The 57500-nt window shown below is 33.5% G+C and overlaps 2 pseudogenes; both read left to right on the forward strand.

Annotated features, from left to right (window-relative positions):
* Positions 1-19202: 19202 nt before the first annotated feature.
* On the forward strand, positions 19203-19336 carry LOC145258498 (U2 spliceosomal RNA; annotated as a pseudogene).
* Positions 19337-25014: 5678 nt separating this feature from the next.
* Positions 25015-25148, forward strand: LOC145258506 (U2 spliceosomal RNA; annotated as a pseudogene).
* The last annotated feature ends 32352 nt before the right edge of the window (positions 25149-57500 follow it).

The raw sequence follows: 57500 nt of genomic DNA on the forward strand, positions 1-57500 counted from the left end.
TGACCACTTAACAGCCACATTTCTGGCCGAAAACCAATCAAATAGATTTCCCCAAATCTCAGTACCCATTATATATAATTTCGAGTCTGTAGACTAAAAATTGAAAGAGTTATTGCGTAGGGAAATGTACACAGACAGACACACAGACAAACAGGCACGTTCACTTTTATAGATATATAGACTAGCTGAGTACCTGGCGTTGCCATGTTGTATTTGATATATTTGAATATTCCGTCCTCATACATAATTATCTTATTGATTAAACGAAGCATTAATTCATAATGGCTTCTTTTTCCATATCCCCCACGAGATACGAACAGTAGGTGCGTTTTATTTTATAGAGGTCTCGCCAGTAGAACTAAATCTCTTTTCTAGTTTAATCTTTTATCTTTTAGTCCTTCTTCTTTCGAAATATGATGCAAGATCTAGATATTAATACGATAGTACCTCTTGATTCAGCTTACCGTAAAATAAGTTTAAAGATATTTAAAACCGTGCAGATATTCGCAATTATTAATACAAAAATATGATGGCAAAAGTTAAAACAAATGACTTAATGCCATCAGCTAGAATCGAAACCAAAACATTGCGCGTCTCAGCCGATGCTGGTATCGAGATAGAGAAAATAAAGTCTAAATATAAACTCATTTGAAATAATCAATTTTATGTGACCATGCGCAGAAAGCAGTATAAACATGTCGGCTAGTTGAAAAGAACATTGCGCATTTCAACATGCTGATGTATGCAGTATTCATCAACCCGAACAAAAGTTTTACTTGCTATAAACCATCTTTGATGTATAAGTTGTATTTCTTGTTAATTTCAGTGTCATGTGACCAGTATTTTAACAGTTAACCTATTAAATATTTACACACACATACATCTACTGTTTTATTTATATGGATCAAAACTAAGTGAATATTTGATCTATTCAGTGCCTAGCCCATTTGTATATGTGTACCCTTCTCTCTTTATCCTTCTATCTATCGATCTATCTATCTATCTATCTAAATATATATATGCATATATATATATATATATATATATATATATATATATAAAGCTGAACGTCTGGGTGTGTATGTGTGTGTGTGTGTCTGGTCACGAATAGGCTCCTATGTGGTTGACTATTAAAAAAAAACTGATTACATATAATGAGAGAAGATGTTTCGAGGATCAGGAATGGGTATGTTTGATCTGGCAGAAAGGTGGTTTATAAAAATTGTGGGGTCTGCGTTCGCGCCTGGCCCCCACAGTATGGAAATAAAAAATGAAAAAAAAAACGTTTACAAGGGGTTTTGATATAGATGTACATAAGACTACTTTGATAAGTATGTTTCAACTTAAATAGGGATGGTATAATAAAATTGTGTGGTCTGCGTTCGCGCCTGTACTTCATGGAAATATGGAACAAACTTTAACAAAGACTTTTCATACCTATTTGCGTAAGTATACTTTGATAGTTATGTTTCACTTTGAAGAAATGTGGTATAATAAAATGATTGGGTGTTCGTTCTCGCCTAACCTCCATAGAATGTAAATATGTCATAAAGTTTAACAAGTTTTTTTAAAAGGGGTGAGGGTCCACAATAACAGCTTAACTTTAATCTTAATTCACGTTAGCTTTTATTTATTTATTTTAGTTGAATCATGTTGTGTCGAATAAATTCACCTGATAAATGCATGTTCTTATTAAAGTGAAAGCCCCCCCCCTAAAGTCGCAACTTTAGACAATTCTCGGCACAAATTTTGCATAAATCTGTTTTTTCCTTCTCCACTTGCACGTGGCAATCTTTTGAAAATAGATAAATAGATAAATAATAAAAAATAAGAACGTTACTTGTTATCATGTCAAAAGAAGGAAAAAATCCTGCTCACGTGAGTGCGTGGCTTTTTAAAAACATTTACATAACCTTTTCATTTGTATTTATATATCTGTTTAAGCTGTTTTTGTCAGTGTACTGGAAGGAATTCAGTTGATTACAACCCTTTCTGTGTGTTCTTTACAATAGTACAATCCTGAATCCGACGGCGCAATACTACACCGTTCAATACTGTAAAACTGAAACGAAGCTGTTCTGCTTGAAAAAGGCACCATTTTATAATTATTCCTATTTTTATTGATTCTTTGCTTTAAAAAACTAAAGTAATGACGCATTCACTTTTTTAATATCCCATTTTGCTGTTTCGGATTATTTTACTAAAGTAAGTAAAATCTTCATTATTTTTCAAAACTGTTTTTGTTTCTTTGTTTTTCGACATTTCGTCGATATTATTAAGTAAGACTGTTTAGCAGAAAAGCCAACAAACGACTACCCAAAAAAATAAATATACAATAAATAAATATTACCATAGTCAATAAAAGTTCAGTCCATGTTTTTTTTTTGCTTTGAAATAGTTTTTAATGCTCTTTACTTGAAATAATTCCAGCGAACCGAAATTAAAACGAAATTTGAGGCGATACCTACTTAAATTAATTGTTATATAAACTACACATGCCATAATCGAATATTTCTCAAGCACAAAATTACAGAAAGCATTAAAATATGTTTATAAATATTATTTACGTTGATGGAACTCTCATAAATTGTTAACACAGAATGCTCAGGTGCCCCTCCTTCAAATTGAAAACAGCGATCTCCATTTCAAAGTCGCTGCCATTTTGATTGTTTTTTTTTAAAACCGGTTCGTGAATTAAAAAAAAATTACAGACTGCTTAAAAATACAAATCAATGAACTTTTCTACCATAAAAGTAACTTTTATTGACTATGGTAACATTTATTTCCTGTATATTTATATTATTATATATGTATAGCATTTTCTATTTTTAAGGAAACATCATTTTGTTGGTCAATCTTGGCTACGAATGGAAACAAAGTTGATATAAAAAATATATTTTCGAGAAAATTATCTTTACTTTCATAATATTTTGCTTAGGGTAAATGTGTTGAGTATTAAAACCTGTCCTTTTACAACCCCCTCCTTTTCATAACCTATCATACTTTCATCAATCACAGTCTATTTTCTGTAGGCTGTTTTGGAATCCAGTCAATGACGGATACTTCTGCTGGTATATATATATATATATATATATATATATATATATATATATATATATATATATATATATATATATATATATATATATAACACGACGGAGTCTTTTTCCGATTTTGTTAGATAACTTTTCAATTCGCTTTACGGTCTTTTTTATTTAGGCTGGAATGTTGTATATTATGGCGCCCAATAATTGTTGGTCGGCCATATTCTTCTCGAGCGCTTTCAATTGGTACACCCGATCGTCGTCAGGAACGATTATTGTTGTTAAAAAAACATGACAACAACAATCGCTCCCGACGATGAATGTGTACCCATTGAAACTCGATTTTTGGACGTCCGGTTTTTTGGCTGTCATGGCTCTTGTGAGCTACGACGTTGTTTGACTGTAGAAATAATTATATAATCTCTCACGTTTTGAAATATATACTGTAATTAAAGTTTGGATTTATATTTTATTAAAAATAATAAATAAACAAATAGTAATAATAATAATAATAATAATAATAATAATAATAATAATAATAATAATAACGAGTTATATTTTTACGATTTATTTATCTATTGATTGATTTTTATATAGAATGTTTTTATATATTTATTGACCTTTTAAATTTTCGATCAGATTTTCGCGAACTGATATTTTACATAAAAATAATGATAGTAAAAACGATTTATATTTTTTACAAAACATTTTGTGGGGAACGCGATTTCCCCTACATTAAACCTCGACGTAATAATTAAGAGTTCAGGACGCTGATATCTAATGTCGGCGGTTAGTAAAAGAGAAATCATTCTAGAGTGAGGCAATTTTATGCATAATAAAATTAAATGACAAAGCTGGATTATTGTCTCTCTCGACTCTTAACAGTACACACACACACACACACGCACACACACATACATACATACATATATATATATATATATATATATATATATATATATATATATATATATATATATATATGCATGAAAATAAAATAAAAATACCAGCGATGGTTGACGTTATGTTGTTTTGAAAAAAAGAAAAACCGAATGAATTTATGAAATGATCAACGTTTCGTCCTTATGATCGTTTTCTTTTCCTTTTTTTTTTTTTTTTTTTTGGCATTTTTCCTTTTAATATCCTAAAGATGTCTTCCGCAATAAGGACGAAACATTGATCATTTCATAAATTCATTCGGTTTTTCTTTTTTCAAAACAACATATATATATATATCGGGGTTCGAATCGTTCGACTGGTAGTAATCGTGACACCCTGCACTGAAGAATCCCGAAAGGATGAAACACTAGTGTCTGTAGGTATGTAATTATTATAGTAAAAAAAATAATAATAATAATAATTATGACAGCCCCTTTAAGAAATTCGTTTCTTATCGTTGAGCACTTTCAGTTGAATTAAAAGTCGGTCAATTTAGCACTTATACGTAGATCATCGTATAACGATTTGATCACTGTCTGTCTGACGTAATGAACATTTAAATTAAAATGTTTAAAATTCAACGCTATTTCACACGGTTAATGGTAGCCGAATGGATACGGCCTCCGCTAATCGAGCCAGAGATGTCTCGTGTCGCGGGGTTCGAATCGTTCGACTGGTAGTAATCGTGACACCCTGCACTGAAGAATCCCGAAAGGATGAAACACTAGTGTCTGTAGGTATTTAATTATTATAGTAAAAAAAAAAAAATAATAATAATTATGACAGCCCCTTTAAGAAATTCGTTTCTTATCGTTGAGCACTTTCAGTTGAATTAAAAGTCGGTCAATTTAGCACTTATACGTAGATCATCGTATAACGATTTGATCACTGTCTGTCTGACGTAATGAACATTTAAATTAAAATGTTTAAAATTCAACGCTATTTCACACGGTTAATGGTAGCCGAATGGATACGGCCTCCGCTAATCGAGCCAGAGATGTCTCGTGTCGCGGGGTTCGAATCGTTCGACTGGTAGTAATCGTGACACCCTGCACTGAAGAATCCCGAAAGGATGAAACACTAGTGTCTATAGGTATTTAATTATTATAGTAAAAAAAAAAAAAAAATAATAATAATAATAATAATAATATATATATATATATATAGTTGTAAGCTCCCGGCGTAGCCCGGTCGTAAAATAAGGTAAATTTACGGAGATTTGTTATTTATTATTATGGAATAAATACTCTATTGATTATCATATTGTACCAAATGTACAGTTGTGATTTCAAAAACGAAAAAGAAAATATGACTCGTGTGTTATCAGCTATAATCGAAACCAAAACATTTAGTGCTCCAGCCTCAGAATAAGGAATAGAAGAAGAAGAAGAAGAAGAAGAAAAGGCGGTGGAGCAGGCAGAAGAAGGAGAAGCAGAAGAAGAAGCAAGAATAGATGAAGAAGAAGCAAGAATAGAAGAAGAAGAAGAAGAAGAAGAAGAAGAAAAAGGCAAAGGAGCAGAAAGAAAAGAATCCAAGAAACTCAATACGTATAATCATCCAGCAAATAACGTAAGTAAAATATCACATTTCAAAACCACATGCGTTAAAGTACAACCGTTATTCAAACCTAGCAAGCAATAAAAAATAAACGATTATTTTTTTCCCATGTGTAAAGAAATTCTAAGTGGTTGCAAAATATGCTTACATCAGACATTTTTTTTTTCTTTTCAAATTGGAAATTTCTTTACGAACTTATAAATTGTTGATTTTAATTGGTGCTGACAACCTGACCAAGCGAATCAAATTTTATATTTTTCTGTGCAGCCTTGAAATTCAATATCTCTATCATTAACGCATGCGCAAATTCAGCAAGTGTTCTGTTTGCAATCGCCCAAAAATAGCACCGCGTGATACAGAAAATTTTAATTAGATTGGCTGTGAGCAAAAGCATTTCTTTTATCTGTCTTGTATTCGAAAGATTATTAGAACTGTCTTAATTTTGAGTGTAAGATAAATATATAGAGATAAATATATATAAATAAATATATCGCCATAACGACTACCTAGCGCTACATATGTATCCATGAATAAATGTTATACATATATACGGGGTATCTTATATAAGCTTTTAGACACGTTTATTGATAGCACACACATAAAACCCTACTCCCTTCCTTAGTAATCTACTTGTTGTACCGTTCCACCTACTTCTGGAAGGCTCCACTGAAGTCCTCTTGCGTCAATGACCCCACGTCACACCCTCAATCGTCTTATAACGATAACCTCTAGTGTTTTCCTTAAGCTTAGTGAATAAGTAAAAGTCACAGGGGCAAAGTATGAACTATAGGGAAGGTGAGTAATAGTTTTGATGCCCATCATGGTCAAATAGTTGTCACAAGGATTGAGCATCCTTCGGACAAACTTCGTGCAAAACTTCTGCATCCTCAGTTCCTCGCAAATAATAATGTATACAGTTCGCACACTGACATCATACTGTGCACTTATTTTTTTCCATTGACAAACGACGGTCCTTATTCATGAAGTTCCTTGTTGGGTCAATCAAATCTGGTGTTCTGATTTCCTTACTACCCCCACACCTCCCATTATCCCTCACCTGGCTTCTTTGTAATCACTTATGTCACTCAAAAAACTGATACTCGATTCATGCAAGATGGTCCAAAAGCAGTCTGAAGCATTCCATACGTTTCCATGGCATGTTTTCCCAAGTTTTAAACAGAATGTAATGCATATTGTTCTTATAATTTGTCCTCACGTCCAGGTTGCATTTTGAAATTTACATGCTGTGACAATATGGCTTTAGTAGGGTGTATTCCAATTCCTGCTCTGGCCGTTGATTTGAACCTGAAATCATAAATATTGGTCAGTAATCTGATAAGATGAATAGCAATAACTTACTGAAGTTTCAAGGGTCTGGCGGAGGAGTTTGTTAGAGTCTGCTAAGGTCAACTCTGTAAACTTTGACCTCTTGGCAGCCAAATGTTCGCCCAAAACTTGTTAAAAAGTTTGCTGTATGCCTGAATCTCCTTTATGTAAAATTTCAAATGTTAAGACCATAAATTGGCTAATAGTTTACTAGAGACATTAAAGGTAAAATCTTTGGAACCTTGATCACTTGGAAGCCAAATTTTCAACAAAAAAAAATGATCACAAAGCTAACCCTATGTCTGAATACCATTTATGTAAAATTTCATATGTTTAGACCAAATATTGGCTGAGTAATTTGGTAGTGAAGGCAGAGGTCAATTTTTTAAACTTTGACCCCAATTATGACCCCTTAAAATTTATTGTTTTGGACTCAAATCAAATTGTCAAAGTAACCTATATCTAAAATTTCAAGTGTTTAGACCCAAAATTGGGGTATACGTTAGATAGAGTTTTCAAAGATCAAATCGGCTGAAAACCGATTAAAAAGATTTTCCCAAATCTCAATACCCCTTATGTCAAATTTCGAGCCTGTAGACTGAAAACTGGCAGAATAGTTTGGGAGGGAAATGTACACACACAGACAGACAGATACACACACACACACACAGATAGTTTCACTTTTATAGATATATAGATATAATTGCAAAATCCGTCTGTTACACACACACACACACACACACACACACACACACACACACACACACATATATATATATATATATAATTGCAAAATCCGTGTTACATGTTAAGTGCAAATATAAGAACACGTGAATAGTTCGTTAATTATTATTCGTCATATCCTTTTTGTAATAAAGAAGTTTAAATCAAATAAAAGCGTTATGTATAGACCGACGTGATATGAGTAAATAGACGGCTAACAAAAAGATTCATCGAAAGAGATAGCCGTTTAGAGATGCCTTCATTTGTGACGTAATGTCGAAGGAAGATACATGTATTCCCTGCAGCCGATGGCATATGCGAATGTATTCTCCATAAAATGTTATGTACATCCATTATATGACCGTACCAAGTTATGAACGCCTGTTCTCGGTCGTTTAACAGAAGTAAACGAACGGCCAACAAAAAGGATTTATAGGTTTATAAAAAATTTGGATACAACGTTTTAATTAAGCGGGGGGGGGGTAAAACACCAAAAAAAAAATAACATAAGGCAAACGAACGATTTTTTGACAATGTAATCTTCCAAGACGATTCTAGCACACACTAAAAAGAGATATAATACTTATGCTGCCTACCCGTGGTAAAACACGTATGTAACATTTCTGGAGGATATTAATTACGTTGAAATAATTAATAGTTAATAGATAAAATAATGAGCAAGATCTGTAGATTGTCTCATTGGAACATGAAACCCTCTGCCATGTTTGTGAGTGATTTTTAACCTCGCATATTTTTGCAAGAAAAATGAATATTTATGTCAGAAAACAGTGAAAGAGTAAAAGAAAACGGATCAGGGAACTCATTATTTTCCCATTTATAAAAATGAAATACACTTTTAAAAGCATTCTGTCTCCTGTTTCGTCTTTTAAAAGCATTCTGTCTCCTGTTTCGTCTGTGAATTGAACCTCATCTTTTAACGCCCATGAACATTTATAAAATTACACACACACACGCACACACACACACAAACACGTATATATATGTATATATATATCATTATCAAATATATATATATGTATATATATATATTATTATTATTACTATTATTACTATTATTATTATTATTATTATTATTATTATTATTATTATTATTATTATATATAGACATCTGTTTCAGTCAAAGAGGCTTCTTCAGGCGATCTGGAACCTCTCGACGCCATTTTTCTTTTTGGCGTCGAGAATTCCAGGTCGCCTGAAGAAGTCTCTTTGACTGAAACAGATGCCTATTTGTAGCGACCATATGTAAATGTTTACCCTCAAATTATAACAAATATTTTGCTCTTTTTATTGAGCACTATTTTACAACCTCGTTGTCCTCATTAGCCTCGACTTTGAACACCTCAAACCTGAACCCACACACACACACACACACACACACACACACATATATATATATATATATATATATATATATATAAAATCATATGCACACATTACTGCTTCGTTGTATCACACTTTATCCGTCCGCCCCCTTAAGTAAGACATTTTATCAAATCTCCATTACTAACGATTACTATGATATTATCCCATTGATTACTGTACACGCAATAACCCTTATCCCCGAGTGGCCTCCGGGCCTTGATAAATGGCGACTTTCACGTAATATATATATATACATATATATTTATATATATATATATATTTGTGTGTATTGTGTGTGTGAGTTTGTTTGTATGCGCATATTCCATAAGCATAACACACTAGTGCATGTAGATTTAACAAAAACTATTAACATTTATATTTTTTTAATATTATAGTAATAAAGTTTCTTTAAGAAATTAAAGTTGTGCTCACTTAAAGGAATTTTGAAAAAAAAATGGTCAAGCTACGCGCAAATGTAACATCGCGACTTCCGGTCGTTGAATACTTTCTGACTGTTTGCTAATATGCCGCTATTGTACATTTAAAGGCACTTCATTTTCCTACATTATTTTGTTAATTGCCGGTGGGCTTGATGTGGAATGCTATATACAGATAGAAGAGTGGCTTTGTGATTCGGTTCGAATGTCTTTCTCAGCAGTAATTATCATTTCCCACAATGATGATTGCATACGCATGAAACACTCGTGTCTTTAGTTATACAATTATTGATAATATATTGTTTAGTATATCAAAGGGAAAAGAAAAAAATGGCCATGCAAAAATATATACTAATGCATACAAATCCAATCATTAATTCAATAAGGGAATTACATCATTAGGAATAAGGGATATGGATGATAAAATTTATATGAATTAGTACATATTTTTGTATTATCGATTTTTTCCTGTTTTATTTGGTATCAACGCTCCGTCTTACGTGTTTAGACTTTTTTTATTATCCCGACAATCTCCATTTAGGAATTCTTCTTGGTTTCCCTCTCTCATATATATATATATATATATATATATATATATATATATATATATATATATATATAATAGTAAGAACAGAGCTGTAAAGTAGAAATTTACAAATATTTTTTTTATTATTCGGCAGAATACTCCAAAACTAGTGCGCTATGATATCTTTAATCCGAGGAGTTTCAAAGAATGCTAATTCTTCTCATCAGAGGAAAAAACTGTTAGCAAAATAATCAGATAGTGTCTAACTATATCTATATGTCTATCTATCTATCTTACTATCTATCTATATATGTATATATATAATATATATATATATATATATATATATATATATATATGATTAGTTTTTTTTTTTGGAAAAAGAATTCCAGTAGAGTGCTCAATTAAAAAAAAATCCAAAATGTAAGAGCGTATTTATATTTTGTGTACAGAAAGTTGCTAGTTAAGACAGATCATTGGTACCGTCGGTTTCAAGCCCGATAATAAGGCCCGTTTAAGGTATCCTTATCAAGCTCTCTTCAGCCAATATTCGTCTATTTTATAACCGGAAGTGTGAAATATATATATATATACCTCGCGAGTTCACGTTTAAATCTCGTTTTGTTAAATCACCCCCTTTTTTATCGGATGATGTAATACCTTATTTTAAACTTTGAATTATTTAAATTTAAGATCTAATTCGACAAAAATTTTCCTTATATAAATCGATTTTAATTTGAACCGAAATTAATTTTAAAATCTCTTTTCTTACGTATAAAAAAGCTTAAAATATATATTGATATCGGTTAAAAACTTAAAAATTCGTCTAATTATATCGAATTACGTTAAAAAATTTCAAATCTTTCAAGGTTTAGGCAAGTGAGTATTTATCTATCCTAAGTTATTTTCCTAGTATATTAACATTATTATATTTTTTCTATAGTTTTAAATTCGAAATAGATTGTAAATTACATTTATAAAGTATAATTTTAAAAAACAAATTTATAAAATACATAAATTTAAAATCTATAATATAATTACGATTAAAATCCAAGTTTACCGACTAATCATTTTTGTATTTACAATTTTCTTTCCTATTACATATATATATATATAATCAACATCTAAGTGTTGTTCTTTTCATTGATCCAATTTATTAGGAGCCCCTTTCTTCTGTGTATGCAATTTTTCAAAGCTTCACTCCTCACATTTAAACGTTTTATTTTTGGGTCATGAATTGCCCGGAGGATGTTGTATTTTTCTGCATTACAGAGTGAGCATTGACTTAATTCCGGGACGTATGCTAGTTTGTGCTCTATTTTTCTCCATTTTATGGAAAAGGGTGTATTTTTTTCTTTAAGCTCCCACACGCGGGCAGCTAATGCTATATTCATCCTTGTTTTAGCTCTAAAGGAGCTCATATGCGCGTAATATCTTGGTTTAAATTTGCCTTTTGTCATACCTATATATATTTCTGGTATATTTGTGGATTGGTCCGTTATTGTGGCCTCATAAACAAGGGATTCAGCTTTACAATTACCCTCCAATGGACAGCTATTTTTGGTTCTGCAAGAGCAGCCTGCGTTATCTATCTTTTTTGGTTCCTTGGATATTATCGACTTTATTGATGGAGCTGTCGAGTAACTAACTTTCACAGTGTATTTATTAAAAAATTTTATGTAGTTTGTGTGTTTCTGGGAAATGCTTGTCTAGAAGGCTAAGAAAAAATGTCCTACTCTAGTTTTAGTGTTCAATGAAAACGGAGGTAAGAACCAGATTAACTTCCGTTTCCTCTTTCGTTTTTTATTTTCTCTATTATACTGGGTTTGTTGAAATTTTATGTTTTCTTTGAATCCACTTTGATGCAGTGCTTCATTATAATATGGTGCTGCTTTTTCGAACACTTCAGCGTTCGAAGAAAGCCATGATATTCTTTGGCTAATGTTTGCTACCATATTTTTAAACACTGTGGGTGAGTGGCATGAATATATATATATATATATATATATATATATATATATATATATATTATATAAAAGGTCATAGAACAGAGTCTAAGAGAACAAAGCCTCAGTTCAATATATTAAAATGTGCTGTGCTCGGAGTATTGCAGATATATGATAAACTAAATAAATTTAATTACCTAAAGCTATATTAATAGAAACAATGAAACATTAATAATTGTAAATTCTTTTCATGGGGGAAACATAACAAAATCAAATTAAAATGTACGATCGTTTCGGTAACGATATTCCTTTATTCAGTCAATACTTACAAAAAAAAAACATCAAGAATTTAAAGTAAAATATTTCTGGATATCGTCTCCTCGTCAACATAAATGGGGGGTGGGGAGGTCCAAATCTTTAACCCCCCCCATTTATATTTACGAGGAGACGATATCCATAAATATTTTACTTTATTTCCCGATGTTTTTTTTTTTTTTGTAAATATTATCTGAATAAAGGAATATCGTCTCCGAAACGATCGTACATATCAATTTGATTTTGTTATGTTTCCTCCTATGAAAAGTTGATTAATAATTTCACAATTATTAATCTTTCACAATTTGAATATATATATATATATATATATATATATATATATATATATATATATATATATATTTAAAGGAGATTAGAACAATAGTCTAAAGAGCTGAGTGTATTTTAATGTAACAGTGAAATTACTAGTTTAATTAAAATACAGGAAATAGAAAGTGCTCGTTGCACGAGCGTCCCCCCCTTTTAAAATTCATCATTCAATAAGATAAAAAGCTATAGCAAACATCTAAATGAGTATTTTAACCACAGTTCCTGATTTCAAAAAACGAAAAATTAAAAGGTAAATATCTCTATATATTTTTAAAGCAAATTTATTATGTAAATTCAAAAATATATATTTTTCTCTACTTATTTCTATCTCTAACCCATATTAATTTTCTTATAAATTTTAAATCCAGACCTTTTATTTCAATTTTTTCAGATTCATCTGCCTTACTTTTAATGCTAGGTTTATTTATGGTGTCTTTTAAATTCAATAAAAACCCTTCAAAATTTGCTGATGAGGAGACCTTGCTTATCAAAAATCTATATATAATTATTGTACATAACTTAGTGTATACCACAATAAAAAGCATTGTTTTCCGAAACGATCGTACAGATAATTGATTTTGTTGTTGGTCCTTCTTATGAAACGGATTTTTAATTTAATTAAAATTTGATTTTTAAATTTTAAATTATCAATCACATTACTTAATAATATATATATATATATATATATATATATATATATATATACATATATATGTGTGTGTGTGTGTGTGTGTGTGTATAAGTCATATATATTTATATATATATATAAATATATATTTACATATAAATATATATTTGCGTGCACATGTGTGCACTTCAATACTTTCACGTCATATCTATCAAGTAAAACTCGTGTTCTTTTTTCCAGACTGATGAGAACACCTGGTATGATGAGAGAGAGAGAGAGAGAGAGTGATAAAAAAACAAGTAACTAGTCATATAATTCCCGGCGCGTGAGTTTCCTTTGAAAAGATATCCTCACTTTTATAATAAACTAGCGACGGGTACCCGGCGTTGCCCGGGTGTTTTTAGGGGTGTGTGGTGTTAAATAAAAAAGAAGCCGGGGGGTAGGATCGAAGCCGAACCCCTGATGCGAAGTTTGAAAATAAAATCGGCAAGCCAGAAGTGAAAGATGTTTGAAAGTCGTCGAGCGTCACGACGACGACGATGACGTTGTAAGCATTGTTATAAGCGAAGTAAGAAAAGAAAACAACGTTTTAATTAAGCGGGGCGGGGGAGTAAAACACAAAAAAAGTAACGTAAGGCAAACGAACGATTAAAACAGAAAAAACGAACGAACGTTACGTGAAAAATGGCTTAAATAATATAGGGTTCAATATTTAAATTTAAAAAATCGAAAGAAAAACCATCTCACATCACGATTCGAACCCAAAACTTTCAGATAATGAACGAATGCCTTAACTACCTGCGCTAAAGCGGCGTATATAAAGTTTGTTCGGTTTATCAAAAATTTAAAGTAAATCAGGTCACGATGTCATGACGTCATCTGACACATGCGTTGTTGACCCTCCCCCCTGTCGAATCTGTCTAGACATCTCTCCCTCACTCTCTCTCTCCCACTCTCACTCTCTCACTCTCTCTCTCTCTCTCTCTCTCTGTCTCTCTCTCTTTCTCTCTTTCTTTCTCTCTCTCTCTCTCTCACTTCGTCTGCCTTACTCTAAAGACTGGAAAATGGCGTCTGGCTGTTTTTAAAACTTTGATCGTTAAAATTTCTGGAAGCGTATTTTTTTTACTTCATATGTTTGGCTTGGCTTTATTTTTCGTTTAACTATCGTACTAACCTATTTTGAATGTGGTAATAACTTTGGTAACGTTGCCATAGCGTAGAAGTTCATAGTTTAGCTTTAATTATTTTTTTTACCGAAAACAACATTTTTAAATTGTAAATTCAGACCGCCATTAGAGCTTGCTGACGTCAAGATCACGTGACATGACTCAGCGGTTTTGAATACAAGTTGGCCCAAAATAAACGGCTGCGTGTATGCTTTATGTAGAAGAGTTGGCGGCCGTATTTTTTGGGGCAGTTATAAATCGATTTAAAAATATGTAATGTTTAACATTAAAATGTCATTGGGGGGCTGCAGAAAATCGATCAGTTGACGCACTTCTGATGGTCATTTTGGGTCGATTTTTCGATATTTGTCGTCTGGAAGGTGGGGCTTTCATATGAGACCAAGTTTGTGAATTTTTGTTGAGTCCGTCGAAAGTTTTTAGCAGACACACAAACATACATACATACACACAAACATACACACATTTTCGCTTTTATATATATAGACTAGCAGGGCTACCCGGCGTTGCTCGGGACCGTATAAACAATGAAAAAACAAAAGCAGATATTGAACATATGTTTGATTCTTAGGGGAGAGGAATCTTTCATCTCTATGTATTATTTGTTTTATCTACCCTAGGACTGGTATTGTTCATGTTTTATCCCTAGCATAGGTAATTTACAGCATGTATATGAAATTGTTTTACCTTAGGGAGAAGAGAACAGGTAATATACAACATAATGTGTCTATATTACATCCCTGGCAACGCCTAGAAACCAGCTAGAACATGTATTTCAGTCAATCTTTATTATATCCTGGGCTATGCCGGGAAACCAGCTAATTTCTTATTAGTGACTTGACCACCAAAATACCTCCCTAAGTGTGTCCTTTCTTTTGAACTTATTAGATATAGGTATCTAGAAATGTGTGTGAAATTTTGTTGAATGCATTGTTCACTATGATTTTCTTATTGTTCTACACAATATCAACTGTAGCGAAATAACACAGTAAACTTAGTGTAGTGTTAGAATAAAGAGCAAAGGAAAAAATTAGAATCATATTTTGTAATTGCAAATCTAAATTTGCTAGCGTGTACCAGTATTTGCCAGGTTGTGGAAATTTGGAACTTATAACATATGTAGTGGCCTTTTCCTAGATACCTATTGCTAAAAATTATACTTTCATTTTGTTAGAAAAATCTCTCTTCGGATGCCCTGCATCATTCAAAATAAAAAAAAATATTTTTATAATTGTTTCAGTATATTGCTACACAATGTGAAAGTTTTTAACGTTTGTAAAAAAAATCATGAATGTGCTTATATTGCAAAAAAGAAAATATCAGTTTTAATGATATAATAGATTATGCTAGATATATTTCGATATTTCTGAATACCCTATATATAAAAATTTGTTGAATGTATAGGTTGAGAACTGTTCTCTCTCTCTCTCTCTCTCTCGCTCACACACACACACATTCTCACTTTTATAGATATAATAGAAAGATTATCCTAGATATATTTCTATTTGTATGAATACTCTATATACAAATTTTAAAATCTGTAGATAAAGAATTTGTTGAGTAGATGGGTTGAGAATTGTTCTCTCTCTCTCTCTCTCTCTCTCTCTCACACACACACACACATTCTCACTTTTATAGATATAATAGATTATGCTAGATATATTTCCATATGTCTGAATACCCTATATACAAATTTTCAAATCTGTAGATAAAAAATTTGTTGAGTATATAGGTTGAGAATTGTTCTCTCTCTCTCTATCACACACATTCTCACTTTTATAGATATAATAGACAGATTATGCCAGATATATTGAAATATGTCTGAATGCCCAATATACAAATTTTGAAATCTGTAGATAAAAAATTTGTTGTATACATAGGTTGACAATTGTCCTCTCTCTCACACACACACACATTCTCACTTTTATACATATAATAGATAGATTATGCTAGATATATTTCTAAATGTCTGAACACCCTATATACAAATGTTCAAATCTGTGGATAAAAAATTTGTTGAATGTATAGGTTGAGAATTTTTATCTCTCTCTTTTTCTCTCTCTCTCTCTCGCTATCTCACACACACGCATTCTCACTTTTATAGATAAAATAGATAGATTATGCTAGATATATTTCCATATGTCTGAATACCCTATATACAAAGTTTCAAATCTGTAGATAAAAAATTTGTTGAATATATAGGTTTAGAATTGTTCTCTCTCTCTCTCTCTCTCTCTCACACACACATTCTAACTTTTGTAGTTATAATAGATAGATTATGCTAGATATATTTCCATATGTCTGAATACCCTATATACAAATTTTCTAAACTGTAGGTAAAAAATTTGTTGAGTATGTAGGTTAAGAATTGTTCTCTCTCTCTCTCACACACACACACACACACGTTCTCACTTTTATAGATATAATAGATAGATTATGCTAGATATATTTCTATATGTCTGCCTACCCTATATACAAATTTCCAAATCTGTGCCCAAAAATGTGTGGAATATATAGGTTGAGAATTGTTCTCTCTCTCTCTCTCTCTCACACATATTCTCACTTTCATAGGTTATATAGGTTGAGAATTTTTTGCTCTTTCCATCACTCACATTCACACTTTTATAGATATAATACATAGATTATGCCAGATATATTTACATATGTCTGAATACCCAATATACACATTTTCAAATCTGTAGATAAAAAATTAGTTGAATGTATAGGTTGAGAATTGTTCTCTCTCTCTCTCTTTCTCTCTCTCTCACACACACATTCTCACTTTTATAGATATAATAGATAGATTATGCTAGATATATTTCCATACGTCTGAATACCCTATATCCAAATTTTCTAATATGTAGATAAAAAATTTGTTGAATATATAGGGTGAGAATTTTCCTTCCTCTCTTTCTCTCTCTCTCTTTCTCACACACACACAAGCTGAAAATTGTTCTCTCTCTCTCTCTGACTCTCTCTCTCTCTCACACACACACACATGGTCATTTTATAGATATAATAGATAGGTTATGCTAGATATATTTCTATATGTCTGAATACCCTATATACAAATTTTTAAATCTGTAGATAAAAAAATTGTTGAGTATATAGGTTGAGAATTGTTCTTTCTCTCTCTCTCACACACACATTCTCACTTTTATAGATATAATAGATTATGCTTGATATATTTCCAAATGTCTGAATACCCTATATACAAATTTTCAAATCTGTAAAGATAGAATTTGTTGAATATATAGGTTGAGAATTGTTCTCTCTCTCTCTCTTTCACACACATTCTCACTTTTATAGATATAATAGATAGATTATGCTAGATATATTTCCTTATGTCTGAATACCCTATATACAAATTATCAAATCTGTAGATACAAAATTTGTTGAGTATATAGGTTGAGAATTGTTCTCTCTCTCTCTCTCTCTCTCACTCACTCACTCACTCACTCACTCACAAACACACACACACATTCTACCTTTTATAGATATAATAGATTATGCTAGATATATTTCCATATGTCTGAATACCCTGTATACAAATTTTCAGATCTGTACATAAAAATTAGTTGAATATATAGGTTGAGAATTGTTCTCTCTCTCTCTCTTCTCTCTCTCTCTTTCACACACATTCTCACTTTTCTAGATATAATAGATAGATTATGCTAGATATATTTCCATATGTCTGAATACCCTATATACAAATTTTATAATCGGTAGATAAAAAATTTGTTGAATATATAGGGTGAGAATTGTACTTACTCTCTCTCTCTCTCTCTCTCACGCACACATTCTCACTTTTATGGATATAATAGATAGATTATGCTGGATATATTTCCATATGTCTGAATACCCTATATACAAATGGTCAAATCTGTAGATAACAAATTTATTGAATAGATAGGTTGAGAATTGTTCTCTCTCTCTCTCTCGCAACCTTACACACACAACCACACGCAAACATTCTGACTTTTATAGATATAATAGATCGATTATGCTAGATATATTTCCATATGTCTGAATACCCAATATACAAATTTTCAAATCTGTAGGTAAAAAATTTGTTGAATATATAGGTTGAGAATTGTTCTCTCTCTCTCACACACTCACATTCTCACTTTTATAGATATAATGTATAGATTATGCTAGATATATTTCTATATGTCTGAATACCCTATATACAAAGTTTAAAATCCGTAGATAAAAATACGTTGAGTATATAGGTTGAGAATTGTTCTCTCTCTCTCTCTTACGCACACACACACACACACACACACATTTTCACTTTTATAGATATAATAGATAGATTATGCTAGATATATTTCCATATGTCTGAATACCCTATATACAAACTTTCAAATCTGTAGATAAAAAATTTGTTGAGTATATAGGTTGAGAATTGTTCTCTCTCTCTCACACGAAACTGTGCGCTCGGCTTCTTCCCCCCCCCCTTTCCACCCCAAATGCTTGGGAAACTGTGCACTGTTTTTGTTGGTTTTCAAGCTGCCTCTTCCCCCCCACACACACACACAGTTTAACAGTAGTAGGAGGTCAAGAGAAAGAGGGTGAGAGAGAGAGAAGAGTAAGTTGGTGAGAGAGAGAAAAAAGAGAAAGAGGGTGTTGGTTTTATATTTTTATTATCGTCTAATATTTTGAAAGCTGAATTTCTAATAAAATGTGCATCTATAGGAGATAATGCCTGGGAATGTGTTCCCCCCCCACAGTTTAACAGTGGTGTGACGTCAAGAGAAAGAGGGTGAGAGAGAGGGAAGAGTAAGTGGGTGAGAGAGAGAAAGAGAGAGAAAAAAAAGAAAGACGGTGTTGGTTTTGTGAAAAAAGTTGTTATTTACAATTGTTCGCATTCTTGGCCTTTTGGTCAAGATCAAAGTGTAGTATCTGTTCTTCAGATGCTGCACTTCTATTTCTTGTTCTCTTTCGGTGGAGGAGAAATCCTCCACGACTGAGACAATTTTTATTTTTGTACCTTTTCTCCACGTTAAAAAACGACCCTGGTGTCTAACTCTGTCCCGTGGGGAGGCATAGTAAATAGGTACAATTGTTCGCCATTAGTGGATGTTGACGTCACGTCACGTGACATGACTAAGCGTTTTTTTTTTTTAGTATGAATAACATTTTTTGTTTTAATTATAAAGTCTACACTTAATTTTATAGAAAATGATGTATATATAATAGAAAAAAAAAATTACTGGTTTTGTTGGATTCAAGTGGATCACCCCCCCTCCAGTTTAAGAGATAGCAGGTCACGTGGTAATATACAAAATGGCTAGCGTAAATATAAAGATCGGTTTTTTTATCGACGAATATTTTGAAAGCTGATTTTTTTTTTATTCCTGTACATTTTTTCCTGATATTTTTCGTTAAAACTCTTGTATAAATACTATTTTTAACCAGTTAAATACGTTGGAGACATTGTCATGGAGTTTAATAATCTCTAGAACAAAGCAGAAGAGAAATTACAAAAGTATCGGTAAAACAAAGTGTTTGTTTACATTTGTTCGCCATTACTGGATGTTGACGTCACGTCACGTGACATGACTAAGCGTTTTTGGATTATGTAATATTAACATTAAAATGACAGGTTTTTTGGGGGGCCCCCCTAGGAGAGAAATGATCAGTTCACCCCCTTTTAATGGTCCGTTTGGTGTGGAATTTCAATATTTGTCATGCGGGTGATCAAGGTTCAATATGATACATAATTTGTCAACTTTGGTTGTGTCTGTCAAAAGTTTAAGCTGACGTCACGTCACGTGACACGTATTGAATAACGTTAAAATGACAGGTTTTTTGGGGGGCCCCCCTAGGAGAAAAACGATCAGTTGACCCCTTTCTACTGGTCCGTTTGACGTGGAATTTCGATATTTGTCATCCGGGTGATCAAGGTGCAATATGATACCAAATTTGTCAACTCTGGTTCCGTCTTTCAAAAGTTTTAGCGTTACAAACAAACATACATACATACATACATACATACATACACACCGATTTTTGCCTTTTATATATATATATACTAGCAGGGCTACCCGGCGTTGTTCGGGACCGTATAAACAATGAAAAAACAAAAGCAGATATTGAACATATGTTTGATTCTTAGGGGAGAGGAATCTTTCATCTCTATGTATTATTTGTTTTATCTACCCTAGGACTGATATTGTTCATGTTTTATCCCTAGCATAGGTAATTTACAGCATGTATATGAAATTGTTTTACCTTAGGGAGAAGAGAACAGGTAATATACAACATAATGTGTCTATATTACATCCCTGGCAACGCCTAGAAACCAGCTAGAACATGTATTTCAGTCAATCTTTATTATATCCTGGGCTATGCCGGGAAACCAGCTAATCTCTTTTTAGTGACTTGACCACCAAAATACCTCCCTAAGTGTGTCCTTTCTTTTGAACTTATTAGATATAGGTATCTAGAAATGTGTGTGAAATTTTGTTGAATGCATTGTTCACTATGATTTTCTTATTGTTCTACACAATATCAACTGTAGCGAAATAACACAGTAAACTTAGTGTAGTGTTAGAATAAAGAGCAAAGGAAAAAATTAGAATCATATTTTGTAATTGCAAATCTAAATTTGCTAGCATGTACCAGTATTTGCCAGGTTGTGGAAATTTGGAACTTATAACATATGTAGTGGCCTTTTCCTAGATACCTATTGCTAAAAATTATACTTTCATTTTGTTAGAAAAATCTCTCTTCAGATGCCCTGCATCATTCAAAATAAAAACAAATATTTTTATAATTGTTTCAGTATATTGCTACACAATGTGAAAGTTTTTAACGTTTGTAAAAAAAATCATGAATGTGCTTATATTGCAAAAAAGAAAATATCAGTGCACAGTATTGAAAGTGTTTGAGATTCAAAAGTCTGTAACATTTCTACTAACTTCATAAGATGTCATGTGAGAAACTGAATTGAATATCAAGACATTATCTGAAGCGTTTTTATTTTGGTGTAACATATGTGTTTACAGTGAACCTTAACTTTTAATAAACAGATTGGTATGCAATGACATAGGCTAAGAATCTTTAAAATATATATAAATTGGAAAAATGTGTGAACAAATGAAAAAAAAATGATCCGCTCCACTTGATGACATCAAGCACAGTAATATTTTAGTGAAGAAAATATGAAATTGATGTTCAGTGATTAGTTTGGATGAATGAGAAAATGTAATTGTTTGATGCATAAAAATAACTCAGTTGCTGTATTTGATATTAAGCAGCAAAATATAGTGATTTGAATATTTGGGAAAACATCAAACCAGATTATGTAAAAAGAAAAAAAAAAGATGAAATTAGAAAATATATATTTTATGTTTATGAGTTCTGCCAATCAAAATTTTGTGGCAGAAATTGGGTGATTACCATGCAATTTTATTTTGGTAAAATTCTTAAATTATTAGAATGTTTATTATAATTTCTAATTAGTGACTTGTTATAATCAAAATCCGCCCTAAAGAGTGTCCTTTCTTTTATTAGGTATCAGAGTGGGTATCAAGATTTCTACTTCTATACAAATGTGATATTTCAGATCTGTACATAAAAAATTTGTTGAATATATAGGTTGAGAATTGTTCTGTGTCGCTCTCTCTCACACACACACGCATTCTCACTTTTATAGATATAATAGATAGATTACTCTAGATATATTTCCATATGTCTGAATACCCTATATACAAATTTTCAAATCTGTAGATAAAAAAATTTGTTGAGTATATAGGTTGAAAATTGTTCTCTCTCTCTCTCTCACACACACATTCTCAATTTTAGAGATATAATAGATAGATTATGCTAGATATATTTCCATATGTCTGAATACCCTATATACAAATTTTCTAATCTGTAGATCGAATATTTGTTGAATATATAGGTTGAAAATTGTTCTTACTCTCTCTCTCTCTCTCTGGCTACCTCACACACACATTCTAACTTTTATAGATATAATAGATAGATTATGCTAGATATATTTCCATATGTGTGAATACCCTATATACAAATTTTCTAATTTGTAGATAAAAAATTTGTAGAGTGCATAGGTTGAGAATTGTTCTCTCTATCTCTCACACACACACATTCTAACTTTTAATGATATAATAGATTATGCTAGATATATTTCGATATTTCTGAATACCCTATATATAAAAATTTGTTGAATGTATAGGTTGAGAACTGTTCTCTCTCTCTCCCTCTCTCTCTCTCTCTCTCTCTCTCTCGCTCACACACACACACATTCTCACTTTTATAGATATAATAGAAAGATTATCCTAGATATATTTCTATTTGTATGAATACTCTATATACAAATTTTAAAATCTGTAGATAAAGAATTTGTTGAGTATATGGGTTGAGAATTGTTCTCTCTCTCTCTCTCTCTCTCACACACACACACACATTCTCACTTTTATAGATATAATAGATTATGCTAGATATATTTCCATATGTCTGAATACCCTATATACAAATTTTCAAATCTGTAGATAAAAAATTTGTTGAGTATATAGGTTGAGAATTGTTCTTTCTCTCTCTCTCACACACACATTCTCACTTTTATAGATATAATAGATTATGCTAGATATATTTCCAAATGTCTGAATACCCTATATACAAATTTTCAAATCTGTAAAGATAGAATTTGTTGAATATATAGGTTGAGAATTGTTCTCTCTCTCTCTCTTTCACACACATTCTCACTTTTATAGATATAATAGATAGATTATGCTAGATATATTTCCTTATGTCTGAATACCCTATATACAAATTATCAAATCTGTAGATACAAAATTTGTTGAGTATATAGGTTGAGAATTGTTCTCTCTCTCTCTCTCTCTCACTCACTCACTCACTCACTCACTCACAAACACACACACACATTCTACCTTTTATAGATATAATAGATTATGCTAGATATATTTCCATATGTCTGAATACCCTGTATACAAATTTTCAGATCTGTACATAAAAATTAGTTGAATATATAGGTTGAGAATTGTTCTCTCTCTCTCTTCTCTCTCTCTCTTTCACACACATTCTCACTTTTCTAGATATAATAGATAGATTATGCTAGATATATTTCCATATGTCTGAATACCCTATATACAAATTTTATAATCGGTAGATAAAAAATTTGTTGAATATATAGGGTGAGAATTGTACTTACTCTCTCTCTCTCTCTCTCTCTCTCTCTCACGCACACATTCTCACTTTTATGGATATAATAGATAGATTATGCTGGATATATTTCCATATGTCTGAATACCCTATATACAAATGGTCAAATCTGTAGATAACAAATTTATTGAATAGATAGGTTGAGAATTGTTCTCTCTCTCTCTCTCGCAACCTTACACACACAACCACACGCAAACATTCTGACTTTTATAGATATAATAGATCGATTATGCTAGATATATTTCCATATGTCTGAATACCCAATATACAAATTTTCAAATCTGTAGGTAAAAAATTTGTTGAATATATAGGTTGAGAATTGTTCTCTCTCTCTCACACACTCACATTCTCACTTTTATAGATATAATGTATAGATTATGCTAGATATATTTCTATATGTCTGAATACCCTATATACAAAGTTTAAAATCCGTAGATAAAAATACGTTGAGTATATAGGTTGAGAATTGTTCTCTCTCTCTCTTACGCACACACACACACACACACACACATTTTCACTTTTATAGATATAATAGATAGATTATGCTAGATATATTTCCATATGTCTGAATACCCTATATACAAATTTTCAAATCTGTAGATAAAAAATGTATTGAATATATAGGTTGAGAATTGTTGTCTCTCTCTCTCTCTCTCTCTCTCTGGCTACCTGACACACACACACATTTTCACTTTTATAGATATAATAGATAGATTATGCTAGATATATTTCCATATGTCTGAATACCCTATATACAAATTTTCAAATCTGTAGATAAAAAATGTATTGAATATATAGGTTGAGAATTGTTGTCTCTCTCTCTCTCTCTCTCTCTCTCTCTCTCTCTCTCTCTCTCTCTCTCTCTGGCTACCTCACACACACACACATTTTCACTTTTATAGATATAATAGATAGATTATGCTAGATATATTTCCATATGTCTGAATACCCTATATACAAACTTTCAAATCTGTAGATAAAAAATTTGTTGAGTATATAGGTTGAGAATTGTTCTCTCTCTCTCACACGAAACTGTGCGCTCGGCTTCTTCCCCCCCTTCCCACCCCAAATGCTTGGGAAACTGTGCACTGTTTTTGTTGGTTTTCAAGCTGCCTCTTCCCCCCCCCCCACACACACACACAGTCTAACAGTAGTAGGAGGTCAAGAGAAAGAGGGTGAGAGAGAGAGAAGAGTAAGTTGGTGAGAGAGAGAGAAAAGAGAAAGAGGGTGTTGGTTTTATATTTTTATTATCGTCTAATATTTTGAAAGCTGAATTTCTAATAAAATGTGCATCTATAGGAGATAATGCCTGGGAATGTGTTCCCCCCCCCACAGTTTAACAGTGGTGTGACGTCAAGAGAAAGAGGGTGAGAGAGAGGGAAGAGTAAGTGGGTGAGAGAGAGAAAGAGAGAGAAAAAAAAGAAAGACGGTGTTGGTTTTGTGAAAAAAGTTGTTATTTACAATTGTTCGCATTCTTGGCCTTTTGGTCAAGATCAAAGTGTAGTATCTGTTCTTCAGATGCTGCACTTCTATTTCTTGTTCTCTTTCGGTGGAGGAGAAATCCTCCACGACTGAGACAATTTTTATTTTTGTACCTTTTCTCCACGTTAAAAAAACGACCCTGGTGTCTAACTGTCCCGTGGGGAGGCATAATAAATAGGTACAATTGTTCGCCATTAGTGGATGTTGACGTCACGTCACGTGACATGACTAAGCGTTTTTTTTTTTTAGTATGAATAACATTTTTTGTTTTAATTATAAAGTCTACACTTAATTTTATAGAAAATGATGTATATATAATAGAAAAAAAAAATTACTGGTTTTGTTGGATTCAAGTGGATCACCCCCCCTCCAGTTTAAGAGATAGCAGGTCACGTGGTAATATACAAAATGGCTAGCGTAAATATAAAGATCGGTTTTTTTATCGACGAATATTTTGAAAGCTGAATTTTTTTTTATTCCTGTACATTTTTTCCTGATATTTTTCGTTAAAACTCTTGTATAAATACTATTTTTAACCAGTTAAATACGTTGGAGACATTGTCATGGAGTTTAATAATCTCTAGAACAAAGCAGAAGAGAAATTACAAAAGTATCGGTAAAACAAAGTGTTTGTTTACATTTGTTCGCCATTACTGGATGTTGACGTCACGTCACGTGACATGACTAAGCGTTTTTGGATTATGTAATATTAACATTAAAATGACAGGTTTTTTGGGGGGCCCCCCTAGGAGAGAAATGATCAGTTCACCCCCTTTTAATGGTCCGTTTGGTGTGGAATTTCGATATTTGTCATGCGGGTGATCAAGGTTCAATATGATACATAATTTGTCAACTTTGGTTGTGTCTGTCAAAAGTTTGAGCTGACGTCACGTCACGTGACACGTATTGAATAACGTTAAAATGACAGGTTTTTTGGGGGGCCCCCCTAGGAGAAAAACGATCAGTTGACCCCTTTCTACTGGTCCGTTTGACGTGAAATTTCGATATTTGTCATCCGGGTGATCAAGGTGCAATATGATACCAAATTTGTCAACTCTGGTTCCGTCTTTCAAAAGTTTTAGCGTTACAAACAAACATACATACATACATACATACATACATACACACCGATTTTTGCCTTTTATATATATAGATATAGAAGATCAAGCGTCTGTGTCTTATTGTTGTTTAGGTCGTGAGAAATTATAATAAATTTTATATGAGACGCAATTCTATGGTGTTAATGAATATTTCGGCTATATATCTAGCTAAATAGCGAGTGCGAACACTGGTGAAGTAAACTTTTTTCATCATTATTTTTTTCGGAGATATATATATATATATATATATATATATATATATATATATATATATATATATATGCAGGGTGACCCCCATAAAAACAGAGGACATTCAATTGTTTTTTTTTTTAGCATTTTACAGTCAACGGATACAAAAAAGGCCAAAGACCCTAGTGTTTTGATGTGATGTTTTGAATATAATAAACTAGTTATGACTAAAGTTTCATTACATTCGGACAAAACACTAAGAAACAGGGCATAATTAGGGTTGGGGCGCCTTTTTTATCGGGGGGCACCCTGAATAGTCATCTACATATATTATTGTCTCATTGTATCACATCTTACCAGTGCGGCTAGACATACACCTTTCCCCAGCCATGGATCGAACCTACAACCATCGCATTGACAGCGCGCAGCTGTCACCATCGAACCACGAACCAGTGCCATTAATACTGCTCATCGAGTGTGTATTAAATCCACAACCTCGCGTCGCAACAGTGCTCTAACCATCAGTTTGTTCACAAACAAATCAATATTGGGATTCGCTTAATAGCTTATATACGCGTCGGGTGAAAATATATTTACAAATTGTTCAACCCAAATAGAGGGGGCTTTAATATATATATATATATATATATATATATATATATATATATATATATATATATATATATATATATATATATATATACAGGCTGTCCCAAAAGAAGCTGACGGATTTTGAATGTTTTATCTTCCTCAATATTTATTTTCATATGTACGTAGATGAGCCTCTCATTGATTTTTCGAGATATAGTAACTTTTAGTCTACTAATTCTAATTTTATTTACACAACTTAATCTAGGGCATGTTTTTCACAAGGTCTAATTTTAGTTATGAAAAATGATGTTACTCAAATGTCCACCATTTTCATGTTCACACTCTTGTGCTCTCTGCAGGGCATTGTCCAGCACATCACTTAATGTTTCAGGGCTTATGACCCTAATTTCCTCCTCTATATTGTTTTTAAGGGCATTTATTGTGGTTGGTTTTATTGCATTGGGAGTAAGGGAATTTCTTGTGTTGAAGTTTCGTCGAAATTCTCTTAGAGTTTCTGATATTTCAACCGAAAATACGACTCTACGATAAATATCCGCGCCTTGTTAGTGTAACGACCCATGATGATTATGGAAGGGTTACTCTAGATGATCTTAAATGTTTTTTTTTAAATATAAAAAATTAAGAAAGTTATGAATTTTTTTTAACCATCAGTCTCTTCTGAGACACCCTGTTTATATTTATTCTTTTCCCTCTCCTCGATCTCTTTCTCTTTCCTCTTCCACATCATCATTTTTCTTCTCCCCTCTCCCATTCGCCCTTACGTCTCTTCCTCTTTCAGTTTCTTTCTCCTTCCTTTAACGGACCTAAGTGGTGTAGTGAAAACGGTCAATTGAATCCGAGTTAATATTAACCTTTTCGCAAAAGGATACCAAATGCTAAACGGAAAAAAATAAATAAAATCACACCTTAATTTACATTGCATTCACTAGTTCACTGGAATTTTAAGAAGGACAGTGAGCAGACACATTGTAAAGATAACATTTCTGCAAGTTCTATCCTCAACTTGAGGTTCTTAACCTCATCCCCTCGTTCCCTCATCCCAACGCAGAGAAAATCGTATCAACCTTGTTTTACGCACAACAGAACTCCACCCCTGTCTCTTTCTTAATAAAAAACTTTCTCGCTGCAAGATGACTTTCAGATTCGTTACTGATTCCCTTAATGTTAGCGCGATTGCCTGAAGAGCTCTCTAGTTACTAAATACTGGAAGACCGAAACATGCTCATGACACATTACTGCTTATGTAAAAACAACGAGGTAGAATCTACTGCTTGTTAACGGGATGACGATCTACTCAGATTCGTATTAACCTTTATATGTTTTTTTAGCCGTCTGATGAGATGCCAATCTGGAATATTTTTGAACAACATATAGTTTAAAGTTGTCCGAATGGTGTCGAAACAATTGTAACACTCTTGAAAAATACACAATATGATGATAAATTTTTTTCCTTGTTATCTTGGTTTTGAAAATTTATATATATATATATATATATATATATATATATATATATATATATATACTAGCACACTTCTGTCTATTTTGGCGCCTGTGCATTTATTCTCGCATATATATACACATACATACATATGCAAACATATATATGTGTGTGTGTGTGTGTGTGTGTGTGTGTGTGTGATTTAAATAAGTTGCGATAATGTGTTCGTCTTTCGAAGTCGAAGATGACCATGACATCAGATAGTAGAAGTATGTTTTTGTGCTTCCAGAGATTACTTGTAAGGCCGATCCGGGTATGGAAGACTCTCCCACAAGTTGGACAGTGTTGAGCAGATGTTGTGGGGACAGAGCTTGTCGCTCTGGCTTTGCGGGTTGCACGCTTCTGAACTGCTTGGAGGGTTCTTCTCTCTTCAGCTGTTTCAGCTCCTTTGTTGATGAGGTGAGCCAGTGAGGTATGTCTGATGCAAGCGATTCCCAGGACTCGGTACTGATGTTGAAATTCCCAGCATGCCCCACCCCTATAACTGAACATTTGGGAGTGCTTGAGTATAAGATATGCCTGAGCGGTTAGATTGGGTTGACCTTCTTCTAAAGGGTTGAGGGTACCGGATTGACAGTTCCTGGCTGCTGTTCCCGACTGGTAGTACAGGAGCCCTAACTCTTTGGTAGCGCTTAGAGCGGCTGCTCCATCAACAGTTGAATAATATCGGGTTGTTTGCAGTGCCATGACGCGCATGGAAAGGGACCCTGCACTCATCCCCGGTGGGCTTTCCTGAGGCCACAATCCTAATTGGAGAAAGGTCAGCTGATGGTCTACTTGTGATGCATGTCTGAAGCTACGCATAACCTCTTGTTTAGCTCCCCCTTACCGAAACTCTTAAAAAAAAATATGACGACAGTACAATCTAAAAATAAGCTTAAACCAGGATTAGGGACAAACAAATTCAACTTGCCTCCTCCCTTGAGGCTCTCATTCACAAATATCCGTGGGCTTAGAACTAACTTAGCTGATGTTGAAGCATTTCTCTTAACAAATACCCCGGATATCTTAGCACTAAGTGAGACTAACCTACACTCCTCCATTCCCTCTAACCACTTTAACATGCCTGGATATCTCCCACTCTGCCGTAAGGACTCTGACAGACATATGCACGGACTTGGAGTTTACATTCGTAATACCCTTCCCTTGACTAGAGAAACAAACCTAGAAACAGATGATCAAGCCTTTATGTGCTTTAGACTAAACGTGCAACACAGTATTAGCTACTATTATTTTCTCTACCGCTCTCCCTCGACTCAGGACTGCTCCATAATAAACAAAGTATCTGACAGCATAGACACGGCACTGTCCCTCGACACTAGCGCACAAATACATGTGTTTGGTGACTTTAATGTCCACCACAAAAACTGGCTTGGATTCTCTACTCACACAGATGCAGCGGGCAGCACAACCCATAGCTTCGCTATATCTCACTCCCTATCACAAATTGTTACGTTTCCAACCCGTTTCCCTGACCAGGAAGAACAACACGCATCACTTCTAGATCTGTTTTTGACCACAGTTCCCGATGACTGCATAGCGAAGGCCCACAGCCCACTCGGGAACGCTGATCATGCAGTGATAATGGTTGAAATCGCCCTAAACTCTAGTCCCAAAACTGAAGAGCCAGTGCTCAAAACAGCGAGATATTATAATAAGGCTGACTGGGAAGCCATCAGGGAACTAATTAGAGATGCTCCATGGAAAAATATTTTCTCTCTCCCTGCTGAACAGTGTGCAAACGAGACCACTGACTGGTTCAAAACTGCAATCGAAGCGCATGTTCCCATGCGGAAATTTTATAGTAAGCCCCACTCTCCCCAATGGTTTACGTCGACTTGTGCAACTGCCATTACTCAAAAGCAGCATGCATACCGTAGGTTTAACCGACATAAGTCCAGTTCAAACAGACTGAAGTATATAGAAGCTAGAAATAACGTTAAGAAAGAAATAGCGACAGCTAAGAGAGAATTTACGGAAACCACTAAAAAGCGCATCGAAGCACAAAAACTAGGAACTCGAGACTTCTGGAAAATCTACAATAGTGTAGTAAATAATGGGCAATCAACAATTCCCCCACTAACCAACAATCACGAGGTTGTCTCCTCAGCAACCGACAAGGCTAACATGCTTGCCAGTCGGTTTGCCTCAAACTCCACACTGGACCCTTCCAACCACCCCCTACCTGACTTTCCTATGCGGACAGACGCCACACTAGACGATCTGAAAACCACCCCTGCTCAGGTGCATGCTATCATAAAAAACCTTGACACCTCAAAAGCATGTGGACCCGATCTTATCCCAGCTGTGCTATTAAAAAAGTGCTCAGCCGAAGTAGCTCCAGTTCTCTCCAAACTCTACAACAAATGTCTTAATGAAGCTTGCTTTCCGGGCTGTTGGAAAACTGCTTCTGTTGTACCAGTATTCAAGAATTCTGGCGAAAGGACAGACCCATCAAATTATCGCCCCATTAGCCTCCTCCCACTTTTTGCCAAAATATTTGAGACCATAATTAACCATGCTCTAGTCCATCATCTTACAGATGCTAAACTACTGACTGACAAACAATATGGATTTAGACAAGCCCGTTCCACAGCAGACATCCTCACCGTGATCTCTGAACGTATATACCAATCACTGGACAAAGCGGGGGAAGGCAGAGCGGTAGCTCTAGATATATCTAAGGCTTTTGACAGGGTATGGCATGAGGGTCTCCTCAGGAAGATTAGATCTTACGGTATCACTGGTAGAATACTTAACATAATTAAATCCTTCTTAGATAAGAGAAAAATCCAGGTAGTCCTCGACGGTCGCACATCTAAACAATATGATATAAATGCGGGAGTGCCCCAGGGTTCTATCCTTGGACCTCTATTGTTCCTGATATTCATAAATGACCTCCCCGACAACATTGCCTCTGAGATGGGTATATATGCTGATGACACTACACTCTATGGCAGACACGACAGGAAGACGAATAAACACATTTCTAAAGAAATGGCAGAAACACTAGAGGAAGACCTCCAATCTGTAGTGGAATGGGGACAAAAGTGGTTGGTCGCGTTCAATGCTGCCAAGACTAAACTAGTTTCATTCAATAATTACAAGAAACCCTCTCTACCACCAATAGCAATGGCCAACGACCCTTTATCTGAGAGTCCATCTTTCAAACTCCTTGGCCTAACGTTCACAGGAAACATGAGTTGGAACAATTACATTGAAGGCATTGCCAGGGCCGCTGCAAGAAAGGTAGGCTCTCTCTACCGTGCTAGAAAACTACTAACACCCGAAAGTATCCTGTACCTCTATAAGGCCACCATTCGCCCATGTATGGAGTATTGCTGCCACATCTGGGCTGGTGCATCTGCTACTAGTCTCTCGCTCCTTGACAAGGTTCAAAAGAGAGTCGCAAATCTGATAGGCCCTGAACTGGCATCTAAGCTTCAGCCTCTGTCCCATCGACGAAATGTTGCATCCCTCTGCCTGTTCTACAAGTATTTTAGTGGTGAATGCTCTGATGAACTGCAATCACTTGTGCCCCCACGACGCGAGCACCCTCGACAAACCCGACAGGCTACTAGATCCCACCCTCACACTGTAGAGGTCCCTAGATGTAAAAGATCTTTTTACTCCAATAGTTTCTTCCCCAGAACCGCAAGACTCTGGAATTCCATTCCAGGTCCCTGCTTCCCCAACAGTACTGACGTGCAGAAGTTCAAGTGTAACGTGAACCGACACCTTGCTGCCCAAATCCCTACATAGTACCCCAGTAGTTGTTGCCCCTGATAGTAGCCCCCTACACCAAAGTGGCAATTTGCCTTGTTTGGGGTGAAAATGTAATAAAAAAAAAAAAAAAAAAAAAATCTTTGAGGGAGACTTTGAGGTTGTCCTTAAAGCGTTTTCTTGGTGCTACAACTGAACACATGCCTTTGCACAGCTCGCAATACAGGAGTTGTTTTGGGATTCTTTCATCTGGCATGCGGGAGACGTGACCTGCCCATCTCAGTTGGGTCTTTCGAATGGTAGTAGTTATGCTGGGAAGATTAGCACTTTTCAGGACCTCTGTATCAGGGACTTTGTCTTGCCATCTGATATGGAAGAGATTTCGGAGACATCTCAGGTGGAAGTGGTTCAACTTTTTTTCGTGTAGTCCAGGTTTCTGAGCCATAGACCAATGTGGCGAGGACAACTGCTCTGTAAACCTTCAGCTTGGTGTCAATGCTGACTCCTCTCCTTTCCCAGACTTTGCTTCTGAGTCTCCCGAACACACTGCTTGCCTTGGCGATTGTGTTGTTGATTTCGAGATTGATTGTGGCTGTCCGAGATAGAGTGCTGCCCAGATAGGTGAAGGTCTCAACCACTTGAAGGTCCTGTCCCTTGACTGGGATACTTGGCTCATGATACAGATTTCTGGGAGCTGACTGGAACATAACTTCGGTCTTCTTGGTGCTAATTGTGAGGCAGAAGTTGTCACAGGTTGCGGAGAATTTGTTCATCTGGTCTTGCATTTCTTCGCTCGTTACTGGCATTGAAGGCACATTCATCAGCAAAAAAAAAATGCAATTATAATTACATAGAAATAACACAATGTTCCAATCACGATATTGCAAGACTAAAGCTATAAATATTTCTTAAAGATACGTATTGTTACATTTGCAAAATATTTGTTTTTTATTGGAAACAACTTGCGTACAGCTGTTTCGGCCTAATTTTGACATACAAGTATATAAGAGTTAATCAATGATGATTTTGCACAATTGAGCAATCTCATCAGCCTATAGAAACACCAATTTCCCTAAGTTTTCACGTTTTATAAACAGGACTCTTTTATTAACATGCAGGAATTCACAGATAAGGAATCATGAATTTATATTTAATGCATGAATGAGCCCAAATTATACCCATAAATTTAGCGTAATGCACTCGTTCTAACTTAATCGTTTATAAGTTTTTCCCCGTTTTTAACGAGCTCAAACGTCTAGTTTATATATATATAAATATATATATATATATATATAGAGAGAGAGAGAGAGAGAGAGAGACAGACAGACAGACAGACAGACAGACAAATAGACAGGAAGACAGAGATACAGAGAGACACACACACAGACAGAGTAAGGGAGAGTGAGAGAGAAAGAGAGGGAGAGAGAAGGACAGGACGAAATAATGAAAGAGATCCAAACGAATTTAGACAGATAGATAGTTAGACCGAGAGATAAATAGATATACAAGCAGACAGATGAATAAACACACAGATATATAGATAGACAGAAAGATAAATAGGCATATAAATAGATAGGCAGACAGTTGAATAAATAGACAGACAGATATATAAATAGGCAAACACAGACGAGCAGATAGATAGATAGATAGATATGATGATAATCCTTCAACAAACTAGGATAGATAAATCTGTTGCGAACGAAATCGAGATATTCCATGCAGATGTGAGATTTATATTTTCGGTTTTATGCAATGCATTAGTCGATTGTGAATGAATTAGAATCGTTTATAAATATGCATGAGGCGATGAGTGCTTCTACAGAAAGCAGTTGTGTTCTCCATACTGAGTAGGAAGCTTCCAACACACTACGGATCGCCCACCCTTCATTTGCAATCTCGCTCTCTTTCGAAGTACAGAAAAAAAAAGGGTAGGACAAGAGTTCGTGGAGGTTATGTAGACAACGGGCCGCGAAACGTGATTTCTGCCGTAATGGACTAATGCCGCCGGCAACTGAAACTTCCACTGACCGGAAGAAAGGTTTGTTTTTGTTTTTGTTAAGAAGCAACCCAGCAAAAAAGTTAAATAAAAATAGGGAGATGCTTACTTTGCTTTTATGCAAATGAATTTATTTCCGTTCGTTTGGTTACCGGAAATCGTTGCTAAATCACCGACAGTAAATCTGTTGTCTGCGACAAGTCGTGTTTGTTATTCGTGATATCTAGCTATTAATCTATATTTCTATTAATCTATCTATCTATCTATCTATCTATCTATCTCGCCACACACACACACACACTCTCTCTCTCTCTCTCTCTTTATACTTCTCTTTATACACACACACACACATATATATATATATATACTAGCAAAAGTACTCGTCGTTGACTGAGTTCAAAAAACAGCCTACAGAAAATGGACTCTGATTTATGAAAGTATGATAGGTTATGAAAAGGAAGGGTTGTAAAGAGATAGCTTCGAATTTGGGGGGATCAAAACCAAAGCAAAATATGATGAAAATAAAAATAAAATAGATAAACCCCATAATTTATTATACCATACCTGGTCACACTGAAACACTTATCGCAATATTCTGTGGATCTATATTAAAAAACCTTGTTACATATTTCCATTCTATGGAGGTCAGGTGCGAACGAACACCCCATAATTTTATTATACCAAATTTCTTCAAACTGAAACATAATTATCAAAATATACTTACGCATATAGATATGAAAAGCCTTTATTAAAGTTTGCGCCTATTTCTATGGAGGCCAGGCGCGAACGCAGCCCCCACAATTTTATTACACCATCCCTATTTAAGTTAAAACATACTTATCAAAGTATTATGTACATCTATATCAAAATACTTGTAAACGTTTTTTTTTTTTAATTTTTAAATTTTTTATTTTCATATTTTGTGGACCAGGCGCGTAATCAGACCCCACAATTTTAATGAATCATCATTATGCCAGATCAAACATACCTATTCCTGTGTCTCGATACATCTCTCATTATATGTGATCAGTTTTCTATTATAGTTAAGCATATAGGAGCCTATTTGTGACCAGACAAACACACAGACGTTCAGCTTTATATATATATATATATATATATATATATATATATATATATATATATATATATACAGGGTGTCCGTAAAGTTACAATACAGTCTTACAAGTTACTATACAGACACCATGTAATATATTAACAGTACAGTAAGATATTGTATTAAAATATTTATTTGTAACAAAAGAAATAAAAAGAAATACCACCTTTATGTTTATAAAAATCTCAGAAAATACACGTGTTACATCCGAAAAGACTGTAACAATCAAGGCAAACAATTTCTATGACAAATATTCAAATTGGAGGTCTTCAGCTCCAATACATTCTCGACAACGTGACACCACACTCTGACAAGCTTTGGTGCACAAGTCACGATCAAAGTTGGCCGACCAGAACGCGGAGCATCGGCAACTGAGCCAGTATCATCAAATTTGTCTCGAAGTTTATAAATAGCCAAACGTGTTGGAGGATCTGTATTAAAATAATGATTCCAATCACGAATTACATCCTGTGCGTTTTCTGTTTTCCAATATAGCTTTAAAATAAATTTGCGCTCTTCCAAAGTTAGCTTGCGTGACATGCTTGATTAAATAAACCTGTAAAAAAAAAAAAATTAACTATTAATACAAATATAATACAATAAAACAATAAGACTATATAGTAACTTTACGGACACCCTGTATATATAATATGTGCACGGGTATGCTTGCAAATACAGATAGCAATATGTGCATACGTATTCCTAAATTCATAATACATCTTTTTTAATGCTACTTATGTGAAAATATACGTTCTTACGGAGAGCAGACGCAAAAAGGTTTATTTCAATTTTCCTTTGATTAAAACGAGTTTTTTTTTATATGTGTGTGAACATGTGTGTTTAAACTTATGTGTGTGTATATTTGTGCGTTAGTGTTCGTGAAAAATGAAAAGAGCTGAAATTGAAAGTCATAGTTTCAGCGAACTGTTCCCGCTGAATAAAGCAAGGAAGTACTTCCTTGCCAACGTATCACAAAAAAAAAATATATATATAAACATATATATAAAATAAAACCTCGTCACCGATTAAAACCACTGATTATTTTTTAAATCTCTTCTCTCTCTCTCTCTCTCTCTCTCTCTCTCTCTCTCTCTCTCTCTCTCTCTCTTTATATCTATCTATTCATCTCTCTATCTATCTTTTATATCTATCCATATATCTCTCGCCTAGTTCTACACATTCAATCTATTAGGAGGCAACCGGATGTGTTTTTCCTAAACAAGGAAGCGTATAATACCAAGATACGTCCGTTGAATATAAACGCTTGCGATAAAAATGATATTTTAAACTAAAGCATGAAAGACCAGGACAAGCGAACAGAGTCGCTCATAGAAATACGTCCATTCATTTAAGAAATATCTTTTTCAAACTTAAACATCACGTACAGACAAAGTCTATTATGTAGATGCGTTCGCAAATCTAAAAGTATGTTATCGTCAAATTTAAGCGTCGCAAACATACCATCAGAAAAAGTGGACATAACACCCACCCTCTCTATATCTTACACACGCACACACCCACACACACCCACACACACCCACACCCCCCACACACATTCTCTCTCTTTTTTTTCTCTATCTCTCTCTCTTTCTTTTCTCTCTTTCACTCTCTCTCACACTTTCTATTATAAAACCAAAAGAAATTATCGTGAAAAAAGATTCTTCGCTAGAACGTTCCGCTTGTCCAACTGGATGCCGCCGCCGCCTTCTCAACCGACAATTTAATTCCTCTTATCTTATCGCCATCTCATCAATTATATATACTAGCTGGACCTCTGGAAATTCCACAGCGGCATATATATATATATATATATATATATATATATATATATATATATATATATATATATATATATATGTATATAAGCAGGTAGTTATATATATATATATAATTTAAAGGAGATTATAATAATAGTCTAAAGAGCTAAGTGTATTTTAATGTAACAGTGAAATTACTAGTTTAATTAAAATACAGGAAATGCTCGTTGTAATTTAGATATATAATAAGCTCGATAGTTAAATGTCCTAGAGCTAATATAATATTAAGTAAAGTGATTTTCAATTTAAAAATTAAAAAAAAAATTTTTTAATTTAAAAATCAAATTTTAATTAAATTAAAAATCAGTTTCATAAGAAGGAACAACAACAAAGTCAATTATCTGAATGAATCAATTCCTATGAAACTGATTTTTAATTTAATTAAAATTTGATTTTTAAATTAAAAATTTTTTTTTTTAATTTTTAAATTGAAAATCACTTTACTTAATATATATATATATATATATATATATATATTAAGTAATGTGATTTATAATTTAAAAATTTAAAAAAAATTTTTAAATTTAAAAACCAAATTTTAATTAAATTAAAAATCAGTTTCATAAGAAGGAACAACAACAAAATCAATTATCTGTACGATCGTTTCGGAAATCCGTGCTTTTTATTGTGGTATACATGAAGTTATGTAGAACAATTATATATAGTTCTTTTGATGAAACTATAAGTAAGTCAAATAAAATAAAAAGCTATAGCAAACATCTAAATGACTACTTTAAATACAGTTCCTGATTTCAAAAAAAGAAAAACTAAAAGATTCATCTGCCTTACTTTTAATGCTAGGTTTATTTATGGTGTCTTTTAAATTCAATAAAAATCCTCCTAAATTTGCTGATGAGGAGACCGTGCTTACCAAAAGAACTATATATAATTGTTCTACATAACTTCATGTATACCACAATAAAAAACACGGATTTCCGAAACGATCGTACAGATAATTGATTTTGTTGTTGTTCCTTCTTATGAAACTGATTTTTAATTTAATTAAAATTTGATTTTTAAATTAAAAAATTTTTTTTTAATTTTTAAATTATAAATCACATTACTTAATATTGAATTAGCTCTAGGACATTTAACTATCGAGCTTATTATATATCTAAATTACAACGAGCACTTTCTATTTCCTGTATTTTAATTAAACTAGTAATTTCACTGTTACATTAAAATACACTTAGCTCTTTAGACTATTGTTATAATCTCCTTTAAATTATATATATATATATATATATATATATATATATATATATATATAAGAGCAGGTAGTTAAAAAAAACATGTTAAAAACACTTTAAAAAAGAGTTAAAAACATATTTAATTTGAAAAGAAAACACTAAATAAGTGGATAGTCCTTAATCCGCAGTGTTTCGAAGAAATACTTTCCTTCTCATAAGCGGGTAGGATTTAGCAAAATGCAGGATCAGATTTTGCTTTCAAAAGTATTTGATGAAACTATAAGTAAGTCAAAGATCTTACTTGATAACAAAAGGTGAAACAGAAGGAATAGGATGAAGAAAAAATAATTTCACGTAAATGGATAGCCTGGTGAAGGGTAAAGTGTCCATATATATTATCTCTCTCTCTCTCTCTCTCTCTCTCTCTCTCTCTCTCTCTCTCTCTCTCTGTGTATATATATATATATATATATATATATATCAATATATATATATATAAAGTGAAAGTGTCTGTCTGTGTGTGTACGTTTCCTTACGCAATAACTCTGTCAATTTTAAGTCTACAGACTCGAAATTTGATATACAGGGTACTGAGATTTGGGAAATTCGATGTAATCGGGGTTCGGCCAGAAATTTGGCGATTGAGGGATCAAAGTTTAACCATTTGACCTTTGAGAACTCTACCAAACTCCTCCGACAATTTTTGGTCTAAACACTAGAAATATTAGATATAGGTTTATTGGACATGGATCTAACTTAATAACTTAATTTGAGCCCAAAACAATAAATTTTCAGGGGTCATAATAGAGGTCAATATAAAAAATTGATCACTTTTTTTTGTGCTTAACATACATATCCAAATACCCGGGCAACGCCGGGCACCTATGCTAGTATATTATATGTATATATATATATATATATATATATATATATATATATACTCCTCTAAATTTGTATTTTATTTTGCGTATTGATATTTATATTAAACCTCCTTTATTCTATTTATTTAAAATGAAAACACAACCTTCCCATAGATGGGTTGTAAAATTGCATGTATTAGCAAAAGATCTAACTAATTTGCATATTCTTTTGAACATTCATTTTAATTAATTCTCTGTTAGTTTTTTTGGTTTTCTTATAAGACGATCATCTTTGGTTAACTATTACGTGTAATTATATTCATGCAGATATTCTACATAATTTATACTTGCGTAATATTTGCGTGAAAACTTTATAGTAAACACAAAACTTTTCCATATCATTTTTGGTGTTCAAAATCGTAACAAATATAAGTGGCAGTTTTAGTCATTTAAAGCTTCACCGCTCACTCATTTTTCGACCAAATTTCAACCAATTATTACAGTAAATAGATCACCTTCTCAGCTTTATTGTGAAAAGAAATTTGAATATCCGTTCAGTAAAATAAAAGTTATGATGAATTTTCTAGTGTTCAAAATCATAAGAAAATATGTAAAGAGATGGGCGTCGCTTTTTATGACTGGTTTCCATAACAACCATGTCGCTTCAGCGACTACTGTTGCTAATAATTCACTGCTGTCGCAAAAAGAGAAGTAACAATAGAAACAGAGAGAATGAAAGCATGAAAGGGAGATAACTAGGGTATTTTATTGAGAGCAGACGAGTACCGTACATTATTATTACATATGTGTTTATGGGGATTAAAAATAAAACTGAAATTAAATAAAGAACAAGTAAATTTATTGGGAGCCTAGAAAAAATCATGGATTACAGTAAAAAATGCGAGCATAAAAAGCTATATGGTTAAGCTTAAACATGGAAAAGTAAAGTACATTAAAGATATTCTAGTAAAAACTCTAATAAATTTAAAACTTAAAATATTGTAGCATTAAGAATTTTTTTAAAATTCAATTTATAATATTATATATCAATTCTTAATGCTGCAATATTTATAAACTTATTATATTTTTACTAGAATATCTTGTCGTATTCTTTTTCAGTTATAGCAACTAGTCCTTTACTTTTCCATGTTTAAGCTTAACCATATCACTTTTCATGCCCGCATTTTTTCTAATTTAATAATCAATGTATGCGTATATATTTTTGTTTAAAAAAGTTTGTCTACCAAACTCCTTCTAAAGTTGTTGGTCTACAGACACGAAACTTCATACATAAGGTATTTGACCCTATGCGAAACTTTATATTTTGGTTTTAACCCGGGAAAATCGGTACGAAAGTGTGAAAATTATTAATGAAAATGAAATGTGCCAGATGATGGTCGAACCCCGGCATTACTAATATACATGCATAACGTAGTAGTTATTGGTTCATGTATTAAATTTATATTTGCCGCAAACCTATATATATATATATATATATATATATATATATATATATATATATATATATATAGAGAGAGAGAGAGAGAGAGAGAGAGAGAGAGAGAGAGAAAGATTGTCCGGTATTGCCCGATCGTAAAATACGCCTTAATATTGTATTTTGATTAATGCAGATTTCGTATTTATTATTATATTATATTAAACCTAATATATAGTAATGATTTAAAAAGTTTTTAAAAAAATCACTCGTGCGCCACCACCGAGAATCGAAACCAAAAGGTTTAGCTTATGATTTACTTTTTTTCCTTTGACGTTTATTCCTGAACCACGAAAACGTGTTTGCTGCAAAGCTAAAACTTAAAACATGAACAAATAGCTATTACGTTATGCATGCATGTTCGTAATGCCGTCGTTCGACCTTCATCTGGCAAATTACATTTTGTGCATCTTCATACTTTTGCACCGATTTTCCACGGCTAAAACCCAAATATAAAGTCCCGCATGGGTTCGAATACCCTATATATAAAGTATCATGTCTACAGACTAAAATCTCTACTAGGAATTCGCTAGGCAAGATATTTTAAACAAATATATATATATACATACATACATATATATATATATATATATATATATATATATATATATATATATATATATATATACACGCATACATAAATATATATAGAAAGATGTTTGTTTAACCTTTTTTGCGCAAATAACGTCCTAGGATCAATTACTCCAGCCTGACAGTAACAAAGTTTACTGTCGAGGTACTATTCTCCCACCGATATAGTATATTTTTATTTCCGGTTAGAACATCCTGCACATTATTTCCTGAGAAATAAAGTAAGAAATTTTGTTACTTCTATAAATTTTGGAGCATATTTTAAATGCAAGATTTTTGTACCCATAAAGTCAAAAAAAGTTAGTGTGATAATATTTTCGGGGTTTGTTAGGTTGATAAAAATATGTCGAGCTTTGTTAGGTTAATATGGAAATAAAGTCGGGTTTGTTAAGAAAATAATGTCATTTTTCTTATCGAATAGTATGAGAATAATTTAGTGTTTACTAAGTAGATATGAAAATATGTTAATTTTCTTTAGTTTGATGGGAAATAATGTCAGAGTTTGTTTGGTGAGTATAAAAATTATATAAGTGTTAGTTAAGTTTGTATAAAAATTATATCAGTGTTAGTTAAGTTTGTATAAAAATTATATCAGTGTTAGTTAAGTTTGTATAAAAATTATATCAGTGTTAGTTAAGTTTGTATAAAAATTATATCAGCGTTAGTTAAGTTTGTATAAAAATAATTTCGGGTTTTGCTAGTTTGATATGTAAACAACGTCGGGCATATAAATATTTTCTGGATTTGTTATGTTGATATTAAAAAAATATCGAATTACTTTACGTTGATAGAAAAATAATTCCGTAGTTTGCTAGAGTTTTCTTAGGTTGGTAATAAAATAATGTCGAAGTTTGAACGAAAATAAAGTCGACTTTTGTTGGGTTGACACACAAAAAAATAATGTTGGATTTTGTGAGGTTTATATGAAAATAATGCCTGCATATTGTTAGATTTGCATGTAAATTATGTCGAGTTTTGTTGGATTAAGATGAAAATAATGTTGATTTTATTAGATCAGTAGGAAAATTAGTGCCAGATTTTCTAACTTCTAATTTAAAACTGTCTTTTATTAATTGAAAAGAATTTCAGGATTTTAATTTTTCGGAACAAAAACGCAGTTAAAAATTTATTCACATTCAATTTTTGTCGTTTTATAAAAATGATTTAATCTGACTATGGATTAAATTACGACATTGTGATACGATAAAGAAATTTAAAAAAATAATTCCATGTGCTACTATATTTTCACAATTCAAGCAATTCACCAAATCGAAAAAGACGAGAACTGAACAGAAAAAAAAAGATTTAATCATAACTAGCCGCCATTTTAAAACGATACACAAAACTAAAAGTAACGCTGGACTGATAAAATTATCCTCTCTTTCAATCGAACCTTTTTAATGTCTCGTATATCTCTCCGGCCTCAAGTAAAGTGGACTTCCACAATTTCTAACTAACCAGTCCCATCCTAGCAAACCTACATACTTCTTTTTCCTTTCTCGCACATCGCAAGTCCCATCGGAATTATTTCTGTCGTTTTTCTCTTTTCTAATCTGCATCCTAATCGTCGCTTCCGGTCGGCCGACAGTCCAGACCGGAATTTTAGTCGTGAAAACAATTTCGGGACAATGCAACGCACGTGAATAGTGTCTGGCATTCGCAATCAATCGACGATTGTTAAAACTGACTGCATATGTGGTTACAGTAAATATTGAACTGTGTGCTAGGAAAACAGGTACCCTCGGGTGGGGAGAGAAAAGGAAATATGATTTCAATAGAAACCGAACCAAATAAAAATTTTAAGGAGGGGCTATCGGATCATTTAAAAAAATGCCTTGTGAAGAAATATAACACGTTTTATGAACCGTGTGATTATTTTAAATTAAAAAAAAAACGCATTTATAATTTGATTGGCAACTTTATAACATTAAACAAGCAGTGAGACCCGACATTGCCCGGAATGGGATGCTCACCAACATATATTTCACATTCCCATATTTTTGTTTTCGTTGAAATCAGTGAAACCGCCAATTTTTCAATCAAATCGATTGATTTCCTGCTCTAGTTGGGGAGCCATCATAATGCATGGGAGGAAGCTTTACATGCCTCCCCGCAGTGATTTAGTCCACAATACATCGTAGTCTACATTGCACTGTTGAGAGCCTACTGTTGATTTTATAAAATTATTTTTATATATAATGGCTTGAGTTAATGTTTAAAATCCAAAAGTCAAGTATCCAACATTCAATGGTGTTCAAAACATAAAACATTAATTTTGGACGCGCCCCTGTCATATGAAAGAACTTGCTCTTTATTTTATATGCATAAATTCCGTGTAGATTCCCAAGTTTGGCAGAGAGATTCCTCAGTTTGACAGAAGATTCCCGAGTTCTTCAAGATACGCCTGAAGAAGATCTGAGATTACATCAACCGAAACTTTGTAGAAAATAACACTCAAGATGAAAACCGTAGTCCGAAGAATCCAAATTATACATACCGTTCTTAGTTATTTTATATCAAAAGACTGCTACCTAGGAGCGAAGTGTAGTTTCTGTTGTTAGATTATACTTCATCTTTACTGTCTTCTATCAATGATGATAAAATCTTCCTGGACCAAAACATATTTTTTTTGTTCTAATATGAGTTGCCCCTGTTTTTTTAGAGCTATAATTTCCCTAGAAAGAAATAAAAACGATCTTGTGTTTAAGGCGGCCCTCACGGGGGGGGGGGTTGAAAATAGGGTATTACTACTTGAAACGGGAGGGGGGATTTTTGTTATGGTGTTCATTACTGTCTCTTTTATATTAGAAGAAAAGGGAATGAAATAAGTAAGAGCGGGTTTGAACTCGGTTCAGCCAATTTCATCGTATGAATCACTATCGATTACCTCACGGTTACTGACTCAGATGCTCGTAGGTAATGATAATAAAAGGGCAGCCCAAAAAATCGAATCTTTAATATCCGTGCTTGACTTGATCAGCAAGTTTCAGTAATGATCTCGAACGGTTTTTGTTTTATAAAATAATTCCTTTTCTTCGTTTACATCTTTTAAATGATCAAAATCTATGTTAATCTATGCCAGCAACTGAAACAGACCAATGCACTTGTGCTGTGGTTCTTCTTTAACTTATTAGCCGTGTCAGAATTATATTACAGTCATTAGCTAGGCCGGCAAGGCCATAATTCACAATTTACAAGCATAATAAAAACAACTAAAAGATACATTGTATGCAGTCAGCTTATCAGCCATAGGTGCGTGCTAGCATGTCGTTAGGGTCCCGTCGTAAGTGTATGTATACCTGCGCTAAATCCTTATTTTCCTGTCTCAGAATCTCTACTAAGATTAACTCGTATGATCCTTCTCATCCCAAAACCAGCGTCTCTCACATATATTTAATCCCTACCGTGAATCAAAGACGCCTGGTTTTTCTTAACTGACTTCCACCAAAAAATTAAATATATCCGCGCAGTTTCTCTATGTTGATCAGCCCGCTTTGGAACTAATCTTCGCTTTCGAGTTTTTTTTATTTTTTACTCAGCACCAATACCAACAGTGTGAGTCTGAATATTCCGAGTTTCATCCACTCTAGTACTCTTCAGGCTTATGCGCGAATTTTGTGGTTGTGTGTCGTTTTTATATACGCACCTTCTATTGAGATTTTAGTTAGCCAATCAGCTTTCTACTATCAACCGCGCCCTTCCTATCAGCCAATGAACATGCAGTTATCAGACAAAGGCCTATTTGACCTCTGGTTGACCTGTTCCTTTGTGTGTGCTCTATTTAGCCTGAATATCTAGTTTCTTGACCTGTCTTAAATCTAGGTTAGGGTTTTTTATGTTAGTTTATATATAAATAGATATATATATACATACATCCGTATATGCAAATATATATATACATATATATATATATATGTACATACATATATGTATGATCATTTATATTCATGTTTATTTAATTATTTTCTATTGTTTTTGTTAGTTTTAAAACTATTTTGTATCGCTATTCTAGAGTAAATTTTATCTTGTGAACACAGTTGTTCGCTATTTCTATGATAGGAAGGGCGCGGTGGATACTAGAAAGCTATAAGAGAAATAGGGAACAACTGTATTCACAAAATAAATTTACTCTAGGATAGCGATACAAAATAGTTCTTAAACTAACAAAAACAATAGAAAATAAACAAATAAATAAATTAAATATAATAATAATAATAATAATAATAATAATAATAATAATAATAATAATAATAATAGCGGCAAAAACAAGACAATAATAATAATGATAACAATACTACTACCACTACCTCCGCTATCACTACCACCATTACTACTAATAATAATGATAACAATGTTAATAATAGTTACAAGGGAGTGCGTAAACAAGGGATAAAGACAAGTGGGTGTGTCAGAATAACAGGAAATACGGGTGAGGGGTTAGTGGTCCCGTGAAAAAATAAAATAAAGTAAAATAAAAGAATATTTATATATATAGATTAAATACGCATACACACACGCATATATATATGTATTTATGTATATATATACATAAATACGCATACACACACACACACACATATATATATATATGTATGTATATATATATATATATATATATATATATATATATATATATATATATATATATATATATACAAACACAAAAAAAAGGAAATGGTGAGGATATTAAAGTAGATGTAGAATTAGCCGGGAAAGTGTAAGAGCTCGAACAAAAAACCGTGGGTATAAATTAAAGAAGTCATTCACTGGGAAAAATAGATTCAAGAGTCCACAATAAAACTTTAAATTTCTTGGAATCCGATTATAAATGCCATCAAGATTATGTTAAATCAAGGCCTGGAAAAATGGAATGCATACTTTCTCGTTTATGAACACGAGGGACAGGTCTATCTAGTCGGTGTAGCTACTTTTTGTAGTAATTCTAATATCGAAGAGATGTTGCAAGAAGCATGGTTTTGCAGCTGTCGGTTAAAATTCCAAATTTCTCCATTAAATTTTGTAATATTGTTAGCGTGATATTGCATAGATGCGTTGGTTTGGTGAATTCTTTATCCTTCTATTTTGGATGGCAAAAAACGGTATTTGTTCAACGGAGCCTCTTGTGATGTAGTCTACTCGAAACTGGAAGGTTCAGCTGTGTTCAACCTAGTGAGATTATCAGTAGGAAATGACTGCTAGAAAGGAATTTGGAAGGGACGCGTTTTTACGTGTGGAGGATTAAGAAGGTACTTGGCTGATAGTCGGAGGGGGTAGAAGAGGGATGGAAATGTGTCTGTATGGGTGACGAGGGTGGGTTGGGCTGAACCGGGGGAGCTTATCTTAGGTTAATATTCGATACATTTAAATGTTTTAAATTAAATCCTACTGGGAAGAAGGACTTAGTGTAAATCTAATAGAGGAATCCAACTGCGCTGATTTTTAAACTATTTCTTATTTTGGGGGGAGGGGAGCCTTGCCAGTGGAGGTTACGGGTGGTGGTTAGATGGTTCTAAATTAAGGTTTTAGGTCTTTGGCTCTGGGAGGGGGTTTCTAAACTATTTTTTATCCGGTTTAGGTTTTAGATTGGTTAGGTTATATTCTTGTTGCGTCGTGTGCTAATTGGTAATTTGGTTGCAATTTAATAGGTGGTATTAGTGTACGGTTTTACGAGGATAGGATTTGTTAGGCAAATTTGTCTTAGGGCTTATACTTAAAGTAGTTATAGTCATTTATTTTTTTACATTCATTACTATTGTATTTTACACTGAGCATACCAGGTGCCTTCAATAAGTTTCGAGCCTTTTTTTTATACAGTCATTTAAAGTTATCGGAGACTCTTGAAAAGTTATTTCTATACATCTTATGAGATGGCTGACCAGATTCAAATGAAAAGCTACAGCAGGAAATAGAAATACACCCTAGTAGAGTCTGATTGTCGCAGTTGGTGAATTTCAAAAAATGCAATCTGGACATGAGGACACTGTTTTAAACCTGAAAAAAAAATGCCAGAGAAACGTATGCAATGCATCAGGCTACTTTTGGGCCATCTAGCATGAATCGAGCATCAGTTTTTTAGTGGCATAATTAATTTTTTAAAAAAGCAAGAAGTCTCTGAGGAATGATAAAAGGTGTGAAAGGAGTGAAATATCAGAACCTCAGAGTTGATTGGCCAAAGAAGGTCATGTATAAGGATCGTCATGTATCTATAGGGAAAATAAGTGCACAGTTTGATGACAGTGTGAGAACTGTACACACAATGATTATTGCAGAACTGAAAATGCGAAAGATTTGCGCCAAGGGTGCCCAGAGAAGATGAGAAAGAAAGGCGTTATCTTGACAGCAAGGAGATGGTCAAGCTGATCAATTCAGATCCAGCAGTTCCTGATACTCTGATGATCTATGATAAAAAGAGAATCTACTGCTATGACCCAGAGACCACGAAACAGTTCCCAGTGGAAGCATGCTGGCTCTCCCAGACCCAAAAAGCCAAACAGAGCAAATTCACCCAGAAACTTATGAAAATTCCTTTAGTGACACCATGGATATAATCTACATGTACTGGGTTCTCACTAAGCAAACAGTCAACAAGGAATATTATGTTGAGGTTTTAGGGGAGTTCAGGAAGAGATTCCGCCGGAAGAGGCCAGCACTCTTAAAATCGGGTTAGTGGCATTTCCACTAGGACAGTGCACCAGTCCACAACTTTATCCTTGCCATAGACTATTTGACTAATATGGGCGTTGCGGCAGTTACTCATTCTCTCTATAGTCCAGACCTTGCTCCCTCTGACATTTGGTTATTCCTTAAGCTCAAAGTAAGCCTTAAATGCTGTCGTTATGAGACAATTGAGGAGATGAAACAGGCTGTTACGAGAAGATTTCCATGGAGGGTCTCAGAAATTGTTGCAATGGTACAACAAGTGCATTACAGCCGAAGGAGATTACTTCGGAGGGGAGTAGAGTTTTATGTGTGTACTATAAATAGAATTGCCCATGCGAAAAAGGTTTACTTACTGAAGTCACTTTGTGTGTTTATATATATATATATATATATTGTTGTGGTGGCAACCACTTATTTGCATATGCGAATAACATAACACTATAAATGGCAAGCCTAGGTTGGCCTTGGTGTGTCTTACTCAAATGCCACCAAAAGTGACGCCGAAGAGCGTACATGTCCTCCCACCAAGACTCTCTGACTCGACACCGTCATTTGTACATATTGTAAATATACCTTTTCTTTAATACACTTATTATTGCGTTATCTTGTTGTTTGCGTCTTCATTGTATTTCCTTAATAATTATTGTTCAACCTTGCAACCACAACACATATATATATATATATATATATATATATATATATATATATATATATATATATATATATATATATGAATTGTTTATATTTTATAGGGGGTATTAGACCTGGAGTCTAAAAACGAAGTTTATTTTAATGTATTAATACTTTAAAAGAATATGCCCCCTTATGTACTGACGAACTTTAAGACAAATTTTCTAATGCAACTCAATAAGGACTATTCACCTTACTTACCACAAAAATGCTAGTTTTATTTTGGTGTCTTAAATTCCCTACCCCACATCTCTTATTGCTGATGAGGGAGCTATATCCAAAAACACAATCTTCGTCAATTATTGTCAATATTTATTGTCAATTTTAATAAAAGGAATATCGTTTCCGAGACAATCGTACACTTAATTTGTTTTTGTTTGTTCATCCCTTTGAAACAAATTCATAATTTGCAATTAATGAATATGCATTAAATTTGTTTATATTCTCAATTTGATGTATAACTGAGGCTGCAATTTTTGCTCTATTGTTTCAATTCTAGCGACATGGTATCAATAAAAAATTCATTTCGTCACAGAAACGATCGTACATAAAAGTGTAATTTATGTTGATATCTTGTAAGAAATAAAAATGAATATAAATTTGTTCATTTCGGTACTATCATATATATATTAGATACTTTTAAACATATATATAAATTTACGAGTGTTTTCTATTTCTTACTCACTATAATATGTACTAGCTGGACCCGTGAAAATTTCACGTTTTCTTTTCTTTTTTTTCACATACACATTATCCCATCACATATCCGTACCTTGAAACATTTACATTAACCCTTTACTGCCCTGGCCGACGAATTCACCCTGTGTACTATTTTTTTTAAATAGTAAATGAAGAGTACGGTAGGTAAAATGTATGTAAATATGTATATGCCAAAATCACGATATTAGTGCTCCAAATATTCTCAATAAATACATCTTCATTTATGTTTTATAAATATGTTTATTTAAAAATATTTTCAAAAGTTTTATTTAATTTTTAGCTTATTTATTTTTCTTTACATTTAGCTTATTTATTTTTCTTTACATTTGTTTGAGAGAGAGAGAGGGAGCGATAGATAGATAGATAGATAGATAGACACACAGAGTGTGAGAGAGAGAGATAGAGAGAGATCGAGAGGTGGGGAAACGCAGTGTTAGTTATTAAAAATTAAAAATGATGTGCGTCTTCAACCAGCCCGTGAATGCTCTGCATTTATGGAATGAGAATAAGCATTTTATGATCGAAGATCTGCTGCTTAGATATGATAACATAACTGCTGAAAATTTACTATTTTTAAAAAAAAATAGTACACAGGGTGAATTTCCACGGGGCGGGGACAAAAATTGAACATTTATTTGTTTTTTTTTTCATTGTTTATTTTTCTTTACATTTGTTTGAGAGAGAGAGAGAGAGAGAGAGAGAGAGGGAGCGATAGATAGATAGATAGATAGATAGATAGGCACACAGAGTGTGAGAGAGAGAGAGAGATAGAGAGAGAGAGAGAGGGAGAGAGAGAGAAACGCAGTTTTCGTTAATTAAAAATATTCTCGCAACTACGACTGATTGCTGTTAGATATAAACAAAATAAAATATTTGAAGAAAAAAATATTTTAAGATCTTTTTCTTTTTTCAAGTTCGGCCCTTTTCTGTACGCACGCTCAAGGCAGAGATAGATAGATAGATAGATAGATAGATAGATAGATAGATAGATCGATAGATAGATAGATAGATAGAGAGAGAGAGAGAAACGCAGTCTTCGTTAATTAAAAATATTTTAAAATCTGTTTACACAGTTACTTACTAAATGTTTATCTTTGAAAGTCAACAACTTCAATATAGTCAATTTTTCTTTAATTTTCAATTTGGCTTTTTGTTGGCCTTTTTTACTTAAAAAAGGTGCCTGCGCTTTTGGATTTTGCCTTTTTGGCTTTTTTTCTGAAAAATTTGGCTTTAAATAATTATTATCGTCTGCCAACCCAGACAGAGAGATAAAAAAAGAGAACGCTCAAGGGAGAGAGAGAAAAATTTCACGTTTTCTTTTCTTTCTTTTTTTCACATACACATTATCCCATCACATATCCGTACCTTGAAACATTTACATTAACCCTTTACTGCCCTGGCCGACGAATTCACCCTGTGTACTATTTTTTTAAATAGTAAATGAAGAGTACGGTAGGTAAAATGTATGTAAATATGTATATACCAAAATCACGATATTAGTGCTCCAAATATTCTCAATAAATACATCTTCATTTATGTTTTATAAATATGTTTATTTAAAAATATTTTCAAAAGTTTTATTTAATTTTTAGCTTATTTATTTTTCTTTACATTTAGCTTATTTATTTTTCTTTACATTTGTTTGAGAGAGAGAGGGAGCGATAGATAGATAGATAGATACATAGATAGATAGACAGATAGATAGACACACAGAGTGTGAGAGAGAGAGATAGAGAGATAGAGAGAGAGAGAGAGAGAGAGAGAGAGAGAGAGAGAGAGAGGGAAACGCAGTTTTCGTTAATTAAAAATTAAAAATGATGTGCGTCTTCAACCAGCCCGTGAATGCTCTGCATTTATGGAATGAGAATAAGCATTTTATGATCGAAGATCTGCTGCTTAGATATGATAACATAACTGCTGAAAATGTTGCTCTCCACTTTCTGAATACCTTATTCATGGAAAATGGCATGAATTGCAACATGTTTGGTCTGCCTGCACCAGTTGGAGATCATCCTGGACATGAAGGAGATGTTGAACTAACATGGAACCCTCAAGGCAGAGAGAGAAAAAACAGATTTTAAAATATTTTATTTTTTTTTAATATTTGATCTCTGCCTTGAGCGTTCGTTTAATGTGTAATTCGCTATTCCAGAATAAAATCTTCTCAACCAATCAAATTTGCCGGAAAGTGTGACACACATAGATAGATAGATAGTTACAAGCGTATTAATATATAGATTATATATTTTTAAAACTATATATAATTTCATACTTATATTAAACCGCATTAATCCGATTTCTGTTCGTTAAATACTCTGTCGACTCTGAACGCATGCCGACATGGCATTTATACGTACCCTATTTCCATTCCAATGATGTGTTAATTGCCGGTAGCCTGAGGAAAACACGCTAACCTACGAAGTAAAGTATAGCTTGGTGACTGGGTCAGAATCTCCCGATTAACAATAGTTATCACTTTCTACAATGATATGTGTGTTTATTCTTTCAACCTCGGGGTTATTTTTACTCAAATCATTACAAATTGTTTCAATGGACAGGACAATAAAAAAACCTGTCCATCCTAACCTATCTAAAACCTATCTATTTATCTATCTACCTATCTATATCTATATCTATCTATCTATCTATCTATCTATCTATATATATATATATATATATATATATATATATGCTTAGATAGTGTTGTGGTGTTGGAAAAATGGGAACAACATAGAAAATAGTTTATGTGTGTTGACTTTTGACACAAATGTTAATTATTTTAGTCACTTTTCTTGGTAAAATTTGCGCATTTACACCTCTTATGAAATAAGGATGTTTTGAGGCTGAACAGTACACAATTTTCAGAAAAGGTTATATCGCACATTTATCACAGTGTTCTGGCAATCCCAATTTTCGAAGCAATAAATGGATCTTGGTACACAGATACTCATACTTTCTAAAACTACGAGAGTAAAGTCTTGTATTCGTCCGGGGCGTAAATGAAATTGTCAATAGGTTTCCAGACTGTGTTTTGTGAGAATGCTATGTTATTTTTTTTATTAACGTGTGTAGTAATAAGTCTGTTTTCTCTTGATATTCCAACAGCAGTTTTTTGTTCCCCGACAAACGGAATGAAGATCTGTAAATTCCCCCTTGTCCGTTTGTCTGTTCGCACTTTTCTCAAGAACTACGCCTTGAAATATTTTTAAATTTTGCACAAACATGAAACATGATATTAGTAGAAAAGTAACAGAACGGATTTTCCGGGAAAACTCCAGTTATCCCCCTAGAGGTGCCTTTCGGGTGAAAATAGCTAAAATTGACACTTTTCTGCTTATTAAAAATAATTGATGCCTTGGATTTTTATAAAACTTTCTGAAAAGTTGTAACTAACTGATTTCTATATAATTTTGTTTGTCTATACTTCGCGATAACTTTTGGGTGTGCCCCAGGGACTCTTTTAGGACTAATAAAAAACACTGCATTTGTCCAAAGTTTTCTGCATGTGTCTATTTAGCAGGTTTGCATGGTGATGAACTCAAATTTAAATATGTTAAGGCCTTGGGGAGTTTTTACGTTTTAAATGGGGAGGGAACGAATGATGGACAGACATTTTTTTTTTTTTTTTTTTTTGCATGGTGCAGATCTAAAATTTACACACGTTAATGCCTAAAACTGAACCGTCTGATTTTCATCAGGATTCGACGTCCTCGGGGAACTTTGGGGGCTTAAAGGGGGGAGGATCCTGTACTTAGTCATTTTTTAAGCCTCGTTCACTTTGCACTCACAGGGGACCATGCATGCTTCACTTGTTTTTTTTTAATGTTTCACATTTTCTGTTGTTCCATTAAGTATTTCTCGTTTTTTGTCTATCTTGCATTTCTACAGCTGTGCTACAGTTGATTGTAATCTACTATGGTTTCTTATTTTTGCCTTTTGAATGTTGACAAGATTATTCACGATTTTTCGCGTCGCCTTTTTTTAACGATAAATAGTATGTAGACCTTAAGGTTAAACGAGAAAAAATTAATTGCACCTTTGTCGCAATTAAAGTTCACCTTTATCCTTGGCAGAAAAAAAAAACTTAAAATCAAGTTTCGGGTTTGGTTTTTTTTTTTCGTATATTTTTTTTTGTCACATTCAATTTTCTTTTTGAGAAAACCGCAAAACGAAAAAACCGAAAAACCGAAACACATCGGTTGAAATGAACGGCTCTCATCTTCGAGAAGGTCATGTTTTGACAAGCTTCTGGCTTGACCTATACTTCTGACCTGAAATGGAACATGTATATCAAATCCATTGCCAAGGTCGATGGAAAAATGGTGGGAACCTATCGCTCTAGTATATATCTCACTCCTGATGCAATTGTTTACCTATATAAAAGCCAGGTATGGCCAACGATGGATTATTGGTGGCAGAGCTGCTAGAAGCAGCTTATCCTGCCTTGACAGAGTTCAAAATAGACTTCGTAGTTTAGTGGGGGGATGCCCTTTTCTCTGCCCTACAACCTCTTTCCCATATAAGAGACGTTGCGAGCCTGTTTATATATCTGCCTTAGTGTTATTTTCGTGGCAAGTGCTCAGCTGAGCTTCAATTTATGGTCCCTCCTCGTGGAAGTTTCAGGAAAAACACTCGTCTAACCAAGACCACTATCAATAATTTCCCAAATCTTTATCTGTGCCTAAACCTAAATGTAGATTCCATGAACGAAGCTTGTTTCTTAGAACTGCACACCTGTGGAACTCTCTTCCGATCGCCTGCTTTCCAGGTGATTACAATCTGATTTTCTTCAAGTCCAACGTAAACAAATTCTTCATTAATCGTCCCCCTAAGTAATCCAATTTACAAAATTCACACTACTTATGTTTACTACGCTATAATCATATCGACTAACGTATACCTATTAACCCTTATCCTCGAGTGGGCTTCGGGCTTTAATAAGTGGTGATTCCTGTGTAAAAAAAAAATACGGATATTTAATTTATAATGTTTTATCCGTTGAACAATCTTATCTTTTTTTTTCTTGTAAATGATGCGCTGAATTGAGAGTTGGTTCAACTTTAAGAGTTTTTTCTTGGTCCTTAAAACAGTAAGTCGTTTGGGTTCTACAATATCTACTCTTTCAATAATTCTTTGATATTGTTTTTGAATACTATCTTGCTTGTTCGAATACTTCGTCACTAGTCGATGTTGTTAAAGTGGGTATTTTGTACACCACCTTGTTAGGTCGCATAGCTCATCGCCAGTTGTTGTTGCCTTAGGAAATCGTCATAAAGAAAGCACGACCAATAGGTTTAGGTAGAAAGAATATATTGTACAATAAAATGAGTTAGACAGTCTGTATTATCACGATATTTCCTCTACGAGACTATTAAACTCGGATTTTTTTGTTTTTTTAAACTGATTAGAGGAGTTCATTACGAGTGAATGGGTTAGTTCCCATAACTGATAGATAGATAAATTAACTATGTTTTACAGGGTGGAGCGATAAAATTGTCGTCCTAGAAAAAACGACCTGATTCCATTTCCGTTTGATAAAAACCGGTTTTCTTTTTCGTTGTAAAGCCTCCATTGCTTGGCCAGTTTTGTTAAAATCCCAGGAGCGATAGAAGCCTTCTATCCTGTCTGAAAGTGATACAATGTTCAACGAGCGAGATCGGAAATGTGCCAATGTACAACCCAGGCTCTCGACCGATCCAAGTTATGACAACAGGACCATTTACAGCACCCTGAATATGCAAATCCGGGTGGCTTAAAGCTTGAGGGAACAGCTCAACGAAGTTTTCGTCCGCGATTATGAGGTTTGATATTCTTTCAAGTCAGAGTCACATCATGCCAACTCATATTTTCAAAGTCGGCTTGAAAATCAACACCAAAATATACCTGGATGTGTTAAAGAGTGTGGTGAGTTCCTGGTGCAATCAGGTGCCAGCTTGCAGACCCTGGGTATGGCAGCTGACTTGGCCCCGGCGTACACGTCCAAAGAGACCCAGGCTTGGCTTCAGAAGGAGTGCGACGCCTTTGTACTCTTCTCTCACTGGCCCCTCTTCTCTCCCGACCTGAACTCACTGGGCTACTTAGTTTGGTCATACGTTGAGAACATCACGAACATGACCTCCCGCAACACTAAAGTCAAGCTGATCGCCGCCATCTGCCGAATATTCGCCTGTCTTCTGCTGACTCTCCCAGTTTTGGACCCGTATCAAGGCAGTGATTGAGGCTGAAGGCGGCTACATTAAAAAGGTATCAGCTCTACTACATAATCAAGTTACCCGATTTTAATTTTTAAATAAGTATTTAAAATAAAGTTGCAGTGTTGTTTCAAATTTATCGTTCCACTCTGTAGTGTGTGTATGAAGTAACGTAATTTGTTTTTCTAAAATACTAAATATTGTTTTTTTTTTTTCTTTAGAACATCGATTATGGATTCGAGTCTTTCGTTTTTCGTTTCCTTTCTTTTCTTTGTTGTATATACGAAGGGAAGGACGAGATATATAAACTTACACAGCCATAATCATAATAACTATGCCCGGAATAATCCGCGCAAAAGAACAAAGGCATAAAAATACGAAATCTACACGATTTCATCGCGATTAAAAGTCCAGTGGGAACGCTTACCGCACAATTTAGATAACCAACGTTTGGATTCACTCGAGTGAAATGAATGTATTCAACATCTAGTATTGTTAATTACATTATCGAGGAAATAATGAAACTATCTGTACTTGTTGTACGAAATATAAATAATAGACGGATGAGGATAACACGTCTCAAAACAGCAACATGTTAGACGTCTCAGAGGAGTAGCACATGTGTTAGGCGACAATGATCTCCCATACAGATCTAGTAGAAATTATTATAATTATAATTAATCAGAACCATTAACTATAAATAGTAAATTAGGATATCATTAATAAAAAGCGAAAGAGATATAACAGAGCGCGTATGAGAACGTGGAAAAATATCAGCAGCAGTAAGATAGCTGGCTTGCGAGGATATTAGCAGCAGTAGCCCTAAAAGAAAGCACATATGCAAATTAGGAAGTGTGCTCGAGTTGGCTAGACAAGAAAAAAAAAAGACACCGTGTGGTCGGGAGAAAAAAAAGGTGCTGTTGAAAAAAGTGGATGTGTAAAACCGGTGTGTAGTAGAGAAGAAAGAGAAACGCGGATCAGATGAGATCGACATGTGATCCCGCAAAGAGAGACTTTTTTAACTGGCGTCAACTTGAAGAAGAAATAAACGGTAATAAACAACTAGTGCAAAAAAAAAGAATTTATTTTGTGTTATTTATTTGTCCCTACAGCGTTACAGAGATAAGAAAATCCATTTGCACTTTATTTTAAACTAGCGGGGGTACCGGGTGTGGTGAGGAGGGGAGAGTAAGTCAAAGCAATAATATAATGGAGAATAAAGAATAAGCGAACGAAATGACTTTGTTTAAAAATTAAAACTCTTTTTTTAATCCGGAAAAACAAAAAAACAGCGAACGTGATCGAAAATAACGAATAAGCGAACGAAAAAAAACGGCATAAATAATACTGTTTAAATGATAAATTTGTTTAAATAATCGAAAAAAAACAAATACAGAAAACAGCAAACGTGATGGAAAAATAAAAAAATAGGAAAATAGAGACTAAACGAACAAAAAAAAATGGCATAAATAACTCCGTTTAAATATTAAACTCGGCAACCTTAAGACAACGACGCTGTCACTATAATCACTACTCTACGGTGTAAGGTTGTTTTTCCTTCCTTTATTCGCACATGCGTGTTTGGCCACATTGTTGTGAAAGAACGAGTTGTTGCTACCCTCTCTCATCGCGAACGTCTAATTCTATAGGAAATAATTGATATTTTTTTTTTCTAATTTTCACATATTATTCGACCAAGACATCGTTCTTTCAGACGGTACTGGTTTCGACTCGGTCCGATGCCACAGAGAAAAGTTTTAGACAGACATACAACATAAAACCATACATGCATGCATGCATGCATACATACATACATACATTTAAACACAAAAATTGAGATTTATATCATAGATAATGCATTATTTTTGTATTTTCATTTTTCTTCGTTTTATATCAAATTCTGTCGTTTAAAAATACATGTGACTATAGTCAGAAAAATATTTTTTTCACAAAAAACACTATTAAATTAAACTATAGCCACAATAATTACTTGAAAAGGTAAAAGAAATAACAGTAATAAAATT

This window comes from Euprymna scolopes, chromosome 33, assembly GCF_053919585.1.
Source record: "Euprymna scolopes isolate OS-2025 chromosome 33, ASM5391958v1, whole genome shotgun sequence".
In the NCBI taxonomy this organism is placed as follows: Eukaryota; Metazoa; Mollusca; class Cephalopoda; order Sepiida; family Sepiolidae; genus Euprymna; species Euprymna scolopes.